At 49.6% G+C, this 70747-nt stretch overlaps 3 protein-coding genes and 1 long non-coding RNA gene across 4 annotated transcripts; 2 read left to right on the forward strand and 2 right to left on the reverse strand.

Annotated features, from left to right (window-relative positions):
- Positions 1-10976: 10976 nt before the first annotated feature.
- LOC111944821 (serine/threonine-protein kinase pim-1-like) lies at positions 10977-17501 on the reverse strand. Its single transcript, XM_086858547.1, has 8 exons — positions 16537-17501; positions 16357-16407; positions 15786-16152; positions 15054-15230; positions 14658-14805; positions 14249-14474; positions 13574-13701; positions 10977-13287 (listed from the first exon to the last, which is right to left on the reverse strand). The coding sequence occupies exons 1-5, from the start codon at positions 17086-17088 to the stop codon at positions 14699-14701; spliced, it is 1254 nt and encodes a 417-aa protein (XP_086714673.1). The 5' UTR covers positions 17089-17501; the 3' UTR covers positions 10977-13287; positions 13574-13701; positions 14249-14474; positions 14658-14698.
- A 6509-nt stretch (positions 17502-24010) lies between these two features.
- On the reverse strand, positions 24011-27376 carry LOC147649754 (uncharacterized). The gene is made up of 2 exons (XR_015278189.1): positions 26567-27376; positions 24011-26403 (listed from the first exon to the last, which is right to left on the reverse strand). It is a non-coding gene; the product is annotated as an uncharacterized LOC147649754 (long non-coding RNA).
- Positions 27377-55606: 28230 nt separating this feature from the next.
- LOC147649755 (uncharacterized) lies at positions 55607-59504 on the forward strand. The gene is given in 2 exon segments (XM_086858238.1): positions 55607-57377; positions 57380-59504. Coding segments are annotated over 2 exon segments (1962 nt in total). The 5' UTR covers positions 55607-55702; the 3' UTR covers positions 57667-59504.
- Positions 59505-59687: 183 nt separating this feature from the next.
- On the forward strand, positions 59688-60932 carry LOC147649756 (endogenous retrovirus group K member 5 Gag polyprotein-like). Its single transcript, XM_086858239.1, has one exon. It carries the CDS (start codon positions 59688-59690, stop codon positions 60930-60932), a length of 1245 nt encoding a protein of 414 aa, XP_086714365.1.
- The last annotated feature ends 9815 nt before the right edge of the window (positions 60933-70747 follow it).

A 70747-nucleotide genomic window follows, 5' to 3' on the forward strand; every position in this document is an offset into this window, starting at 1 on the left:
GGTGAAACAAATTAAAAAAGCAATAAGAAAGTTAACTCATGTGCCAGTCCAAACATGGAAAGAATGAGAATAAGGCATGTTTTGGTGGTTACCTAGTAAATTATGGGTTTAACAAATGCTTTTTCTTGTGCTGTAGCAACTCTAATCTTTTTAGTATGCATGATCCCCTGCTTAGTACAACTTATTCAACATGTGATGAAAAGGATGCTGGTAGTAGCCATCCCTACTACTGCAGGAATAGCTACAAAAGGGCAGAAACTGATGTCATTGCAAATAATTGCAAAACAAAGAAAAAAAAACCCCAGGAACAATGAGCCTCAATGAGTCAATGAAAACTAATGTTTGTAAAGACAATTATTAAAAAAATTTAAAAAAGATTGATAGGAATGAGAGATCTGTGTTTACAAACAAGCTGTGGGTCTGCTGATAGATAAAACTAGCACTGAGATATAAAAGAAACAATGGGAAAGATTCCAGTGATTGATGAATGGAAAAAAGATATTTCACTTTACAAACAAACTGTAGGTTTGCTGATAAATGAAACTGGATATGGAAATACGAAAGAAACAATGGGGAAATACCATAAATTTCTGAGAATTAAAAATTAGGCGGGAGGGTTATACATTAGAGGGGAATGTTAGGTATCAGGCACTCTGGGAAATCTTTACCTCTCAAGTACCTCAGCCAGTGGGGAAAGAGGGAGGGACATGCGGCCAGGAAATTAGGATAAAAAAGAGGCTGCGTCCTCCAAAAAACTTGAGAGACCCCGGGGAATGGCCCATGGCCTCTCCCTTTATTCAAATAAAGTGAAAGGAGTCCTCTGTCTCCTTTTTGGACATCAACCTCTGGTGTTTGTGGATTAATTTTCCTGACACCTTCATGTCCCCAGTGAGCAGGGGATGGCTCTGGGCAGGGTCCCTGGCCAGGAGCGGGCCCCAGAACGCCTCTGCCATTCAAGGGCAATCTCGTCTCTGCTCTTTCTCCTGCCCACCTTGCTTTGCCTCTGCCCACTGCTCCTGGGGCTGCCCTTGGCCAGGCAGCCTCAGTGGCAGCCAGCACTGGCTGCAGCCCCAGCGGGCTCCCCAGGACAAGGCCCAGCAATTAAGAGGCCAAAGAAAGGCCTGGGCAGCAGCAGAACTCTCAGCAGAGTGATTTGGGCAACCAAGGACTAGCCACAAGTGCACAGCAGCCTCACTGGGAATGTTTCCTGACTATGAGCAGCCTTTCAAGAAGCTGTTTGAGGCTGAGATCAGCAAAACACTCACCCTTTTCTCTTCCAGCAATACCAGATTCCAGCATAGCACATCATCAGGAAAAGTGCTCCACCAGCCACAATGGCCATTAACTTAATCAAACACTGTGTTCCTCAGCAGAAAACTCTTCTCATGCTTCTCCAGATATTGTGAGCTTGTCTGGTGGTGCTGGCTGCATCTCTGGGAGCAATGGGCAGTGTGAGCCCGTGCTGTGCTCCACTGCTGAGCCGGCAGCACGCTGGATACGGCCAGGATGTTCTCTGTTTCCCCAGAGCTGGGGCCTGCAGGCACCTTGCCACCCCTTGGCACAGGCTGTGCCAGCCAACAGAGCCCAGAAGGCTGAGAGCAGAGCCCGGGGTCAGTGCAGCTGCTTGGGCAGTGGCTCCTTCCAGGGACATGGGCCAAACCCATCCCTGAGCAGCCACTGCCACCCCCGACCCTTCCTGCCCCGTGACAGCTCCCACAGCCTGAGAAGAAGAAAAAAGTTCCTTTGTTTCCTATGAAAAACTTCCTTTGTTTATTCCCACTACCTGCAGGGTCCTGTATATAGTAATGCTCTTGAGAATGTGACTATTTTAAATTTTTTTTGGTTTTGTTTGTTTGTTTGGTTTTTATTGTTTTTTTTTTTCTTTGAGACATATGAGACAGTGTTACTAGTTTTAGATTTGGTGGGTCTGTTTTTTGTCTTAGTATGTTTTCTTATAAATCTACATGTGAACTTCTTTGTAGTTAGGTATTTTTGTTTCCCAAGCAGTTATTTTGACAATCTCTTGTTCACTTCTTAGATAATTTTCCATATATAAACAATTTTGACTCTGTTTTCATAGGAATAAAAAGATCTCAGATAGCTGTATTTTTAATTTTGTTGACATTCTCTCTCCCTGCTCCCAGCTTTTACTATTACACATTTTGAAACATCCCTGAGGATAGGTAGAGTTATTTGGGAATTGCTTGGCTTAACCTGGGAAAAGGATTATTAATTTTGGTGCTCTAAACCTACATTGCTTCCAGCTTCACAGCCACAGTCCTGATATGTTGCTTACTTCATGGATGCCTGTGTGAACTAAAACAGTGTTTGTGAGGCAGCTGAAGAGTTCAGACTTCAGGGATCAAAATTCCTGGGAGGAAGAGGAGGAAGAAAGCATAAAATCCTGTTTGAAAGGTTGTTGTTTTGTTTCTAGTATGCCAGAAGTATGGTAGGCTACAGCTGTCTTCCAATATCATTGAATTAGAAAAAAACCCTCTCCAGGGCAAATTCTGCAACACTTTGCCTCACAATCCATCAGCCTTAATTACACAGAGAGGTAGGTGTTAATTACAATCGGATTAGAGCAAATCAACACTGTGTGAATGGCAAGGAGAATTTGCTTCTCAACAGATGAATATGTCCCACTGAAAAATGAACAAAATCTGCCTTTACTTGGAAGAAAGTAGGCATGGAGCAATGCAGTATTTGTGTTTTATCCAGTGATAAATGGGGCAAGAAGCTGTAACAACTCACCTGTTTTACAGAACACTGTTACCGCTGAAGATGAATAAATCACGTGGACACAGTTTGAGGTGTGGTGAAGAAAGAGCAGAGTTTATTTTTCCTCCCAGGATTTATAGGCTTGTGACCACAGCCAGGGGTTGGATGGTCAGGATAACACTTTCCCCCTGCACTGGCCATGAGAGATGCCCTTCACAAGACGTGTAACAGAAAGAATGTACACATATCTATGTTTACAGTTACTGTCGTGGGAAAGTCCTTAGAAAACTATGTTAGCAAGCTCAGAAGATGAGTTTTCAGGGTGACATCTCATCCTTTTTGGTTTAACAAAAAGAAATGAAAAAAGAAAAATGAACAAAGAAACTAGCAACATTATAAACAATCATAAAGATAAATAACAGGAAAATACAATACTCCATATAATCAGAAGGCTGTAATTTCAGGGTGATATCTCATGCTTTCGTTATTACAAAAAACAAACAAAAAACCAGAAAAACAACAGAAACCCCCAAAAATAAATGAAACAAATGTCCAACATCAACACCTGCTTGTGGACGGCTCTCAATTTGGTCACAGAGGCAGAATCCATGGCCAAATTGAAAGGTGCCTGGGAAAACCTATGAAATGCTATGACAGTAGTCTGTAATTCTATTAATTGGGCTGATCCAGCCTCATGACTCTCCAAAAAAAAAAAAAACTAAAAACAAAACAGCGACATCAATGGAAAGATTAATGTAATAAACTTGAGGAGCAGAAACTGCTCAGAGAACCTCCTCCAGCATCTACTGTGCCTCTGGGGTCAGTGTCAGAGGTGACTTTAAAATCAGAGTCCCCCTTTTAATAGACCAAACAAGGGAGACAGTTGTGTTGTGGTCAGTCCCATCTAGGGACACAACTATGTGAAAGTCCATTAATATTTGGACATCATTCATGCAGTGTCTGCACTGAATGCAAAACAAAATAATTGCACCTCCAAATGCGGGATTGTTTGTCCCAAAATTATTTTTGACCCTCAAATAATTTCAGGGAGGTTATAGAGACGAGCAGCAGGAAACTGCTTGCAAACTCCAGAGAGGGCTAGAGCCTCATATCATCGGCAAATGCAGGCAAATTTTCACAAGCCTTATGGCAAAACCTCCATTGATATCTCTGTGTGGGCTCAGCATCAATGATAGCTGGCACCAGAAAGGCAGATTTTGGTCTGTCATTGGGATGCAAAGGAATCATAAAAACAATCCTTCAGATCCACGATGAGGACTAGCCAATTTGCAGGAAGCATGGCAGGTGAAGGCATGCTAGCCTGCAACATCCCCATGCTTTCCATCATAGCAGTAACTTTCTGGAGGTATTATAGCAACCTCCATTTCCCAGACTTCTTGACACAGAAAACAGGAATGTCCCAGGGACTGGTTGAAGCTCCAGATCACTGTGATTCAACTGTTCTTGCATCAAGTCACGGAGGGTGTCTAGTCTATCATGAGAGAAGAGAACAGAATCTGCTGAACAAAGAGTCAGTCTCAAGTTCTTCTTTGCATGGAATGTGTCAGCATCGGGTCCAAGGGTCACTCTGGGGGCCCGTCAGCAAACCTGACAATCGTGATATCCATGCCAGTGTCAAGAACCCGCGGAAGCTAGTCTCTGACAGCATCTCACCAAGGATGGACAGGGTGTAGACCCATTCAGGATGACCCCTGGCTGTCAGAACAGCAGTCCAGTGACCCAGGGAGGTCCAGGGAACCCGAAGCCACCATCTCCCCGCAGCTGGTTCTCAGCTCTGCGAACATAAAACTCAAAAGGCACAAGGTGAGCAAATCCAGGTTCCGCAGGGATAGGAACAGGAGGGGTGAGTGTGGAACTCATGGCAGAAATGCACCCCAGGAAATCTGAATCAACGTCTCCTAGGTGATCAATGATGCCTTGAGCAGTGGCATTCAAGCACGCCACAAGAAGAGCACTCATTCCCTCACCCACCAGACCAAAGAATTCGGAAGCACATGGAATGCCTGATACGCTCAGCTGCACAGTCATTTGACAGGAGGACAAAGTCCACAGGACAGCCGAAGAGGCTCCAGCAGCCTGGGACCCCTGGCCCGTCAAGGCCACCGGCTTCGCCCCCGCAGCAGCACCACCTGAGCCAGTGCTAAACAGCTCAGGACCTTGGTCTGCCACAGCCACAGGAGGCGACGGGGGAGGGCCGGCTCCAGCCGCAGGCTCGGGTGATGCCTGGGAACCTGAGGCGGGGGGGGGTTAGAGGCAGCTCAGCACAGCCTGCTCCCGGCGTGGTGGGGGCAGCACTCGGAACCGCCCCTAACAGCGTTTCTTCAGGGGCGAAAGGTCCAAGAAGCGGTGCCGGCCGCTCCTGCACTGGAACAGCGTGCGCGGCTGCCGCTGCGGAGTCCGGGCCCTGCCCGTCCCCCACCACGGGGCAGGGCACGGCCCAGCCGCAGCAGGGACACGGGACAGACCCTGAGGCATCCCCCAGGCCCCCCGTTCAAGCACCCCCCCCCCATCGGTCTGTGCCGGGAAAGCATACGGAGGAGGCGAGCCCACCCCGGGCTTCCACCGCCGGGGCGCGGGCCGAGGTGGGTGTTGCTATCCTTCTCCCCGACGGGACCCCTCTGTCCCACCCTCTGTGGTGAGAGCTTGCTCGTCTCAGGGCACAGGCCACGGAGGGGGTCCTGGAGTGGATACAACAAGGACTCAAAGTATCTAGACACAGGAGGCTCAAACTTGCTGGAATTATCCCGGGTTTATTGTCTGTCGTCCATCCGGGGCAAGAGAGAGAGCGAAATGCTCTGGGTCTTATCTCTTATACCAGGGGGCAGGGGTGATTAGGGGATGCAGGGAGGTCACAGCCAGTGGGAAGGGGGGGGAAAGAAGGTTCTCAGGTAGGAACTAACATTACACAAACCAGAGGTGAGTTTTACCCTTGGGAGGTACCAAGATTTTTAGATGCACTACAACAGGTGGGGCTACACCCCCTGGGTCCGCGGCGCCCCTGACAGCCTGTCGGCAGGGATCCAACCCCGCCCCGGGCCTACACCGCCGGGGCACCGGCTGAGGTGGGGTCACGCCCACCGGTCCCGCGGCGGCTCCGTTCAACCCGCCGGGGGCCCCGGCGATCCCGGGGGAGCCGACCTCGGGACCTGACCTCAGAATGCCGCCACACCTTTGCCAGATCCCCAGCAACTGGAGCACCCGGGGCTGATAACCAACCAGCAGAGCCTAGATCAGGGAATCGCCTAAAGCCTCCCAAGCCTACTGCGAAAAAATCGCTTCAACCACAGGGAAAAACCCCTCAAGTCTGCCATACTCACACAATCGCTGAAAGTCAGCATACGACACATCAGTCCCTCTCAGATCATGCACTGCACGCCATATCTCCAGAACCAGGCCCTCCCTAAGAGAAAGCCCAAAACCATCCATAGCCACAGGCTAGACAGTACCCTGTAACACACGTGCAAGACACGGCGAGGCCACCAGATGTTACCGCTGAGGATCAATAGATCACGCGGACACAAGTCGAGGTGTGATGAAGAAAGAGCAGAGTTTATTTTCCCCCCCAGGATTTATAGGCTTGTGACCACAGCCAGGGATTGGATGGTCAGGATAACACTTTCCCCCTGCACTGGCCATGAGAGATGCCCATCACAAGACGTGTAACAGAAAGAATGTACACATATCTATGTTTACAGTTACTGTCGTGGGAAAGTCCTTAGAAAACTATGTTAGCAAGCTCAGAAGCTGAGTTTTCAGGGCGACACCCCCTCTCTGGGCTGCTGGGGCTCATGACAAGCCAGAAGGCTCCCCTTCTCTGGCCTCACCACTCTGGCACCCCAGGAGTCCTGGATGGGCAGCACTGTCTGGGCTCCCTGTTTCAGGCTTCTGGGGTATCCCTGGGCCCCCTTGTTCATGCTCCCAACATCTGCAGGCTTCGGGAGCACCCCCAGCACTGGCATTGCCAGTTTCTGCTGCCCCCACTGCCGCTTTCCCTGCCAGCCCTGCTGGTCCCGGGCCATCCGCACGCGGCTCCGGGCTGACAATGCAGCCCCTGAGGCGGGCAGAGCAAGCCCCAGCACGGGGGGAGCCTGCATGCTCCGCTCCCTCGGGAGCCGCGCCCAGCCCCGGGCACAGAGCTCCAGCAGCCCCCATTGCCGCTCCCTCCCCAGAGACCCCCGGGGACCACCGCAGCCGGGGCTGCCTCAGAGCCAGGCAGCCCCCGAGCCCGGCTGCGTGGCCAGGGGGGCACGGCGAGCCCGGGGCCTCTGTGCCAGCGCTTGTCCCGCTCTCCCTCAGCCTCTAACCGGCCCGGCCCGGCCCCCCGAGCCCCACCAGGCCCAACACGGCCACAGCTGGCCTGGGCCGCTCCCCTCGGAGCCCTCTGCGGACACGGCACCGGCCCGGCCACACGGACCCGCCTGTGCCGGGGGCCCACGGGCCGCCCAGCGCTGCCCGGGCCTCGGCCCTGAGCACAGAGCTCTGCCCGGGGGGCTCCCGGCCCGAGGCGGCGGCTCCGGGCCCGCCCGGCCACTCCCGGCTCCCACAGCCCACCCGGGGCCGCTCCGCCCAGGCCGGGGCTGCGCCAGCGCTCCCCGCACCTGCAGGGCTGCAAACCGCTGGGCACAGCTCACAAAAACACATTCCCCCAGCCCCACAAACACAACAAAATCACAACCGGACATCACCCCCCACAAAAAAACCATCCAAACCCTAAAACCACAAACGCACCGCTTCCACCCTCTCCTCGTTCGCCTTCCCAGGGACCCCGAGCCCGCGGCAATGGCCCCGGAGCGGGACAAAAAGCTGCTCCGGCCGAGGCACTTTGAACACCCTGAGCTCTCCTCAGGGGGCCCTACAACACCGGCCTATGGAACTTTGAGGTGCAAAGGAACCATTTTGGTGCTCCCTGCGGAGGCCAGAACTGAAACTTTGTTCCTTTTGCCTCGGGCCAGAGACCCTCGGGCTGTTTTCTGCACACACTTCCAGCCCCCGGCGCTTGCAGCAGGTGCTGCCTGCAAATGTCCCACTGCCAGGGCCCTGGCCTTGCTGTCACCCGCTGGGGCTGGCCATGAACAAAACTCCTGCACTTGCATTTCCAGCTGCTGTGCAACCAGAGCTGAGGGATCTGCAGCTGCCTGAATGCAAAACCTGGCAGAGGAGCCTCTCTCGAGGGGGAAATCTCCCCCTCCTGAGCCAGCCCGGGGCAATGCTGCCATTCTCTGCTGCTGCTGCTGCTGCTGCTGCTGCTGCTGCTGCTGCTGCTGCTGGGGCACTCGGGGCTCTGGCTGAGCAGGAAAGGTGACCCTGAGGCAGGAGCTTTCCTTGGCTGCAGCAAAGGCTCGATGCACCAAGACCTTCCCGGCGCTGTGCTTGTTTGTCTTTTTCAATTAACTGTCCCTGTCAGCTCTGGGCAGAGCTCTGTAACTGGGTGTGACACTTGTCTGTGGCACTGTCGGGGTGGCCAAGGGGACCTTCCCCGAGCTGTGTGCAGAGGAATCCACAGCAGCCCAGGCCGGGGGTGCTCAGTGGCCGCTCAGTTCCGCTGACTGGACGTGGCTCTGGCCGCTTCACTTGGAGCGTCTCCAGGGAGGGAACGCTGGGGCTGCTGTCCCGGCTGTGGTGTCACTGCCAGGGGAACGCTGGGGCTGCTGGCCCGGCTGTGGTGTCACTGCCAGGGGAACGCTGGGGCTGTCCCGGCTGTGGTGTCACTGCCAGGGGAACGCTGGGGCTGCTGGCCCGGCTGTGGTGTCACTGCCAGGGGAACGCTGGGGCTGTCCCGCTCCTGCCCCACCCCATCAGCTCTGCCAGCGCCTCCAGGGCACACAAAGGCTGAGCCAAAGGGTGAGAGCTGCACAAGGGGCTGAGCTGGGATCTGGGACCCATTGGGATCATGGAGTCCAGCCCCCGGCCCTGCACAGACACCCCAACAATCGCAGCCTGTGCATCCCTGGCAGCGCTGGCCAAAGGCTCCTGGAGCTGCGGCAGCCTCGGGCCGTGCCCATTCCCTGGGGAGCCTGGCCAGTGCCCCAGCCCCCTGTGGGGGAAGAAGCTTTTGCTGATCTGCAGCCCAGCCCTGCCCTGGCCCAGCTCCAGCCGTTCCCTCGGCTCCTGTCCCTGCTCACCTGGGCAGAGATCAGAGCTTGCCCAGAGAAGCTGGGGCTGCCCCTGGATCCCTGGAAGTGTCCAAGGCCAGGTTGGAAGGGGCTTGGAGCAGCCTGGGATAGTGGAAGATGTCCCTGCCATGGCAGGGGGTGGAATGAGATGAACATGAAGGTCTCTTCCAACCTAAGGCATTCTGTGATTCTGGGATTTTGGGAGAGATGCTGAAGCTCTGGCTCAGCTTTGTAATAAATGGAATTGAATCGCGCTAACTAAACTGTAACTATTTGGAAAGTTATTTAGAAGCAATCAAAAGGATCAGTGCTACAACGCACCTCTGCAGATGTTACCTGTTAAAATTGAGGTACAGGATGTAGTTTGGAAGAGAAGTGATGTCCCAAGCTGAAAACAGCCTTGAGATGGACAAAATTAGAATGACTTTAGGCATTGGGCCTGAAAATCAGTAAATATCAGACTAATTAGTAGACTTACATAACACAACGCTTAGTACGCACGCGCAAACCTGTAAGGTTATCCAAAGGACAATGAGGATGAGGAGAAGCCTTTGCCCAAAGACCCCCAAAAGAAGACTGAAGACCCCCTAGCAACAAGTGAGGCATGCACTGTGAAGAAAAGTGATGTAAAGTCAGAAAAATCGGAAATAGGAGGAGACTTAGGGGAAACATTAATGAATGTGTATAAGCATACAGTATATAAGTTTAGCTTAAAGTGCTTTGTTTCCTATGTGAGGCAGGGTGGGAAGTCCCCTCCGTACCCCAGTCAGTTTTGTACCTCAGGTGGGGTGAGAAGCCCTCCCTGTACCCCAGTCGGTTTTGCTTATGCTTTAATCATACGGAATTACTTGCAAATTACATCTATAAATTGCATTTTTTTATTAAATTGTATTCTTTTACTAAATTGTAGTCTTTTATACGAAATTTTTATTCAATTTACTAAATTGTATTCATTTTTAATTAAACTGTTATTAACTCAAGAGACCGAGTTGTCCATATTCTAATTTCATTTAGAACAGTTTTATCTCACCCAATGTCTGGACCCAGCAGCTGCCATGGGTGGGCTCCTCCCTCTTGCTGTGGCTGTAACTCACCCAGGAGCAGCAAGTGAATCCTGTCCCTCATGGGCCAGCAAGTGCCAGAAAGGAACATTGCTCCTTGGGGAAACACAATGTCCTTGGGCTTCAGCAGAGCATTGAAATGGGCCCCCTCGAGCACCTCAGCTCCAGTGAAATCTCCTTTACTGGGCTGGGCCCAGAGATCTCCCAGAGCAGCTGCAGAGGAGTCGCTGTCAGGAGGAGGGACATTTCTCAAAGTTTGATGTAGATCAAAACAAGCTCTGTTGGTAGCTCATTCCTGTTAGTGTTCTAAATGAAATTAGAATTTTGACAACTAGGTCTATTGAGTTAATAGTAATTTAATAATAAAGAAAAAATGGATAGAATTTAGTGCATTGAATACAGTTTTGGTATAAAAGAAATACAATTTAGTAAAAGAGTACAATTTAGTAAATATATTCAGGTATATATACATATATATATGTATATATATATATAATAATATATAGTTTGTCAGTAATTAAGTATGATTAAAGCATAAGTAAAACTGACCGGAGTATGAGGAGGGCTTCTCACCCTACCTCACGTACAAAAAAAGCAATTAAAACTAAACTTATATACTGTACGCTTCTACATATTCATTCATGTTTCCTGCAAGTTTCCCCCTACTTCCAATTTTTAAATTACTATTCTTCTATGGTCCATGCTTCACTTGTTGCTAGGGGGTCTCCAGTCTTCTTTTGGTGGTCTTTTGCTTGAAGGCTTACACTCACCCTCATTGTCCTCTGGATAACCTCACAGGTTGCACGTGCGTACTAAGCCTAGTGTTATGTGAGCATTGCGCTCCACTAATTAGTCTTATCTTTTATAATTTTCAGGCCTCATGCCTAAAGTCATACCAACTTTATCCATCTCAAGGTCGATTTTGTCTTAGGACATTTCTTATCTCAAAATTACATCATCTACCTTAATTTTAACATGTAATATCTGTAGGGGGGTAAATCTGCCTTTTGACACCAATTCCCTTGATTGCTCTTAATAATAACTTTCAAAACAGTTACAATTTAGTTAGCACGAATCATTGCCATTTATTACAGAAGGGTGTGAAAACAGGAGCATTGTTTGGTGTGGCCTCCTCTCTGCCTTTCACACCTTTCAGCGCTTTGACTCAGCCAAGAGCTTTCTCCAAGAGTGCAATGAAGCAGCTGATCCTGCTCCCAGCTGTGGCTCTTCCCAGTCTCTGACCCTGCCTGGTTTTGTCCCTCTTGCTGCGCCCTCTGTTCCCCCAGGGCCCTGCCCCAGACTGAGGGATCAGATCCAGGCACTGCTGCTGCTCCCTCAGGATCAGCCCCAGTTTGGTTGTTGCTGGCAGTGCCAGTAGAAGCCGTGGCTGGAGCAGCAGGTGCTGACAGTGGTCCAAGGCCTGGGGCTGGAGGGGTCCCTGGGCTGGGGCTGGGAGGGAGCTGCCCCTTGTTCTCCCTCTGCCTCACACAGAGCTGGGCCGGGCACAAGTGGGGCAGCAGAGCCAACAGGGAGCCTGCGAGTCTCTTCCAGCCATGCCTGCTCAGAGTTTGGCCTTGGAGCTTCAGGTGGACAAAGGCAGCTGCTCTGGCCCCTCTGCGTGTGCCCGTGTTCAGCACTGCTGCTCCATCAGTCTGTGCCCAGCAACGGGGAAAAGCCTCAGCCCTGCAGGGCGGGGAGCTGCCGGGCTCTGCCTGAGCAGCTCAGCCAGCGCGAAGGGAGCTGCTCCACAGGGGAAGCCAGAGCAAAGGGCATGCCTTTTCCAGGACATGTTTTCTGTAGAAAAACAAACAAACAAACAAACAAACATGAAAAAACCATGAAAGATAAAAATTACTCGCAAACGTGTAATGAAAAATCTTCTATAACTCTGGAGTAAGAAAGAGGTAACTGATCCTTTGAAAAAGAACTCAGCTTTGATTTTAGTTCCTTAGTTTTTACACGTGCTAGTGGAAAGGATCCATTAGCTGCCTTCCTTTACAGATTTGATGGATGTTTTCCAATATTAAGATATTTTACACTGCAGTTAAAGGAATAGGAAATTGAAATACATGTTCTTCATGACTGTGTCTTGAGTGTCAAAATTTTGCAGTTTGAAACTTGGACCTAAAGCGTTGCAAATGGAAATGATAAATCCCAATGGACTGAGTGAATGCAGCTTTTCCTATGGGATGTGCAGCACTCCAAGGACTTCCTCAGTGGGGCTGTGGGTGCTTGGAGCTTTGTCCTGTGCCACTCCAGGATGTCATGAAATGGGACTTCACCTGCCACCAGCCCAGGTCACGCTCTGCCACCAGCCCAGCTCCTTGGACCTTGTGTCCCCAAAGAAGACACAAAGTGTTTCTGCTGCTCCACCTTTGCACAGATCCACAGAGAGCTGGGATTATCCCAAGTCTCCTGTCTCCATTGTGCCATATTCCTAAAGAACCAGCAGCCCATCCTGACGAATATGGTGAGTTATGTGGATGGTTGTCAGCTCCCTTTCCTGCCTAGAAATCCTGAAACTGCTTCTAAATGCTGTTCCCTTCAGTTCTTGGACACCTACTCACACAGAGCTGGGGAAAAAATCCCCTGGCCATGGCTTACAAGGTGAGTTATGCCAAAGTTAGAGCTCTGTGGGAAATCTCTATCCATCCCTATCCTTTTAATATAGCTATACATGGGGGTGTGCATGGATGTGTCTTGTATGGAAAGGAAGGAGTGTGCAAACAACGTGACTGACGCTTTCACTCTCTGTGTTCAGTCCATACTCATGGGTACAAAGATATTATGGAAACCTTTGCAAGGACAGACCTTCTGTCCATGGATTCAGAAACATCCTTCAGAGCCCCTGGCACTGACAGACCCTTCTGACCATGGATACAGAGACATCCAAGAGCCCCTGGCACCGACAGACATTGCTGCTCTTCAGCCAGTGACAGGATGAGTCCCTGAGCCTGGGGCTTGGCCTTCCTCGTGGTGAGGGGCATCAAGGAAGGCTGCAGTGTGATGGAGATTGTGATGGGCTGGGAAATCACTGGGGGAAAGGAGGGAGCAGTTGTGAAGTAAAAGGCAGGTGGGGGAGAGAACTGTTCAGAGAAGGGCTGAGCTACAGCTGGAGAAAGCTGAAAAATGACATTTGGGGTCATCCCAGATTGGTTTCTTATCAGAAGTTATGGAACAAGTTTAATTTTGGGGGGGGTGTCATGTTTTCCTTTGGAGGTGAACACTCTGCAGACTTGAGCTGCATTGCCAAAATGCTCAAGTCTCTGCTGGAGGTCACATCGTTTCTTCTTTGGCTGATCCCGGCCCGGTGCTGAGCCCAGCAGAGCCCTGGCAGAGCCCAGAGCAGCCTCAGCATCCGCAGAGCCCAGCTGCAAGGAGAGAAACCAGAAACCGCCCATCAGCTCAAGGCTCCTGTCCCCTTGTCCCAGCCACCCACGGTGCCCAGGCCATGCTGGCCGTGCTCAGAGCTGGGCCCAAAGCTGCCCATCACTGCTGCCTTTGGGAGCAGAGCAGGAGGGCAGGACATGTGCCCAGCCTGCAGCCAGCCACGGCAGATCCAGCCCCTCAGCAGCTGCCCAGAGCGGGATGCTCCTGTGCCCGCTGCCATCTCCCAAAAGCTCTTGTCCCACCCATGCCAAGGAGATGAGGACCCACCTCACACCATCTGCTGCCAGAAGAAAAGCTGGTCCCAAACGATGTCCTCAGCCATCTCCAAGGGCACGGCCCATCCACACCACACCAAGCACTTCCCGATCCAGACTGGACCCCACCTAGAATTCTTCCTTCAGAAAAACAAACAACAAATTAATGAAAATAGGTTACAGACAAAAAGGGGGAAGAAGAAAAAAGGTAAAAAATCTTATGTCTGTCAGGAGTTTAAGGAAGGCCCAACCCCTCCATTCTAGGGAAAAACCCACCCACGGGTGAGGGAGGCCCATGCTTTCTCCCTTCCCCCCTGCACTGTCGCCCAAAATCACGGTGATCCCAAAGCAAAGCAGGGGAGTGGAGCAGCCCAAGCCCTTCCTTGCCTGCACAGCAAAGCAGCCGTGCTCAGGTTCTGGAGTCCCAGCTGTGCTCCTGCCATGGGGGTTTGTTTGTGTTGGGCTGGCTGCCCCAGCCCCAGCCTGGGGCACGGTGGGTGCTGGGGGCTGTTGGCAGGACCAGGAGCCCACTCCCATTTTGTAACCACCCCAGCCCACACCCCCAGCCCTGCCAAAAACCAGCTGGGCAGCCACTGAAGAATCAGTAGCATCCACCCCAGCAAAGGCGAAACCTTTGGTTCCCGGCCAATGCACAAATCTGGGAGCATCCCCCTGGGTCTGGACTTACCTGAAAATTCTCTGTGGAGCCTGGCTTTCAAGAAGGTGCCAGAATCAAAGTCCATCATCGCCAGCTACCGCTGGCCAGGTTGAGGAAGAGGTTGTCATCCTTGCTGTTGTCCTCCATGTCCCCAGCAGCAGCAGCAGCAGCCCCACCTGGTGCAGCTTCTCCAGGGGCTCCTTCTTCCCTGGGGTGACACCAGGCTGTCAGGGTTCTGCCCAGGGCCCGGCTGTCACTGAACCAGGACAAGCAAAACCAGCTCAGATGGCGGCCACCAGTGCTGGGCAGTGCAGCTCAGCTCCAGCACAAGGGCTGCGTGTTCTCACTCGATGAGCCCTGTGCAGTGACACAGGCAGGACAAAGAAGTCTGGGTTTCTTTGCTTCTGATTGCCAGGGTATGTGTGGAGCTGTAACTTACCAGGTCCCTGCATCACTGTGCCCGTGGCTCTCTCCCTTCTTCTATGGCTGATGAATATCCTGCATCCAGGGATCACAGAACAGGTCTTCTAATGAGGGCCTGTCTAAGTAGTGCAGGGATAAACACCGCCTGATCAGAACTTGGCAATCTGGGGAGAGAAACCACAAACCACTGGTCAGCTGGAGAAGGCTCCTGTCTGCTTTGCCCCACTATACCCGTGCCCAGGCCACGCTGGATGTGCTCACAGCTGGGCCTAAACTTTCCCATCAATTCTCTGTTTTGGAGGAGAGCAGGACATGTGCCACCTCCTCAGCAGCTGCCAGAGCGGGATGCTCACAAGCCCTCTGCTATCTCCCAACACTGGTGTTCCCCCCGTGCCCAGAGATGAGGATCCACCTTGGGAGAGCCGTTGTGGCAGCGGGAGCTGGGCCCAGCTGATGTTCCAGCCCCTCCTGAAAGGGTGCTTCCCGCAGACCATCTCATGCAGCAGGATGCCCAGGGTCCAGACGGTTGCTGCCTCGCCATAGTACCATCTGAAGTTGGTCCATTCCGGGGGTCTGTATGAAAGAGTTCCTATGGAATATGGATGGAGCTCATCAGGGGGATGCTGCTGCTCCCAGAGCCTGACCCCAGCATCCCTGGGCATGTGGGGCTGCCCCAGTGGCACACGGGGTGACCTGCTGCCCTCTCGCCAGCACCTGGCACTTGTGTACAAACCCAGGGTTGGAAAAGAAGGCACTGGTGCTGGAAGAGGGCAGCAGAAACCCTGGCAAGGCCCGACCATGACACACAAAGGAAAAACCCGCTCACAGTGCTGGGGAAAAACCATACCCACATCCTCCCTGCTGGCATTGCCCAAAAAATATTATGAACCAAGGCAAAGCAGGGAAGCACAGCAGTCCAAGCCCATTCTCACCTGCACACCAAACCAGCTGGTGCACAGGTCCTGGCTCCCCCTCTCTGCTACCCCCACCCACAGGGGATTTTGTCAGGCTGGCTGCCCCAGCCCCAGCCCCAGTCCTGGGAGAATCCCTGCTGCCACACCCTGGTTGGGCCCTGAGATGTTGGGCCAGGAGATGTTGGGCCAGGAGATGCCGGGACCGGGAGCCTACCCCTGGGTGGGCTCACCTGCAAACTGAGTGTAGGCTGTGTCCTGCAGGTAGGTGCCACAGCCGAAGTCAATCAATTTTGCCTGCCCGGTGTCCAGGTCAACCAGGATGTTCTCAGGTTTGATGTCTCTGTGCAGGACCCCGCAGCTGGTGCAGTGCTGCACGGCCTCCAGCACCTGCCGGAAAAGCTCCCGCCCCTCTTCCTCCGACAGGAACCTCCGTGCCCGAATGAAATGCCGCAGGTCCTGACACCGCTCTGGGCGCTCCAGCACCATCACGATGGTGTTGGGGAGCTCAAACCATTCCAGCAGCTGCACCACACCGGAGAAGCCTGTGGACACCTTGTCCAGCAGCACTATCTCCAGTGGTGCGCTGGTGCCGTCGGGCTGCGGGAGGAGCACGGTGCCGTCAGTGGGGCTGAGCCCGTGCCAGGGCTCGGGGAGCCCTCAGCCAGCCGGGGATGCTCTGTGCCCTCCGCTGGCCCCACACCCGCTCTCCCTCCAGGTGTCCTGGTGGCTCCCACCCTGCCAGGCCCCGGCTCATCCCCGCCCGGCACGCCCCGGCTTCTGCCGCTGGCCCCGCTCACTCACCTGCTCGCCCCAGCGCCGGACGCGGTTCCGTGGCACCTTTTTGATGGCCACCTGCAAGCCAAAGGGAGCAGCGGATTCACCTCGCCGCCTACCAGTGTCCAGCCCCATCCTCCTCCGCCGGCCCCTTCTCCTCCTCCGCCCTCTCCTCCTCCTCCGCCCGCCGCTGGCCCCTCTGCTCACCGGGGCGCCATCCGAGAGCCGAGTGGCCGAGAAAACCCTGCCGAAGCCTCCGCGCCCCAGCAGCGAGCCGATCCTGTAGCGCTGCTGCAGGGCCTCCTGCGCCTTCCCTGGGGAAGAGACGCGGCCGTCAGCGCTCGGCCCGGGGCCAGGAACGGCCCCCGAGCGCTCCCCGACCTCCCCGGGCCGAGCATCCGCAGGCGTCCGCTCCTTGGAACGCGACAGCGGCGGCTCGGGGCCAGCGGCCGCGCTGCCGAGCGGCGGAGCTCGGGCCGGGGAAGCCGCAGCGGAGGCGGCGGCAACGGCTGCACCGCCTGTGTCCTCCGCGGGCCCCGGGAGGAGCCGGGACCAGGGCCGGGACCAGGGCCAGGGCCGGGGCAGGGCTCGGAGCAGGCGGAGCCAAAGGGCGGCGATACCGCCCCAGCCCCAGGCACTGAGGCCCGCCCAGAAGCGCCAGCGCCAGCTCGGCCAGAGCCGGGCGGAGGCGAGAGCGAGGCGGGACGCCCGGGGCCGGCGCCGGGGCCGGGGCCGGGGCCAGGGGCGGGCCGGGGGCATGTCCCGGGCGGGCAAGGGGAGAGGGGAACTGGGAGAGGAGGGGAACACAGAGAAAAGGAGATCGGGAATGGGTGAGGGACCGCGGGAGAGAGGGTGGAACAGCGGGAGAAGGAGAGGAGAATATAAAGAGGGGCAATAATTCCGCTTCTTTCGCTCTGCTTTCTCTTTGCGCTGCTGCTGCCGCTGCTGCTGCTGCTGCTGCCGCTGCTGCCGCTGCAACTGAAGCACCGGGGCCGTTTGTCCCCGGGGCCGTTTGTCCGTTGCCCGCTCGGCCCCGCGCCGAGCCCCGCGCTCCCCGGGCAGCCCCTGAGCCTGGCCAAACACGGGAACTTTGCCGTGTTGAGCCAAGAGCCAGAGTCTTGATTCCTGCACAGGGGCACAGCAATGCCCTTGGCTGCTGCTGTGCCTTGTCCCTGCTGAGTGTCAGACACTGTCTGAGCACATTCCCTGAATGCAGAATTTGTACCTGACCCAAGCACTGCACTTGTGTCTCCAGCATTGCTTTCCAAGAAAAACAGGGGAAGGAAAATTGCGTGTAGATCATGGTATTTTACAATGTCTAAAACTTGCCAAGTGATGGATCTTAGAGGTGAGATCCATTTAGAATGAATGGGATGGAGAACTAGTGCAAGATGGAAAAGGGAAACATAAAAATATATAGAGAAAAACATATTGGTCATTTCTTTTGATTTTATTTTCATTTCTTAAAAAAGCTGTTTCAGTTTTCCCAGAATCTTCACAGTCCTGTCTTTTCTTTCCAAAAACCTGTCCTGAAGAACAAGGTGCAGCTCCTGTCTCAAGATGTGCCCCCAGCTGCAGCTTTTCTTGGCTTCCCACACTGTGTGTGCAGCACAACTCTTGCAGCAAAGCAGGACAAATTACCTGAAGAACTTGACAACTTGTTCTTGCTTTTCCTTGTGGACAGGGGAGTTGTGCCATTGGTACGGTTTGCATTGTTACTCTTCTACCCGAAGAAAACATGATGAGCTGCCAGGAATTGTTAGGGAATACAAGCCTGGCTGAATGTGGAGAAAGAATCTCCAGAGCCTGCAGCCAGCAGTGGAGAGCTCATCATTCCAATAGCACCATGGACACCTTGAAAGTGATCTGGAACATGAAAATGGGCTGACAGAGGGAGTTTGTTTGTGTGTTCAGTGTAGATGATTCTACATCTCTTGCACTGGTACAAATCAAGAGCACAATCAGTTGTTGATAAGCACCAGAACATAATAATCTGGACCTCTCAGTAGATGAGAGAAAGAATGTGAAAAAGACAAATGCAGGGAATGACTTGGTGAACTTTGTCTGTAAGAAGGTTGATTTTTATCCTAATAATTCCCAGTTCATTGCCTTTGTTTTTGTCCCTTTTGGCAAGCCTGTTTGCATGGCAGATTCCCCAGGAAATGAGAACCTGGAGCTTGTGGAAGTGCCTGAAAGGTGCCCTGTTCTTCTGCAGGGACACTCAGGCTGAAACAGGAGCCTGAGGCCTCTCTTGGGAAGCCTCCTCGGAGCTGGAATTTGTGCCATGCCAGGAGAGGAGGAGGGGGAGGACGATGGGAGCTGTGTGTGAGGAGCAGGAGGTTTGGGCCGCAGGACATTCCGTCTGTGCCGCTGCCCCGCAATGGGCGGCCGTGCCCGGGGCTCTGGGCCTGCCCCGCGTGCGCTGAGCTCCCGACACTGCGGGAGCTGCCCGGGCTGGGCTCAGGTTCCCACTGGGACTGGGCAGCAGGCTGGGCTCCAGCTGGGATCAGCAGCAGCTGGAAATACCTCTGGGCATCTCCACTTTCTGGAGAAAAGTGCTCGGAAAAAATAATTAAGTGACAAGTTCTGTTTTTTCTTTCTCCTGGTGGATTTTTTCATTTTATTTGCCACTGCAGAGGCAATTTCTGTGATGGCCTCTGTCACTTGATTCTATTTCAGCAGCAGCAGCAGCAACAGGGCTGTGTTTGAGCACTGCAAATGTCAGCTGTGTGGCTTTCATTCCCCTCGACTTAGTGCTCAGGGACATGAGAGCATTTCAAAATCTGCTACTCATGATGTCTGAGACAAAAAATCCTGAGTTACTGATCACAAAAGCACAGTGGGTAGCACTGATTGAAAGAGGCAATTGCAGTTTTGCAGATAAAATCAGGTGGCAAGCAGAAGAGGGACAAAAGCAGACGAGATCTACAATGTCCAAGGCAAAGGCACCAACAGCCTCCTGCTGTCACCTCAGGGTGAGGAAAACAGAGCTGAAAACATCGCTGGAACCCGATCCTTTCTTCCTCTTGTGATAAACGGGCCAGGAGACCAGCTCCTTTTAAAAAGGCCATTATTAAGCAGCACAGCTCTGGGGTGGGGGCCCGAGGGGTCGCGCACATCGCCACTGCTCCCACTGGACACCGCAGAAGAGGAGGATCCGTGCAGCTCTGTCACTAGGGCAGAGCTGGGCCTTCCTTCCTCACGGGAGTCCCCGGGAAGACTCGTTCTTTAGGGCTCATAGTCTAGGCTGTCATCCCAGTCGAGTCTCCTCGAGGTTACGTCGGCCTCTGGAAAGAAGTCAGGGGGACTCCTCTGGGTCTTCCTTGTTAGATGGTGCTGGTTCTATTCCTTCCCTTTTGCGTGGCTCGTTGTTTTGGGGTCTTTTCCAGTCTGGGTGCATCCCATAAGTCTCTGGTCTCTCTCGTTTGCATAAAAGTCAGTATGTCATCCTCCTCCTCAGGACGGTACAGCAGCTTGGGGCAGGGGTACAGTGTTGCCATGTGGGAGTCTAGGAGCAGTGGGGGCAGTGCCTGGCTGAACACAGAACAAGAAACACAGGGTACAGCAACTTGGGAGAGGGGGCAGGGCCTGGCTGAACAAGGAACAAGAAATATGGGGTACAGCAATTTGCGACAGGGGTACAAGGGTAAGTGAACCTGGGACGGGTACAAGGTAAGTAAGGAGTTTACAAACAGCAACTGTAACATATTATTCTTAACAATATCCTGGGACAGGGGTACAAGGTAAGTAAGGAGTTTACAAACAGCAACTGTAACATATTATTCTTAACACTCTGAGGGCTGGCTCAGGGCAGCAGAGGCGGGCCCTGAGGAAGCCTGAGGGCTGTTTGTGGGGGATTGTTGCTGTAGTCCAGAACTGCCCTGGCAAAAGCCCTGGGGAGCCGAGGCAGGAGCAGGTGGGAAGGGCCGGCGCTGCTGCTGCTCGTGGCCGGGAGCCCCGGCCGGGCCGGGCCGGCGCCCGCTGCGCTGCGGCTGCTGCTGCTGCCAGAGCCGGGCGGGACTCGGGGACAGGGAATGGACACGGGGGGACAGCAAAGGCCTTGGGGGCTGCAGGGATGTTGGTGCTCGGGCCAGCGCCAGCACAGAGCTTCAGCCCGCAATGAAGCCCGAGGGAAACGCTGGCGAAAGGCTCCATTCAGCCTTTCTTTACTCGGCGCTGTGAAGGGACCGAGATAAAAGGAGAACAAGCAGGGCCCGACCCCTTCTCCTTTGGGAGGAGCCCCGCGCCTGGGGCTGTGAGGGGCCGTGAGGGGCTGTGAGGGGAAATGAAGGGCTGTGAGGGGCGATGAGAGGGTCTACAGGGCCATGAGAAGTTCCATGGAGCCATGAGGGGCTGTGAGGGGCCATGAGGAGCCTCAGACCTGGCAGGAGGGGGTCCCACCCTGTCCCCAGGGCAGGGCAGCCGTGAGGGGCTGTGAGTGCAGACGTGGCAGCAGAGCAGGCTTGGGGCAGCTCTGGGAGGGGATGAGACCCTTCCCCAGCTCCAAACCACACCAGACCCACCATTAACAGGATTTTCTGTCTTTAGAATGCACTGGCAACTTGGAGTTGAGTGTACAGTTAAATCCCAGTGGGAAAAGCAAGAGACTTTCAGTCATTGTTTTTCAATGTGTGTTTCACATACATTTCAGTGTGACATCCAGCCATTGTTATTAATGTCTAAGATTTAAAAGTGTTACCAATGAAAAGTAATACTAATAAATAATAATAACATCAAGAACAAGAAATGATGCCCTGAATCCCAACAATAAGCTCAGAAACATCATTTTGTTTGTAGTAATAGATTAGTACTAAAGGACTAAAAGTTTTAATTTGTAATTCAGACAAAAGACGTTTCATCTTTTTCCAAGGTTCTGGTCCCCTTCCACCAGGGTCATTTCCTTTACTCTCCCACTTTCTAATAGTTAGAAAGGAGTTAAGCACACCAGAAAAGGCAACAGCTCCTGTTTCAAAGGGAAGCAGCCACCACTCCAGGGAACCTGAATTGTCCCCAGGCACGTGTGTGCACTTGAAGGGTGAGCAGGTGTTGGGGACAGAGATCTCAAACTCCTTCTAAGGCTGTGAGAAACCCACAAGTGGCAAATTATCATTGTGGGTCAACTCCAGCTGAAATTCCATTCCCCCACACCCTCCAAATTGGCAGGCAGGGCTGGGCTCTGGCACGGTTCATTTTGGTTGCCTTGTGTTGCCTGGCAGGGAAGTGATCCTATCAACTCTGGTACTGATGGATTGTGGTATGGCTGCTGAAGGAGGAGAGGGAATCTCAGCAGACAGGAAAGTCTCTTCTCCTTTCTCCCTGCAGAACCCCCTCTCCAAAGAGAAATGCCTGTGCTGGGTTTCCATGGGACCCCTTCCCTCAGCCCAGTGTCTGACCCTCTGTGTGCTCTGCAGGAACCAAAGCCAGAGGAGGCCCAATATCAGTCACCACATGGTCCCCACACAGCAGGAGAAAGCACTGCTTGCAGTGGGACTGCTGATCAGTGACCCATTCTGATTCCATCCACCCACTCCTCTCAGGCACAGACACCAGAAGGATCCCAGGAAAGCCACAGTGCTCTACCAGATGCCAGGAGCACTCCCTGCTGTGGCCTCAGGGATGCTGGGTGACCTGGCTGATGAGCATCTCTGGCTGGTGATGGAATGTGTGGATGGAGGCCCTTGACAGGAGGTTGTTTGAGATAGGTGTGGGGCTGAAGGAGAGATGGCAGCTGTCAGTCGGGAGGGCAGGGACCCCGCTTGTGAGTCCATTGCCTTGGACACCCTCAGCCACAGGATGTCCATGAAGTCACACAAGGCTTTGGCACTTGCAGCCTTCTTTTCCCCAAGTTCCTGCTTTCTGTACATTTACAGCAGAGAACCTTGTTTGTTTTTAGAACTAGAATAAAGATCCCAGAGGGAACAAGCCTTGCTGGTTTTAATCAGAAGCATCAGTGACCAAAAGTTGTATTTCCTTGTGTGGTGTCCTCATTTGCTGCATTTTCTGAGTTCGTCTTGGATCCTTTGGAGGGCAATAGGTTGTGCCCTCTGAGGATCCTTTGTGCTCCTTGGTGACCCAGGAGAACCTTCCAGGCGGTTTTTGGGTGAGCTGCTGCTGTGATGTCACAGGAATGTTGCCATGTCCTTGTGGCGTTCCCGTTGCTGTGGGGCACAGAGGCCTCAGTGTCAGAGCGGCTCTGGGTGCCTGCTCATTGCCTGAGGATCCTCCTGCCTGAGGCATTCTCAGCAGCCAGCCCAGCCCCTGACGGGTGTCCTTCTGTCCTGGCAGGGGGACAGACAGTCTGCAGACGTGTGCAGCACAGCCAAAATGATCCAGTAAGTGGTTGCTGCAGTTTGCACTCTGGACTCTGGGCCTTCTTATGGGTATTTTTTAACCCACTTGGCCCCTAAGTCGAGGATTTCCCCAGGTGCACCATATGTGCCTTTGGGATTGCTGTGGGCTTTCTGTTCTTCCTTTGGAACAGAGGTAATTTTGAAAGCAAATTGCCATTAAATGCCATATGTTTGGGAGAGCTCGTGTCAACATCTTCTTAAAAAAAGGGTTTGTTTCTAAGCCAGCAGGGTGTGCACAGCATTTGGAATGGAGCCTGGGGGGGTTCTGTTCCCCAAGAGGAGAGTCTGTGGCAGTGGACCCTGGCACTCCCTCCGTTTGCAGATCCAGCCAAAAAACAGGACACAGCCTAATATTTTTTGCTGTTCTCTTGCCTGCTGTGTGATCCAAAAGGACTGTGGCTCCAGGAGGGAAGTTGTGAAAGGAAAATGCTCTCTTGGTATTGACTTGTTGTGTGGGAGTTTCCAGCACAGGCAGCTTTTTCTTTTATCAGCGTCTGGTTCAGGTGAAGGTCACCTCACACATGGATACTGCAAAGCTCCTTCTTCAGTGAGAGGGAAAGGAACCTTGCCTCGATCTTCTCGAGTGTGGCCTGGCTGGCTCAGTGATGAGTTTTCTCTTCACTTGAGTTTCGAGCCAGCATATGTTTGTGGGGTTCACTGATTTTCTTCAAGAATTCAAGTCTATAGAGCGAGTAAAGAAATCAGGGGGGGACTCTTTCTGGTTTGCATTCCACAGCTTATTTCTGTGAAGGGGAATCCAAAGGACGAGAGACAAAGGATTTGGGGTCTGGGGGTTGTATTTTCACAGGGTTTCTCGGAGGGAGGGAACATCAGAGAAAGAACCAATTATTTTTCTCAGTTAGTACATCTTACAAACTTTCTACAAATCAAGGTTACACACACCAGGATTAGAAATAGCAGACATCAACTTCTTCAAATGCCCACAAAGGTGTAGGAGTATTCTCCACAGAGGGGCAGAGGGGGAGAGGGGGGGAGGCTGGTTTCCTGGCAATACAGGGGGGAAAGAAAGGGAAGGGAAGCACACCCTCCCAGCTTCCATAGCTCAGAGGCATTCTGGGACAGGAAAAGCAAAGTTACAAACTTCCGTGTTGGAAAGAAGGGTCTCCTGGGCTAAAGAAACTTCAAGCATCTGGAAATGCCAACAGGGTCTTCTCTTTACTCTATCCGGCCTCTCGCCGTGGGGCTGAGGAGAGAAACTTCAGTAACCGTGGGAACTTGACACCAGGTAAACAGTTAGGAGAAAGAGAAGCTGGGGGGAAAATCGCAACTAAAAGAGGGTGTTAGCGTTCAGGAACACACATAACCACGAATGGTTATATGAAGGTGCTTTATTTAAAGAGCTCTGGGTGTCAGGGGTACACATACCCAAATCTGACCCGACTTGGGTTTCGAGTTGAACATATTTTATACTCTATCATTATGCAACTTACATATTAATTATTAAACTTACATTGTTCTATTGTAAGCATTGTTTTTACCCAAGCATGAATTTCTCGTAATCCCCCCTTAGCCCCCTAACATGGTTCCCCATGTTCTCTAAACAATAATTATATCTAATCACATCTAACAATTGTATCATTTATCATATACTGACTACACAAGTGCAGCTTGACCTGGTCTTTAGCAAGCACAAGGCCTAACGTTTCCAGGGCCTGCTTTTCCCAGGGCTTTCCAAACCTAACTTTTTTCTAAGTCCCCAAATTTTCTAAGATTTTAAGGCCTTTTACTATCATTTCCCCCCTTTGAAAGCATTTTCACTTCACTATAAGTGCAAATGTTTTCACTTGATACAGTCCTTTGTTTCTGAGTTTATACTTGGTGTTCTTCAAATCCTCGATTGATGTAAACGTTGTCCTGGATGCTGTCACGAAATGGAGAACTAGAGGATGGTGGGTGTAGATCTCGCGTCAGTGCCTTTATTATCTTCTGGTTCCAGGACGTTTTCTTCTGTATTTCTCTTTTTAAGATGCTGTAAACTAACCAAATTGCTAAAAATACAATTAGTAAAATTATCACATTCTCAATGATAGATTTAATCCATGAATTCACATTCCACCCTAACCCTTTGAAGATTTTACCTAACCAACTTGTAGTCAAATCCTTTTGCTCTTCCTGTGCTTCATGCTCTATTTGTTGCAACTGATTGATGTCATGTTCTGCATCTGCAGTTACATTTGGGATGTGGATTGCAATCCCATTGCATTGGGATGCAATGATCAATCTGTCCCCTTAAAAAAAAACTTCACACTCTCTATGTTCTTTCAAAAGTAATAAGTTGTAATTGGACGTTTAATTCTTTAAATCTTTCCCGGATGACTCTTGCTAGTCTATCTACCTGACCTGTTTCTCTATTCTGACAGTTTGCTATTTGCTCTAGGGCCCACCCAAATTTCACTCTACTAGAGGGTTCTTGCTAAGTGTCATCTTGATTCTATTCTTATCCTAATCTTTCCTACCTATGCCTGTGTCTTGCCACTGAGTTGATTTTGCCATTGTTAGCATCCGTACTAAGATTAATTTTTGCTTTAGCAATTTTACCAATGCTTCTGCACCCCAATGACATTTGTTATGTTTCATTTGTAGAACTTCTCTCATTATCAAGGGGGTTAACACTATTTGTCTTTGTGCAGTTACATACCATTCTTCTGAATCCTTTTGTGCATTTAGCAAATGTCCCAATTTCTCATCTTTTATTGAATATTTTGGTTTTGGAGACAAATTAAATTGAGAAACATTAGTCTTTAAAGGTATCAATGCCATTGTTGTTTGCACTTCTCGAGCAATCTGTCGGGCTGTCCAGTCTGCTTTTCAATTTCCCTCTACTCAATTCTAATGTTCTGGTTAAGGCAACCAGTTCTGCCCTCTGGGCAGATGTACTTGGTGATAATGCTTTTGCCTCCACTATTGTACTGACTGTTGTTACCACATATCCAGCGTATCTGGTCCTGTTCTCCACCAAGCTGCTTCCATCTGTGAATAGCTCCAATTCTGGTTGCTCTAGTGGGATGTCTTTTAGGTCTTCCCTTGCCGAATAGGTGTACTCTATTACTTCTACACAGTCATGCTCTAATGGGCCTTTTTCAGTTGTGGTACCCTCATGCTCTAATGGGCCTTCTTCAGTTGTGGTACCTAGGAAAAAAAGCTGGATTCAAGAGGTTAATTGTCTTTAGTGTGAATTCATCCTGCTCAGTCAGGATTACCTGGAATTTCATCATCTTGCTTGGAGATAGCCAATGGCCCCCCTTTTGTTCTAAAACAGTGGTCACCATGTGTGGTACATAGACATCTATATGTCTACCCATCGTGAGTTTCCTGGCTTCTTGGATCAGCATCACAGTGGCTGCAACTGCCCACAGGCATGAAGGCCATCCGGCACTCACGTTGTCAAGTTGTTTGGAGAAGTAGCCTACTGGCCTTTTCCAGCTTCCCAGACGCTGGGTTAGTATTCCCAGAGCTAGGTGTGATCTTTCATGCACAAACAGCTGAAAGTCTTTGGATAAATCAGGCAATCCTAATGCTGGAGCAGTTGTCAATGCTTTCTTCAGCTTGAGGAAGGCCTCCTTCTGTGGTTTGCCCCAGGTAAACAGCTGTGTCTTCTGGGCTTCATACAGGGGTTTTGCAATTAGTCCATAGTCCATGATCCACAGGTGGCACCACCCTGTCATCCCGAGGAAAACTCGCAGCTCATGTAGGTTCTGGGGCTCTGGAATAGCACAAATAGCTTGAATACGATTAGTACCCAGCTTACGTTGCTTTTGTGAGATTTCACACCCCAGGTAAATCACAGTCTGTTGGGCAATTTGTACCTTTTCTTTAGACACCTCATATCCTCCCATTCCCAGCAAATTTAAAATTTCAATTGTTACCTTTATGCAGGTTGTTTTCTCTTCTGTAGTTGTCAGTGTATCATCAACATACTGTAACAGCAGGTATTGTTTTCTGGTACTTGCCCATTCTTGGTCCAAATCTCCAGCTCCTTTGCCAGCTGGCTTCCAAATAGGGTTGGACTGTTCTTGTATCTTTGTGGGAGTCATGTTCAGGTGAGCTGAGTTTTCCTTCCATTTTCTGGATTTTCCCATTCAGAGGCAAACAGTTTCTTACTTTCTTTGTCAAGGGGTATGCAGAAAAAGGCATCTTTTAAATCAGTTACAGTAAACCATTTCTATTTCTCTTTTACGGATGTTAACAGAGTGCAAGGATTAGCTACCACTGGGTAAATATCTTCAGTTATTCTATTATTGCTTTCAAATCCTGTACTAGTCTGTATTGGTCAATACAAAATTTGGGCTCTAGTGTTAACTACAGAAATAATAGGTGCATGTTTAGGACCCACCATTGCTAAAATCAGTATGTCTCCAGTTTTGTTATTTCTAGTGAGCATTTTAAATAAAACTAACTTCCACCTCTCTGCTCACCCATGAGAGGCAGAGTTACCAGTTTCCGTGATTCTAAAGCTGTTTGGGTTCCACTCCCAGAAGCTGAGAAGGAGACTGCTTTGGCTCACAGCCCAGAGCCTGTGGAGGTGCGCTGGGTCATACAATGGGGCATTCGATACAATGAACCTGGGACAGTGCCAATTAACGACTACTTTACTCAACTTTTAAGTGATAAGCCACTCATTATATTTTGGAGACCCCTTTCTTTATTTCTAGTGACCACTAATACTGGCAATTAGAGATTTGTTTTCTCTTTTTTTTTTTGGGTTTTCATTAAGAGAACCAATGTATCTATCACCCTTTGCTTTCTCTGATTTTTTCCTTATGGGATTTTTACAGGTCCATAATTTCAGTTTTCACAGGTAACAGCATTGGTGATTCATAACTAACAATTAATTTTCTTTTGTGTATCATTTGTAAGCAGACAGCTTTCTAAATATTTTTCAGTAGTTGGTTGGGGGTACAAACTATAGCAGTCAAGTCCCCCCTTTCCAAGGGGTTAAGCCCCTCGGCCCAATAAGCTGTATGCTGAGTTAGGGACCATGGGCTATGTCTGTATCTTGCTATTAAGAAGACCTCATGTACCCAGTGCTCATTCGATTCCTGTTCTCTCAACCGAATTTGATCACCTTCAGTGAGACACTCGAAATACGTATTCTGTCTCTGACTCGTGAAGGAGACACCCATACTCCCTTTTTCTTTTCTTTTTTTCTTTTTCTTCTTTTTTCCCTTTTTTTTTTTTCCTATTTTTATTTCTATTTTAGTAGTTATATGCAGACCAAGATCCTTATCATTGATATAATTATATTCTATTATAATATAGTAGTAATAGTATATTATATTCTATTATAATATATAATATAATTATATTATAAAATTATATTATTTAATTAAAAATTATATTTTTAATTAGAGGCTTCAAACTAGGACAGCAGTGTTCCCCACAATTTTATCCAAGTTAGCTCTTTTTGCGGGTAAATTTGATTAATGAGAGGGGTTTCCCTCTCTTGTTTCATTTTTTCCCAGTTTAAATTTTGTTTCATGTTGTAAAGAACATACTCTATCAATCACATTTTCCAAATTAAACCAATTACTGAGCACCAACTTTTCCCTCCTGGAGAAGGTCTGGCACTGTGTTTTGCTAACAGAGCATGACATGCATAAAATGCAGTTTTAACTTTTGCACTGCTGTTTTCAGTCATTTTTACAAAAAGAAAAACCACTACAGGGAGGTATAAACTTAAACTATACACACACACACACAACTTTGCTTCCCTGTATGGGTAAAAAGACCAAATCTGCTTGGAAGGCACTCCTTCAGTTTAAAATTCTGGTTGTCTCTTTGCTACACCAAACAGTCAAAATTCATACACACAACAACAAAAACAATCCAGCCCTTTGGCACTAAGAGAGCTTTTGTGAAATTCTGCAGACAGAGCCCTCAAGTGAGTCTGGGGTGCTTTTTACCTCGGCGTGTGCAGTTTGTGGGAAATCCGACTCGCCCCCCTTGCTTTCTAGACACCGCTCACTCTTTTGGGAGTGTCGGGCTAGGTGCGGCTGGAGCAAAACGTCTTTCCCCTAATACAGACTGCACAACAAACCTGCAGCCCCTTCTGTCTGTCAGAAATCCTGTCCATGATGCCAATTTAGATGTCATAATTCGCTAATGCAAGTGGGGCTCATGAGAGGTTTGTTTGATCTCAGAGTGCAAAAGGACACAAAGGGATTTCAGTTTAAATCACAACAACAATAATGTACCTTTATTTTAGTGCCAACAACAAGGGTTATGCGATAGAGGAGAGAGAGAGAAATAAGGAAAGCAAAGTAAAGAAAGAGAGAAGAGGTTATAGCTACTAACAGATGAGACAGGATTGCTGGGGTCTTTTTCTGTGGGAGATCTGGCCGAAATTATCTTAGTCTTATGTAATTCTTCTCCAAAGTTACCTTGTTTCCAATGTGCTAATAAGCACCCCAAAGGAGAAGTACCTGGTATGGGAGCATAGCAGCCCAAAACCCTTCTCCATATTATAACTATAATATACCACAAATGCCGAACCTGCGACGCTTTCGCAGTCGTCTTACGGACGGCGCCTAGGCTTTACCAAGAGGAATTCCTTTAGCCCAACCACGCGCAGCTTTCGCCACGTCTAACTGGCAGGCACCAAAACCAAAGTAAAGCACCTTACCTTTCTCTCCCGGGGACGTTGTGAGCAGCGGAGACGGTCACGGCTGATGGGCTCCCCGAGAATCCCTCGGTGCCGGCTGGAGCGTGATCGGGTCGCGAGTTCGCTCAGCAGCACTCACAAGGTCCCACCTGGGTCGCCAAAATGTTAGCGTTCAGGAACACACATAACCACGAATGGTTATATGAAGGTGCTTTATTTAAAGAGCTCTGGGTGTCAGGGGTACACATACCCAAATCTGACCCGACTTGGGTTTCGAGTTGAACATATTTTATACTCTATCATTATGCAACTTACATATTAATTATTAAACTTACATTGTTCTATTGTAAGCATTGTTTTTACCCAAGCATGAATTTCTCGTAATCCCCCCTTAGCCCCCTAACATGGTTCCCCATGTTCTCTAAACAATAATTATATCTAATCACATCTAACAATTGTATCATTTATCATATACTGACTACACAAGTGCAGCTTGACCTGGTCTTTAGCAAGCACAAGGCCTAACGTTTCCAGGGCCTGCTTTTCCCAGGGCTTTCCAAACCTAACTTTTTTCTAAGTCCCCAAATTTTCTAAGATTTTAAGGCCTTTTACTATCAAGGGGAAAAGATATATTTCAAGCTATCAACTACAATAGAACCTGTGGTGTTCAGAGATCCCAGTTGCTCCCTTTCAACACCAATATGAGCCCAGTAAGCTCCAGGATGATCCTTGTCACATGCCAGCACTCCCCAGATGGTCCCAGTTGCCTCTGGCTAGATCAACCCAGTCAGTCCCAGTATGATGCCATTTGCCCCCAGCGTGCTCCCAGTTGCTCCCAGTCACCCCCAGTATGGGGGATGATGTGCAAGGTATGTTGCCAGTCACTCTCAGATACTCCCAGTATGAGTCCAGTCACTCCCAGTATGATTCAAAGATGGATGGATGGGAGGCCTGATGGAATCCTGGAGACCATTGTGACACTCTAGGGCCCCATGGAACCGTGGTGACACCAAGTTGTCTGGGAGTGTTGATGTGCTGCAGGGTAGGAGGGCTCTGCACAGGGACCTGGACAGGCTGGATCCAGGGGCCAAACCCAACAAGGTGAGGATTAACAAGTTCAAGTGCCGGGTCCTACACTTTGGCCACAACAACCCCTGCAGTTCTCCAGGCTGAGGACAGAGAGGCTGGACAGCAGGCAGGGAGAAAGGGACCTGGGGCACTGATGGACAGCAGGCTGGGCATGAGCCATCAGTGTGCCCAGGTGGCCAAGGAGGACAATGGCACCTGGCCAGGATCAGGAACAATGTGGCCAGCAGGAGCAGGCCAGGAATTCCTCCCCTATGCTTGGCACTGGTTGAGCTTCACCTCGAGTGCTGTGTCCAGTTCTGGGTCCCCAATTTTGGAAAGACATGGAAGGGCTGGAGCATGTCCAGAAAAGGGCAACAAGGCTGCTGGAGCACACATCTTGTGAGGAGTGGCTGAGGGAGCTGGGGTTGTTTATCCTGGAGAAGAGGAGGTTCAGGGGAGACCTCATCACTCTCTACAACAACTTGACAGGAGGGTGCAGCCAGGTGGAGGTCAGGCTCTTTACCCAGGGAACAGTCCCAGGACAAGTGGACACAGCCTTAAGCTGCACCAGGGGATGTTTAGGCTGGACATTAGGAAATATTCTTCACAGAAAGGATGATTGGGCATTGGAATGAGCTGTCCAGGGAGCTGGGTGAGTGACCGTCCCTGGAAGTGTTTAAGGACAGTCTGGATGTGGCACTGAGTGCCATGGTCTGGGTGACAAGGTGGTGTTGGGTCACAGGTTGGACTTGATGGTCTCCAAGGCCTTTTCCAGCCTGGTTGATTCTCTGATGATTGTGACCCTGCAGGGCCCTGGGGAAGCAAGGGGCCACTGTGACACTGCGGGGCCTGGTGGAACTCAGAGGACCACAGTGACACTGTCCCACATGGCACCACAGAGCCAAAGAGCCATTGGGACACCGTGGGGCTACATGGAAACAAGGAGTCCATGGTGACAGTCGGGGTCCTCATGGAACCACAGAGGCCACTGTGACACCGCTGGGCCTTGTGGAACCAAGGGGCCACTGTGGAACCAAGGAGACCCTGATGAGACCCTGGGCCCCAGTGGGATCAAGGGGCCATTGTTCCATTGCAGGGACTCTAAGGGAACTAAGGGAACACCTGTGACATTGTAGTGCCCCATGGAACCAAGGGTGACACTGCAGGACCTTGTGTAACCTGGGCTCCACTGTGGCTCTGCACCACCAAGGGATTCCTTGTGGCACTCTGTAAGAGGCCCTTTTGGGGTGTGGACGATCCGAGACACGGCAGAGACTTCTATAGTCGAGTTAGATGTTAGTAGTTTATTTCAGGGTGTGGGGAGAAAGAGAGAGCCTACTAGGAGCTAGCAGACAAAGCTCAAAGCAGGCTCAGAGGGAACAATACAAAAGTGGGTAAAATATGAATACATGAGTTCAAGACTTAAGATAGCTAAGAAAGAGAGGAACAGAACAGAAGTGAGAGAGCTGGGGAAAAAACTTAAAGAAGGGCAGAAAGAGCGAGGCAAGAGCATAGAAAGAGTGAGGCCAGAGAAACAAGAGAGCGAGCTCTCCTTTACAATTACTTCTATAACCTATACATTTGAATAGTCCATTCTTTTACTAACCAGTCTTTCTAAGTATACTAATACAGTAACATTTGTGTGTGACCTATAGAAATCGCTGCTTTTGCATATTTTTAGTTATCTCAGGGTCCTTCAGATCTTTCTTTATAAGGCTGGGAAGAGGGGTCTTAGCTTAGTTTTATTGGGGGAAAGAAATTGTTCCGGCACACCAGACGGGTTTCTTTGAATTATTCAAACAATGCTTTAATTTGTATTTCTTCCTTAGCCTTTTGGGCTAAAGAGTCATATTTATAATTCCTTTCTAATTCTACCTTCCCAACAGCACTCTGAGGCCTCATGGAACCAAGAGGCCCCTGTGATACTGCAGGGCCTTGTGGAACCATGCAGAGCATTGTGACAGAGCAGGACAGAGCATTGTGACTAATGTCATGATGGGACCACTGGGATACTGCAGGGCCCCATGGAACCAAAGGGATTTTGTGACTCTGGGAGGCCTCATGGAATCCTGGAGACCATTGTGACACTCTAGGGCCCCATGGAACCGTGGTGACACCGAGTTGGCTGGGAGTGTTGATGTGCTGCAGGGTAGGAGAGCTCTGCACAGGGACCTGGCCAGGCTGGATCCAGGGGCCAGACCCAACAAGGTGAGGTTTAACAAGTTCAAGTGCCGGGTCCTGCACTTTGGCAACAACAAGCCCTGCAGTGCTCCAGGCTGGGGACAGAGAGGCTGGACAGCAGGCAGGCAGAAAGGGACCTGGGGCACCGATGGACAGCAGGCTGGGCATGAGCCATCAGTGTGCCCAGGTGGCCAAGGAGGCCAATGGCACCTGGCCTGGATCAGGAACAGTGTGGCCAGCAGGACCAGGCCAGAGATTCTTCCCCTGTGCTTGGCACTGGTTGAGCTTCATCTCGAGTGCTGTGTCCAGTTCTGAGCCCCCAATTTAGGAAGGACATGGAGGGGCTGCAGCTCTGCCTGCACAGGAGGGGCTTCACACCTGGGAGCCCAGCCCTGAGGGCAGAGGCTGGGCTGGGGGGACAGGAGGGAGGGGGCTTGTTCAGAGGGAGGGGCTGCATTACAGGGGCTCCTATGGACATCTCTAAACTCTCTCTGTCACAGGATTTCTGGGCTTTTGTTTACTCTCCTTCCCTGATCTTCTCTCTGCTTCCTGGAGATTTTCCTCCTGCAGGTGTTTCCCTGTGTCTGATCTCTCCCTGCCAGCACCCACAGATCCCAAATCTCTGTGCACTCTCCTTGGCCTGACAGAACCCTGCCTGTTTGCAGGGCTCTGGCTGGGGGCAGGTTCTGTTTGCAGCTTGGAGAAAGGACAGCTCAGATTAAGGCTGATGGGTCCAGCAAAGGTGATGCTGGTGCTGTCCATGGGCAGAGTGGCTGAATGCACATTAGCTATCTCCTGTGAACCTACTGATCACTAAAAGTAACAGTTTGCATGTCTCAAGAACTTGTCAAAATTCATAATATCTTTAATATTTATCTCCCCCCTCCTCCCTGCCGTTCTGCAATATTAGGAATTTGAATACAAAGTCTTTGGAAATGTCCTCATTTTTATCAAAATCCTTGTCTTGGAAATATTCTATGATTGATCTGAAGCCCTCAGCATGTCAGAGCTTCATGAGCATTCACCTCCCCTACACCACAAATACTCAGAGCTGTACTCACAGAGTCTGTAGGCACTGGCATGTTCCAGCTTTAGGAGATGGCTCCAGGAGCTGCAGCTGCATTGTCCTGCAGCCAGAGGCTTCCTGTGTCAAGGGCTGGGAGGGATTGTGCCCCAGGCACTTCTCAGCACCTTCCCAGCCCTGACTGATTGAAGGTCTCTGTGCCTCTGGGCTGTGCCACAGGGTGGCTGCAGGCAGTGCCCCAGCCCTGCTGGGCTGGGAGAGGAGCTGCTCAGCAAGAGAAATGTGCTTTTGAAGCTTTTCCTAGTTTTCAGGATCATCCTCTGTGCCGGGAGCCTGGCCCAGCTCAGCAGCACAGACACAGTAGCAGGACTTTAATGACCCTCTTGGGGCTTTGTGCTGAGGCCCTGAACATCAGTCCCTGAGAGGGAGGGAAGGAAAGAAACTGCTCAAGAAGTCCAAGTCAGAATCCAAATCCAAAGCTACTTTTACCTTTAATGGGTCCCACTGAGGGACAGCACTGAGAAAGTGTCCCCAGGCCCCAGGCAGGGCAGAGAACAGGAGGCACTGATGACAGGTGGGGACAAAGAGAAGCCAAGTGTTGGTGCCCTGGGCCACAGCAGCCTCTGTGCCAGCAAGGGCTGTGAGGAGACACCTTGTCCTGAGGCCCTGGGGCCTCCTGGCACAGCCCCAGCAAGGCTGGCCACTGTCACCCCCTTGGCCTGCCCTCAGCATCCCCCCTAGCCCACATGCCAGTGGCCTCAGGGATCTGCTGGAAGGAGTCCCTGAGGAGCCTTGCTCAGGAATGGCCCTGGGGGCTCCTTCATGCTCCCAGGAACTGCAGCTTTTTCAAAGGACTTTGGCTTTTGCCTTGGAGTCTCTGAGAGGTTTGTGCAATCATGATCTCCAATTATCTGCTGTAATTAGTCCCTTGAGAGGCTTTGTCAGTAACAACACTCATTGTGGGGCTCATTAATGTTTCAAGGTACTTCAGGTTCTTAAGGCACTTTCCTTTCTCCTTCCCACACTGGGTCTCTGAGAAGTTTGTGCAATCATGGCCCAAATTATCTGCTTTAACGAGTCCCCTGGCAGCTTTGCATTGACACTCAGTGGGGCTCATCAAGACTTTGAGATACTCAGGGTTTCTTCGGCTACTTTGGATTTTCCTTTCCCCACTGAGTCTCTGAGAGGTTTTTGTGCAATCCTGGCCTCCAGTTCTGTCCTTCAAGGAATCCATGAGGAGCCTGTGTTGGGGATGGACCTCAGTGGCACCCATTAATGCCTCAAGAAACTTTGGGTGTTTCCTCTGACTTGGACTCCTGAAAAGGTTTGTGCAATCTCCTCTCAGGCCCTGACGTTAAAGGGCTGAGCTCCAAATGCACCATGGGGCTCATTAGAATGAAGCAAGTCCTAACAAACTATGGCTGTGCCTTGATATCCCTCTGGTCTGGTGCAGTTCTTAGGAAAGTTTCCTACAATAGTTATGGAGAAATAGTTCTATGAGCTTCTAAGAAATATGTTTTCCTATTCCTATTAAAGGGTGTCTTTTATACCTGTTCTCTTTGGAGCAGAGGTGATTGCAGCATTCAGTGATGGATATTGATCCAGGGTCTCTCCTAAGAAGGTCTGGCCAGGTCAGAGAAGCTGTGTCTTGAGGTCTGACCCACTGTGGACAACCTTGCTCCACATTCCCCAGCCCCATCCTGTCTCTTCTCACTCCCCTGGGACCTGCTTTGCTCACACAACTGGCTGCACTCAGGCAAAGAGGGGTTTTCCTTCTTTGATTTTAGCAATCTAAAACTCCTGAGTTTCCCCATGGAAAACAGACACCCTCCTCAAGTGTGTGCCAAGCCCAAGGTGCCACCAGGGAGCTTCCCCTTCCCCAAGGCAGAACCATGCAAGGAATGTTTCAGACACACAGGCAGTTCTACAATGAACACAAAGCCAGAGTTGGCTGAAGGCAGAATTAGAGCAGCTGCTGAAGTCCAGACAAGCTTTGAACTCCTTGCAGCTGAAAGCACCAAGTGGGTTGTTGGGAGGTGTGTGAGTGAGCCAAGAGTGAGGGAAGGGAAATGCAGAGAGCCCTGGGAGTGTTTCTGTGCAGACAGGCTGCTGCAAGAGAAGCATTGGTACTTCTCTGGGGGCAAACTGTTAGAAGGGTCGGTGTGGAGTGACCTCCCCAGTGATCTCACAGTACCCCCTGTGATGTCACACAGCCACCTGAGATGTCACAGCCCACTCGCTGATGTCACACAACCTGCTCTGGGATGTCACACCACCATTCTGTGATGTCCCAGCCTGTTTTGTGATGTCACAGCCCCCCTTAGACGTCACAAAACCACCTCGTGATGTCACATTGTCTCCTGTGATGTCACACAGCAACATTTGATGTCATAGTTCACTCTATGATGTCACAGTCAGCACTGTGATGTCACACAACCTGTCCTGAGATGTCACATGGCTCTTCTATGATGTCGCTGCCCACTCTAGGTGTTGCCTAGCAAGGCAGACACCCTGGTTCTAGAGCAGCACGGTGGCCACGCTCAGGCCACTCGGTCCAAACCCACACAGGCACCAATGTGATGGATGGCAGAAATGGCGTTTATTGCTGGAGAATTTGACACTTTATAACGTAGGTTCACACAGTTACTCCCATCTGCTTTCATCACAGCTAGGTGCTATTGGCTAATTGTGAGGGTCATTACCATACACTGTGGAGGAGGGGGGTGACTATCTTTCCATTACATCCCAATATCTTCCGAGCCACCAGGCCCAAGCTTCTACATTTCCCCCCTCTTTATGCCTAACTAAATTTGCTAGAATATAAGGTGTATTAGTCTTAAAAGTTCTAATATTATTTTACGTATATTTATCTCTAAACATTTTCTCTAACTTATCTATATTATAAAAAGTTTTAAAAGTAGATATTATCAACTTGAGTAAAATATAAGGTACACTATACTTAACTAATGGGCTTAAAACTTATAAAATAGACTCCGCAGTTTTTCATTAGTACACATAGGGCACATGCGGTGACCAAGTGTATTCTTAGAGCATCTGCTGTCTTTCTACAAACAGGATGTTGACCCTTTCTAGTCGGCTCTTAACAAAAGACACAAGCCTATTTAAAACACAGTTTTTCAATTATCTGCAAGTCTTCATCAATTGTCATTTGTAGCTGAGACAGTCTCTGTTGTTGGGTCACGATGGCAGAGACACCTGTGGCAGCACCAGTTGCTGCCAGGCTAAGCAGCATCGCTATGGTCACACCTGTCACCAGTTCTCTTTTCTGAAGTCGGGTGAGTCTCTCCGCTTGCAGGCTCAACTCTTCATCCAGGTGGTACAAGACCTTGGGAACAATCACAACTTGCACACAAAAATCGTTAGAAACACTGAAGTTATAAATTGATAGGCATAGGGTAATCATTGCCGGGTCTGTGCCCATCAGCTGTTGCAGGCTGGAGTCTTGCAGTTTAGGATTTATTGGTGAGTGAACTCTCTGTCTCCCCTTTGTCACCTGAACTGGGAACGCTAGCGCAGCTGAAGGGACCCAGCTGGCACATGCAGCTTTTATCTGTCCCCAGTCTGCGAGAGCAGTATCCTCTCAGTTCTTTTTTAATGTGGAGAGGGGGATTCTTGTTTATCTTTGTTGTTTCCTCCTCTAGGGACTCAGTCTCCGACCATTCATCTTCACTAGTGCCTCGATTGGAGTCGGAACTCGACTGGCTAGCTACTTCCTTTTTCCCGTGCCTTTTTGTTGGGCTCCGGCTCCGCCTACATCTCCTGTGGGCGGGCCGTTCCCTCCCTCCTGGTTCTCCCCGCCCTTCACTCCGCCCTTCACTCCGCCCTTCACTCCGCCCTTCACTCCACCCTTCACTCCACCCTTCACTCCGCCCTTCACTCTGCCCTTCACTCCGCCCCTCACTCCGCCCCTCACTCCGCCCTTCACTCCGCCCTTCACTCCGCCCTTCACTCCTCCCTTCACTCCACCCTTCACTCCGCCCTTCACTCCGCCCTTCACTCCTCCCTTCACTCTGCCCTTCACTCCGCCCTTCACTCCACCCTTCACTCCGCCCTTCACTCCGCCCTTCACTCCACCCTTCACTCCGCCCTTCACTCCGCCCTTCACTCCGCCCTTCACTCCTCCCTTCACTCTGCCCTTCACTCCGCCCTTCACTCCACCCTTCACTCCGCCCTTCACTCCGCCCTTCACTCCACCCTTCACTCCTCCCTTCACTCTGCCCTTCACTCCGCCCTTCACTCCGCCCTTCACTCCGCCCTTCACTTCGCCCTCTGTTTCGCCCTCTGTTTCGCCCTCTTCTGTGGGTACGGAGGAGCCCGCTGGGCCCGAGATCCTGGCTCTCCCCTGGAGAGGAGATACTTCTCTGTAAGAGAGACACAATCTGTCGCTCCCAGGGGTCTTTGAGTTAGATATGTTAAACTGTTGTGTTTCATTGGTGTTCTCCCCTGCTGTCCCACCCCGATACATGTATCTCGGGCTTCCCCCCACCCCTCTCCTTCCCCATAAATACCCCGGGTTTTCCCCTGTTTGGGGGATTCGCTGTTGCTGGCACCCTTCGCCAAAGCTCTGCCTGAATAAAAGGTTTTGCCTTGGTGGAACACTGGACCAGCATTCTCGTCCCTGCTTCCTGTGTTGCCTGCCCACCGCTGCCGAGCTGAGCTGGAATCACTCAACTACCGCTGAGCCTGAGCTGGAATCACTCGACTGCTCGAAGCCGCACACGCGCTTCGACCCGGCCCTTCTCAGGGCCGTTTCTCTAGAGAAGTCGCGGTGCTCCGGGCTTTCCATCGCCGCGGCAACTGGCGTCCCAAACGTGAGGCCTTCGAAGGAGCCCTGAAGAAGCGTCTGCCTGCAGTTTTAGCTGCGAGGCGAGTCGCTGTTTGAGCCGCCGCCCCTCGAGGAAGCTTGCTTGCGTTTTAGCAAGAAGCGATCCAAGAGGCTGCGACCGGGACCCTCGCTGACCATCCGGGGCAAGGAAAGCCCCTGAGGACCGGCCGCCAGGTGACCACCTACCCAGCAGCTTTTTTTTCACCCGCCGGCATCTGCCGAAGAGAAATTGTAAGTCGACCCCGTGAAGAGTTTTTTTGGGCTTTTTTCTTTTTCTTTGCTGTTTTACTGCTGGATGGGGAGTGAAAAAGGATGGGGAATGAGTCCTCTGTATGGAGACTGACCCCACCTGAGAGGGACTTTTATATCCAAGTTGTAACTACCCTAAAAGCGGGAAATTTTAAGTTTTCTAAAGGGGATTTAAAAAGATTTATTCATTGGGTTTTTAAACATTTTAAGATTAATTCGGACTCTGCTAAATCAGGAACCTTTTGGGATAATGTAGGGAGAAAGTTATATACAGTTCAAGCTAAAGGGGATTTTTCTGTTGCAAAATTCTTTCCTGTGTTTCAAAATATTATTTTCTCATTGGAAAAAGAGGAAAAAAAAAGAAGAGGGAGTTTGGGGTATCCAGTTAAAGCCCCCAACCCTGTCAACCTCTCCAAGTGTCCCTAAACCCTCTTCCCCTATCTGAGACCCAGTTGGCGGGTGGACGTTGCCCCAGGGCACAGGGCTGCTGCCGTCTCCCTGACACCCCCCTACCGTCTCTCTACCGTTACCAGGGCGGCAATGGCCATGACACTCTGGGTCTTTCCTCTAACCTCTCTCCCATGCCCTCACACCCAGTTGTGTACCCCCCAGTTCCTACCGTTAGCACAGATGGCGCCGGCAGTGTGGCCAGCCCCGCCATTCTGTCTCACTCCCACCCCGGTTTTCCCGCCCTCGATGCCCAAAATGGCCACTTTCCCGCCTTCACCCCTTCTCTTCCTGCCACGTCCTGCTCCCCCTCTCCCCCCACTGCGTCGTTGGGTGTAACCGCGTCGGGCCCCCCCATCCATCGGGAAACCCCTCCCCATCACGGACCCCAGTCCCGCCCCTTCGTGCCAGGGCCCCGCCCCTGGCAGCGCTCCCGCTCCAGGGTCCCAGTGCCCCGGAGGTTGGGACGGCTCCGGCCGGAGCAGGGCCATCTCAGCTTCCCCACCCGGCCACAAAAGGGCCAGCTCTAGGCACCCGAGCCAGCCCCGCGCTGCCACCAAGCGCCCCCCACCTCCACTAGGAAATGAGAGTAGTGAATCTTCTTATTCAGATTCTGAGTATGAAGATCACTGGGCTGACGTGCAGAGGGAAGCAATACGAGCGGGGAACTCAGCTCTGTCATGGAAAATACTTGCCTTTCCTGTAATAATGAGGAGAGACAGGGGAGGGGCACAAATCCCACCACTATAGGGAACTGCAGGAACTTTGTAAAGCTGCCGAGGAACAGGGCAGGGGTTCACATTTTTTTAAACACTTGCTGGAAGCCTCCTTCTCTGCCCACATCATGGTCCCCCATGACATCCAGAATGTTATGAACTGCCTTCTCTCCCCAGCAGAGTACATGTTATGGGAGAGGCAGTGGAAAAAACATTTAAAGCAATTGGCAGATGTTTATGCTAAAGATGCTAACAGACCTAATTTTACTTCAGAGTAATTAGCAGGAGAAGGAGATTTCCAAAAGCCCCGAGATCAGGCCCGGGACCTGCCTGAAGCAGCTTTACAGGATAGAGCTAATGCTGCTAAGATATCTCCTTTTACCACCCCTGATGATAAAGTGCCAACGCAGTGCTTCACCAATATTACGCAAGGGGCAACTGACTCTTTTATTAAGTATATTGATAAGTTTAAAGTAGCCATTGAAAAGCAGATAGAGAGCCCTCAGGCGCAAAAAGAATTATTAGTAAAAATAGCAATGGCCAATGCTAATCCGGAGTGCAAAGCAGTTTTGCGAGCCCTCCCACTGGACCCCGAACCAACCATAGATCAGATGGTTGAAGCCTGCACCAAGCACTCCTCTGCCTCAAGTGAGAATACAGTGGCACTTGCAGTGGCTAAAGGAGTGGCAGAGGGGATATCTCGAGTTTATGCTGCAGACCTCAATACAAGTCATTGTTTTAGTTGTCGCGAGCCTGGACATTTTTTCAAAGACTGTCCAGAGAGACATTTTACACAACCACCAGCCCACCAATGGTTACCCAGACAAAACTGGCATTCGGGAAACTTCTGGCAGAGCGTGGAACGGCCCCGCGCTTCAACATCAAATCAAATGCCGTACCACTCCACCCCTCCTGCCAAACCCACCATCCTGCCTCCACAGGGACCCCAATATCAAGCCCAGCAGGTGGAGAGCTTCAGATGGGAACCTGGCGTCAACTGGTAACTAGACTCTCTTTACATAGGAAGGGTGACTGTATTTAAAAAATCCCCACAGTAAAACGTGGACCACCAGGTGGTCCCTCTAACATCTTAATACTTGGGGATCCTACCAACTCTCCAGGACAAATTCATATTGTTCCTGATGTTCAGACTATACACCCTCGAGATGAAATTTCCATCTCTCTGACCTGCAAAGACCCTCCTTATTATTTAAAGGAAAAGACTCCTGTGGCACAGGCCTTTTTACTTCCTAGTGACTACCCAGATCACGTTCCCCTCAACCCCAGTGCTATGTGGACTCAGGTTGTGGGCTTCAGAAAACCCATCGTGGACTGCAGCCTATTTTGTTATGGAGAAAGGATTCAGCGCCCAGGAATGCTAGACACCGGAGTAGATGTTACCATCATCGCTCGCTCCGAGTGGCCAGACAATTGGGAATTACAACCTGTAGCAGGCATGATTTCAGGAATTGGAGAGATGACAGCTTCCATGAGAAGCAAGTGGAATGTTGTCATCGAAGGACCTGAGGGAAAAATGGCAACCATCAGGCCGTTTGTGGTGAGAGCACCAATCACCCTCTGGGGATGGGATCTCCTGTCCCAATGTGGGGCTTCTCTGTGGATTCCTAGCAGGGATTTTTAATCGGGGTCACTGAGAAGCATGCCACGCCTACCATCCCCCAACTCACCTGGAAACAGCACCATCCAGTGTGGGTTGATGAGTGGCCCCTATCTGAGACCAAACTGCACGCACTGGAAGCCCTTGTGGAAGAGCAGCTTGCCAAGGGCCACATCACTGAGTCCAATAGCCCTTGGAACTCCCCTGTCTTTGTCCTACGCAAACCAGGCAAGGACAGGTGGAGACTCCTTCAGGACCTCCGGAAGATCAATGATGTCATTGAAGACATGGGATCCCTTCAGCCTGGGATACCCTCCCCTTCAATGCTCCCCCGGGATTGGAAGCTGGCCGTCATTGACATAAAGGACTGATTTTTCAACATACCCCTCCATCCTTGGGATGCCCCCAGATTTGCATTCTCGGTTCCCTCCCCAAACAGAAAGCACCTTTAAAAATATATCATTGGCTGGTCCTTCCCCAAGGGATGAAAAATTCTCCTACCATCTGCCAATGGTACGTGGCCCACATTCTGTCACCTGTGAAGACCCTGTTCCCAGATGCCATCATCCTCCACTACATGGATGACATCCTGGTTTGTGCTGCTGACGATGGCTGTCTGCACTGGACTTTACAAAAAACCATCCAGACAATTGAGGACACTGGATTTGAGATACGTGAAGACAAGATCCAGCACACCTGCCCTTGGACCTACCTAGGACTCCGGATTGGCTAGCGGACCATCGTGCCTCAGCAGCTGACCATCAGAGATGACCCCAAGACCCTGCAGGACCTACATCAGCACTGTGGGTCCATCAGCTGGATACACCCTCTGCTTGGAGTAACGACAGAAGTCCTTGCACCCCTCTTCAACCTGCTCTGCGGCAGCGAGGACCTTGATTCACTGCGCTCCCTCACGCCGGAGGCCCGGGAATCTGTCACCAAGGTCCAGGAGGCCCTGTCTTCGCGGCAAGCCCACCGCTATGAGCCCGGCCTGCCCTTCCAACTGGTTATCCTGAGAAGAAACCTCTCTAGCCTCTGACCTGAATACTGTAACTGTGAATATGTTTTAAAGAATGTCTGTTTCCTTTTTATTTTTAGAAATAACCTACCTCTTACTCAAATCCATGATGAGCCTTAACCCTGCTGTCATCCTGCTCGCACTGAGCAGCCTGACAGCAGCCTGGATCATCCCACAGCCACGCCAGAACATCTGGGTGACCCTGGCACAAACACTCCAACAGGAAAACATTTGTCTATCTACTGCAGCAGCAAAAAATCCTATGTCTACCTGCCTGGTAGGAATTCCCTTGCAGCATGATGAATTCACACACAGCTTTAGTACACTGACTCCTGAAGCAGGTAATAAACTACACAGCACTCATGTAGAAGCAGAATTAAGAAACCACATCCAAGAGTGGCTACCCCAGTTTCCTAAGGCAACCCAGGAACCCCAGGAGTTAGAGCTGCTGGGTTCCTCCCCAGCTTCATACTGTGTACACTTTAGGGTCAGTCCTCCAACTCATAAAGAAACATTCCACCATATAGTACAACATCAAGAAGAAATCACAGCAAAAAGGTGGTGCCGTGTACTAAGCTACATCAAAGTGTACTCCTCAGCTCATACACATTCCAAAAGCCTCCCCAAAAGACTGTTCCTCATTTGTGGGGACCGTGCATGGGCAGGAATTCCATCCCGTCTCCTCGGAGGGCCATGTACCATAGGGCGGCTATCACTGTTAGCACCCAATCAAACATTAATTGGCGAGTGGACCCATAAAAGCAATTTGACCAAAAAAATTCAAAAGAGAAGTGCTACAAAATTAGATGAAAATTGTGACTCAGACATTTTCCATTGGTCCAAATCAAAAAGAATTGCTGCATCCATTTTCCTTCCTTGGGTAGCTGCAGCCAAGACCCTAGGTGAATTGGGACACGTAGAATGCTGGGTGGTAAAACAAGCAAATTTAACATCTAATGCCATAAGTGCCCTCCTAGAAGATGAGGAAATTACCCGGCAGGCGACACTTCAAAACTGTGCTGCAATAGACTTTTTCCTGTTGCTCCACGGGCACGAGTGCCAGGAGTTCAAATTTCTCTGCTGCATGGATCTGACATTGAAAGCTCCTAACATCCGTGCCACGCCCCGAGAGATGAAAAGCATGATCGGACAAGTCAAGCAAGAAGCAGATGACTGGTTCAATGGACTGTTTAAAAACTGGGGACTCTCGGGGTGGTGGGCTTCAGTAGTGAAAACTATTCTGTCACTGCTAGTCATTGTTTTGCTAACGGTGTTAGTGTTTGGAGTGCTAAGCAAAATACTGTACAGAAGCATAGTTAAGCTAGTCTCAGCTACCTCAGATGTCAACCATATAGAGTTGGCAGACCGGAGTAACCCTCACCAGCCTGCAAATGAAGATTGGTGGGCCACTTCAGGTCAGTAAGTCATATAAGCTCGTTACCTTTCATTTGATTACATATATCAAAGTAGGGGCAGATGTGGTGGTGCATATTTCTGGGAGTTACTTTGTTTCCCGGTGACGTGTTTTTCCCCTCTCCTACCTGTCCCTGAAACGTTATCCCATTGGTTGGTGTTATATGTCTCCCCGCCCCTCTCCCGAGGTTTGAAAGAGTCCGGGAAGGAGAAACCGGGTCTCTTCTCCCCCTGGAAGCTAGCCAGAATAAACATCCTCCGATACCCCGGAGGGAGAAGCAGCACTTTTTGGTCTTTTCTTGGTCTTGAAGGATCTCCCTGACCCCTCCATTCGACAGAGCTAGCGTGGATTACTTCGGGGGGCTAAGGGAGGATTGCTTCAATCCTGGGTATGGCCCCACACTTACACACGCTCATTTTTCAACGGGACATGGCACTGAAGAATCCACTCCTTATCATCAAGTGGATTTTTACACATAACCAGCCCACTAAGACTATTACCACTCCGCAGGAAATCATGGCTGAACTCATTAAAAGAGCTAGAGTCCGTCTCCGCGTTCTTGCAGCCTGTGAGTTCACATGCATCTTCCTCCCATTGGCAACTGGAAGTTTGGAGCCTTTGCTCCAAACCAATGAGAGCCTTCAGTTCACTCTCGATAGCTATTCAGGCCAAATTTCTATACATCCACCTGGCCACAGGCTTTTCAAAACTACATTTCATTTGGTCCCCAAATCATTACAGAGCAAAACACCGCTCCAGGCCCTGACGGTTTTCACCGATGGCTCGGGGAAATCCCACAAGTCAGTCATGACTTGGAAAGACCCCAGGACACAGAAATGGGAGTCTGATGTCCAAGTGGTCGAGGGATCACCACTGATTGCTGAATTAGCAGCCTTCATCAGAGCTTTTGAGAAATTCCAAGAACCTTTCAATCTGGTGACTGATTCGGCTTATGTGGCTGGAATAGCTATGACAGCAGAACATGCATTTCTAAAAGAGGTCCCTAACCCAAATTTATACAAATTGCTTTCTGAATTAGTATATCTTATCTCCCACAGAAAGCAACCTTACTATGTCATGCATGTGAGGGTACATTCTGACCTCCCAGGTGCCATTGCTGAAATTGTCCCACCAGTTCTTCCACCAGAACGTGCCTGCATTGATGAGAATGTTCAGACTACCCAGAGACCAGGCTAGAGCAATAGTTGCCACCTGTCCTAATTGTCAATCTTTCCAAATACCGGTCGTTAATTCCAGGGTTAACCCCCAAAGATTTAACAGCTGCCAGATATGGCAAACAGATGTCACTCACGTCCCGTCCTTCGGGAGAGTCAAATACGTACATGTCTCCGTAGACACCTTCTCTGGTGCAGTGTTTGCCTCAGCCCATGCAAGAGAAAATGCCAAGCACACCATCCGACATTTTCTCCTTGCTTTTGCTACCCTGGGAGTCCCAGAACAAATTAAAACAGACAATGGACCTGCTTACACCTCTCACAAATTAAGAGACTTTTTCAATGAGTGGGGAGTGAAACACACCATGGGCATTCCTCATTCCCCTACAGGACAATCAATAGTAGAGAGGACCCACCAAAACCTGAAAAGAGTCCTTGATCACCAGCAGGGAGGAACAGAGATCATTCCTCCCATTGAGAGGCTCTGTAAGGCTCTATATGTCATGAAATCTCTAAATTGCTTGCCTACAGAGCCTGACCCCCCCTGTAATACGGCACTTCTCTAATTCAACTCATGCCAAACTCATGCAGAAGCCGCCAGTGCTGATCAATGATCCTGAATCACAACGGACAACAGGACCTTTCCTGTTGATTACCTGGGGGAGAGGGTACACGTGTGTATCCACACCATCAGGACCTAAGTGGCTCCCAGGGAAAAATGTGAAACCTTATTTAGGGCCTACAAACCCTGCACCAGACTCAGAAATTTCAAAGTCTCCTGAGACCCACACCTGAGGTCCAGAAAAACAGCAGTCCACTGCAGCCTGGAAATGGAGACGTCGTCAGAGTCCACCGAACCGACCTGCCACCAGACCAACAACCAGACAGAGGCCAAACCGTCCTGCTACCAGGGCCGCAACGAGACGACTGCCAGCATCATACCTGACACTGTAACAGTACACAAGTCTTCTTAACTCCCTCCCCCTTCCCCTTCTCACCCTCGTTGCCTAGCCCAAATTGCCAGTTTACACCAAAATGCACCTCTGTGCTGCTGCTGGTCATGTGTCCCCAATACACAAAATAACCCTGCTTATAATTGTGGGTTTTTTTTAAAAGAGGGGGGAGACGGGACAGGAAAGAGAAAAGGAAAATAGCTCCCCCCCCTCCAAAAATCAGAGCTAATCTTTTATGTCCTGTTATAGAAAATGGAGAACAAAATCATCCTTGAGTTCCTGATGTTCCTGATTATCTGGATGCTCCTGAAAACATCAGCTGTGGAGGCCTGGCTAGTAGCACAGCCCCAGGAGAATGGTGGATCACCCTCGCAAAGACTCTCAAACAAGACCACGTGTGCTTGTCCATGGGCAGTGCCACCAACCCTCTAGACCTTTTGCTCCTGGCCCATGGACACGGCTGCAAGAAAATTAACTGACTGTGCTGCTTTGACCTCTCCAGCCCCAGTGAAAGCATCCACACCCGCATCCTAAGGCTCCAACATGTGGTCCAGGAACTCCAGACTGAAAAGAAGCCCCAGTGGCTTGAGGACCTTTTGGGGAGCTAAGGATCCAAAGGATAGGTTGCCTCCCTCCTGAAAAACATTTTTAAGTTTTCTTGAGTATTATTTTCCTATGTAGGTTTCCATATGTCAAGTTATTAGCCAAATCTCTGGAAGATGCCCTTTTAATAAGTAAAGAAGAGGAAGTTGTGGGGGCTGAGGAACCCGCTGGCTCTGCGATCCCTGGCTCTCCCCTGGAGGCAAGGAAGCTTTCACTCAGAGAGAGACAAACTATCACTCCGAGGGGTCTTGGAGTTAGTTATGTCAAACCCCTGTGCTCCATTGGTGTTCCCCTCCACCGTCCCACCCTGATACATGTATCTCGGACTCCCCCCCCGCCCATCTCCTCCCCTATAAATATCCCAGGTTTTCCCATGTTCCACAGATTACCTCTTGCTGTCTCCCTTCACCAAAGTCACACACACGAGCTTTGGCCCAGCCCTTTCCAAGGCTACTTCACTAGAGAAATCGCGGAGCTCAGAGCTTTCCATTGCCAAGGCATATCAGAGCCAGTGTTACCCTATCTGTGACATCATAGCAGTGTGAGCTCCAAAGTGCTCCTCTCCGTGACACCACAGCAATGACAGGCCCAAATTTCCTCTTCTCCGTCACACCACAACAGCACTGACAGCACCTATTTCTTCATCTCTTCCACCACAGAAATGATAGGACCAAAGTGGCACTCGCTGTGTCAGCAGTGCAGTCAAACACCAAATTTCCTCCTTTCTCTGACTCGATGGCAGTGACAGCCCCACTCTTCCATTCCCTGTGACACCAGGGCAGTGACATGCCCAATTTCCTCCTCTCCGTGACTCCAGAGCAGGGAGAGCTCCAGTGTTCCTCTCTCTGTGACAACACAGCAGTGACAGCTCCAATGTTCCCGTCTCTGGGACACTAGAGCAGTGTGAGCCCCAAAGTTCCACTCTCTGGGACAGCAGTGCAGCCACAGCCCAAAATTGCTCCTGTCTGTGAAACGACAGCAATTTTAGGCCCAGGATTACCCTGTTGGAGACACCATAGCAGTTAGAGCGCAACTTTCCCCCTCTCTGTGACACCAGAGCAGTGAGGGCCCAAATTGCCTCCTCTCTGTGAAACCACACCAATGTCAGGCCCAATGTTCCACTCTCTGTGACACCACAGTAGCGACAACACCGCTGTTTCTCTCTCTGTGACACCACAGCAGTGAGAGCCCCAAAGTTCCGCTCTCGGTGACAGCAGTACACTCCGAGTCCCAGTATTCCCCTGTCTGTAACATCACAGCTCTAACTACCTCCATTTCACTCTCTCGCTGAAACCACAGCAGTGACAGCCGCACTCTTCCCCTCTCTGTGAAATCAGAGTAATGACAGCCCCAAATTGCCTCCTCTCTGTTACACCACAGCAATGTCAGGCCCAGAGTTCCACTGTCTAGGACACCATAGAAGTGTGAGCTCCAATTTAATCCTCTCTGGGACACCACAACAATGACAGCCCCAGTGTTACGCCCCCACAGATACAACAGCAGTGAGAGCCCAAATTTCCTCCTCTCTGTGACACCAGAGCAGGGAGAGGCCTAATTTCCTCCTCTCTGTGACACCACAGCAATGTCAGAGCCAGTGTTACCCTACCTGTGACATCATAGCAGTGTGAGCTCCAAAGTGCTCCTCTCTGTGACACCACAGCAATGACAGGCCCAAATTTCCTCTTCTCCATCACACCACAACAGCAGTGACAGCACCTATTTCTTCATCTCTTCCACCACAGAAGTGAGAGCCCCAAAGTTCCACTCGCTGTGACACCACAGCAGTCACACACCAAATTTCCTCCTTTCTCGGACTCCACGGCAGTGACAGCCCCACTCTTCCATTCCCTGTGACACCAGGGCAGTGACATGCCCAATTTCCTCCTCTGCGTGACTCCAGAGCAGGGAGAGCTCCAGTGTTCCTCTCTCTGGGACAACACAGCAGTGACAGCTCCAATGTTCCCGTCTCTGGGACACCAGAGCAGTGTGAGCCCCAAAGTTCCACTCTCTGGGACAGCAGTGCAGCCACAGCCCATAATTGCTCCTGTCTGTGAAACGACAGCAATTTTAGGCCCAGGATTACCCTGTTGGAGACACCATAGCAGTTAGAGCCCAACTTTCCCCCTCTGTGTGACACCAGAGCAGTGAGGGCACAAATTTCCTTCTCTCTGTGACACCACAGTAGCGACAGCTCCAATGTTTCCGTCTCTGTGACACCGCAGCAGTGAGAGCCCCAAAGTTCCGCTCTCGGTGACAGCAGTGCACTCCGAGTCCCAGGATTCCCCTGTCTGTAACATCACACCTCTAACTACCTCCATTTCACTCTCTCGCTGAAACCACAGCAGTGACAGCCGCACTCTTCCCCTCTCTGTGAAATCAGAGTAATGACTGAGTAAAGCCCCAAACTGCCTCCTCTCTGTTACACCACAGCAATGTCAGGCCCAGAGTTCCACTGTCTAGGACACCAGAGAAGTGTGAGCTCCAATTTAATCCTCTTTGGGACACCACAACAATGACAGCCCCAGGGTTACACCCTCACTGATACAACAGCAGTGACAGCCCGACTGTTCCCCTCTCTGTGAAACCAGAGTAGTGACATATGAAAATTCCTTCTCTCTGTGAAAAGACTGCAATTTTAGGCCTTGTATTTCCTTCTTGGAGATACCATAGTAGTTACAGCTCAAATTTACCTCTCTCTGTGACACCAGAGCAGTTACAGCCCAAATTCACCCCACTGTGCGACACCACAACAGTGTCAGAGCCAGTGTTTCTTTCTCTGTTATACCTCAGCACTGACAGCCCCTATTTCCTCATCTCTGTGACACCACAGAAGTCATAGCCCTAAAGTTCCTCTCTCTGTGACAGCATTGCAGTCACACACCTAATTTCCTCCTTTCTCTGACTCCAAAGTAGTGACAGCCCTTCTGTTCCATTCTCTGTAACACCAGAGCTGTTAGATCCTAAATTTCCTCCTCTTGGTGACTCCAGAGCGGTGACAGCCCCAGTGTTCCTCTCTCTGTGACACCACAGCAGTGACAGCTCTAAAGTTCCACTCTCTCTGCCAGCAGTGCAGTCACAGCCCAAAATTTTTCCTATCTGTGAGACCACATCACTGATAGCCTCACTGATCCATAGTCTGTGACACCAGGGCTGTGACATGCCAAATTTCCTCCTGTCTGTGAAACCACAGCAATATCAGTCCCCATGTTCCCCTGTCTGTGAAACCACAACAATGTAAGGCACAGTGTTCTCCTGTCTTTGAAACCATAGCAGTGTGACCTTCAAATACCTCCTTCTGGGATGCCACAAGAATGACATGCCCAGTGTTCCCCTCTCTGCTCTGTGACACCACGGCAGCAACATCCACACTGTTCCTCTCTCTGTGATACCAGAGCAGTGAGAGCCCACATTTCCCTCTCTGGGTGACTCCAGAGCTGTGACTGCCCCAGGGTTCCCCTCTCTGTAACACAATAGCAGTGGCAGACCCAGTGTTCCATTCTCTGTGACACCACAGCAGTGTGAGCCCCAAAGTTTTGCTCTCTGTGACACCAGTGCAATCAAAACCAAGAAATTCCTCCTCTCTGTGACACCACAGCAGTTAAAGTCTCAGTGTTCCTCACTCTGTGACCCCAGAGCTGTGACAGCCCCAAATTTCCTCCTCTCTGTGAAACCACGGAAATGTCAGGCCCTGTGTCCCCCCATTGGAGACACCATAGCAGTGTGAGCTCCAATTTCCTCCTCTCTGTGACACCACAGAAGTGACAACCACAAAGTTCCACTCTCTGTGACAGCAGTGCCGCCATAGTCCAGTGTCCCCTGTCTGTAACATCACAGCTGTAACAGCCTAAATTTCATCCTCTTGGTGATACCACAGCAGTGATAGCCCCACTGTTTTCCTCTCTGTCAAACCAGAGTAGTGACATCCAAAACTGCTTCCTCTCTGTGAAGCCACAGCATTTTCAGGCCCAGTGTTCCACTGTCCAGGACACCATTCAAGTTTGAGCTCCAATTTAATCCTCTCTGTGATACCACAGAAGTGTGAGCCCAAATTTCCTACACTCTGTGACAACTATGACAGCCCCAGTGTTCCCCTATCCATGAAACCACAGCAATGACAGGCCCAGTGTTTCCCTCTCTGTGACCCCTCAGCAGTCACAGCCCCTATTACCTTGTTGAAGAATGGCTTGCTTCTCCAGGGCACAGCTCCTTGCAAGGCCTGCACAACCCTGACTGTGAGCTAGCCTAAATCCTTGGCCGAATATTGTATCAAAGAAATGAAGAAGACTAATTTTTAATAAGAAAATGAAGAATAAGAATTTAGGATGAGAAATCTGCTAAATGAATCTTAATAAGTTTTACTAAAACTATCTTATAGAGCTCGGTTGTTATGAGCTGGGCCAATAGAAATGCAGAAATTAACGCGTGAAAAATAGCAATTATCCAATCATAGTATAATACAGATCGCATGTTACGTTTTCAAAATACTATAAAAATATAGCTAAGATTGTAATAAATTGGGAAGAAGCAGCTAACTCACATTGGGTCGTCTCTTGATTCCCAAACCCGTCTCCTACAAGGCAGCAAAGGCACCTTGGCAGCAGCAGCTGCTTCCAGGCCATGGCCAGAAGGCTCCCTTGGCACCCCGGCCTGGTGGCCAGCACTACAGAGCTGCTGCTTCAGGGCTCATTTCTGGCTGGGCTCTGAAAGCCACTTCTGCTCCAGGAGCCTGACTGGGAAGCAATTTGCCCCAGCACCCTGGGGACAAGATAATAATGAACAAACTCTTCATGCCAGCAGAGACAAGGCAGGGGCAGAGGAAAGGGGAGAGCCTGGCCCAGGGGACATGGCTGAAATGGTGATGGCTCTGAGGTCACTGCCACTGCAGCAGCCTGGCTGGCCCTCAGCAGACATTCTGGCCAGGAGGGTTGTGAGGGCACCCAGCACATCAGAGAACCCACACAACAGCAATTCCATCCTTGGGGAGGGGAGGGGCTTTCACTGTGTCAGGTGGCACAGATCTCCTGCTCTGGGAGCATTCCTGGGATGGGGCATCCACTTCTCTGGAAAAACAATTGCAGTTTTGTGCCATGCTCATTGTAAAATATTTCCTACTTCTAACAAATCTAAATCCATTCTTGTTCAGTTTAGTGATATTGATCCTTGTTCTGTCACTGCAAGATTTGGTAGAAAATAATTTTGACCAGTGTTCCCATTTCCACAGACCATGGAGAGGACCCCAAAATCTCCCAGGATGGGGTCTGGAGGCCTCATCACAAAAGCAGCAGGCAGAGGCTGAGGGCTCTGGGCTGTGCAGCTGCAAGGCCCTGCCAGAGGCAACTTGTGCAGCCCTTTGGCCATGGCTGCTGGCCCTGGGCCTGAGGCCAGCAGGGGACAAGTGACCCTGGCAGCCCTGGGGCCTCATTGCCTCCTTGTCCCTGCTCAGCAGCCTGGCAGGGGCCGCCCCATGGTGCTGCCCTTGGCATTGCACATCCCCACATGGCAGTGGCCCAGGAAGAGCCCTGAGCAATGAGGGAGGGACAGCATCTGCCTTGCCAGGGGCTGGGGCTCAGCCCTTGGCCCTTGGCATTCCTGAAACACATCCAGCTTTGCTCAGCACCACAGACACCTTTCCCTTGCTTGTCCCCAGCTGCCATCAGGGCCTCCAGTCTTCTGCTCTGCCTGGAACCTGGGGACGCTTTCTCACTCGTGTCTCTCTTATTTCAACTACAAGAAACTTCAGTGTTTTCATCTGACTTGGAGTTCTTGAGAAGTTTTTTACAGCACACTCTGAGGGACTGAGTGTGATGCAAAGAGCTCCAAAGGCTCAAGAGGGTTCTGAAAGTGCTGGTGCTGTGTCTGTGCTGCTGAGCTGGGCCAGGCTCCTGGCCCAGAGGCAGCTCCTGGCAAGGGCAGCGCTGCAGAGAGACAGCTCTGGCCAGGAGCAGCTCCTGAGCACAGCCCAGCAGGGCTGGGGCCCTGCCAGGGCATCTCAGGGACACGAGCAGGCCCAGACAGAGCTCCCAGGGGCTCATCACTGGCAGGGGCTGTGCGATGTCCCAGAGGGGGCTGTGTCACAGCGGCACCTCTGGGGCTGTGTCCTGGAGCCCCAGAGCAGCTGGGATGCCAGAAAGGGGCTGTGTGACAGCTCCGAGTGGGTTGTGTGAGGTCACAGATGGGGCTGTGACATGACAGAGTTTGTTGTGTGAGGTCACTGAACAGCTACAGCATCATAGAGGGGATTCTGTGGCATCAGAAATCAGGGTGTGACATCAGAGTGTGGCTGTATGACATCACAATGTGGGCTGGGTGATATCACTTAGTAGGTTGTGACATCACAGACATTACTATGACATGAAAGGTTGAATGTATGTCATCATAGAGAGGGTTCTGACATCACAGATCAGGTTGTGACATCACAGAGTTGCTGGATGACATCACAAAGCCACTACAGGTTGGACTGTGAAATCACTGGTTGGTTGTAAGACATCACAGAACAGGCTGTGAGGCCACATGGCAGTGATGTGACATCATACAGCAGACTGTGACATCACAGAGTAGCTGTGTGACATCACCGTGTTCCCTGTGACATCACAGAGAAGAGTGTGTGATGTCAGAGAGAAGGCTGTGACATCAGAGTGCGTTCTGCCACCTCAGAGGGGCTGGGGCATCACAGAATGGCTGTGGGACATTGCAAGGGCAGTGGGGTCTGGGACAGAGGGACAGGGACCTCCCCGGCAGTGTCCCCGTGTCCCCCAGGGCCAGAGCCTGGGCCAGGGCTCCTTCACCCTGTCACCAACAAGGGCTTGAGAGCACTTAAAAAGTCCCCAGTAAGGGAGCAGCAAAAACCAGATTTAATATTAAGCACCAGCAGCACAAAGTTCCTTGGCAAGAGTCACTCTGCTCCTGACTGGACACTTCAGGCACAGCAAGGAAACAAAGCAACAACAAAACCAAACAAAATCCAGGCAACTAAACCAGAAATGCACCCAGAACTGTCTGTGTGTTTGTGTGCGTGTGTGTGTGTGTATGTGTGTGTGACAAGAGGACAGTGAGGGCAAGGATAAAAGGAATACAGCCTAAAAGCTTTACAGAGCTCAAACTTAACAGGACTTCACTTAGACCTCAACCTTAACTGATAGCACAAATGTCACAATTTAGCAAAAGAGCTGTATTTGCTATATTTAACCTAACTTATAACCTATGACTTTTTGATTTAACAGAGGGATAACCCTTAACAATATTCAACTTAGCTTATAACTTCTATTAAACTTAACTCAGCAAAGAGCAACACTAGGCAGCATTTAACTTAGTTTATACCTCGTGACTTACCCTCACTCACAGGCCTGACTGACTCAGATCTCCAAGGCACCCCAGCCCCTCCGAGAGCAGCATTTCTGCCACATTTGCCAGGGCACAGCTCTGGTGTGTGCACACAGACACAAAGAAGCAGTGCAAGGCAGCCGTGAGAAATTCCCCTGCAGGGCAGGGAAATGCTCCCTGTGGATGCTTTGGCAACCAAGGGACATCTGTGACATTGTGGGGCACCATGAAATAAACAAAGCATTGTGACACTGTGGGGCCTCATGGAACAGTGAGACCATTGTGGTCCCCACAGAACCAAGAGGACCATTGGGATACTGTGGGGCCTCGTGAAACCAAGAGGCCTTTGTGACACTGCAGGGCTACACGGAACCAAAGGTCCATTGTGACATTGAGGGGCCTCCTGTAATCAGTGGTCCATGGTGACACTGTGGAGCCAAAGGAGACCTTTGTGACACTGCAAATCGCCGAGGTCCATTGTGACATTTCAGGCTTCATGGAACAGAGGAGTCACGTGACATTGAGGGGCCTGTGGGACCACAGAGACCATTGTGACACTGCAAGGCCACATGGAATCGCTGGGACCATTGTGACACTGCAGGGCCTGATGGATCCTGAGGCCATTGTGACAACTCCATGGAATCAAGAGTCCACTGTGACACTGCAGGTCTTCTTATAATCAGTGCTCCACTATGACACTGCTGGATCCCATGGAATCACAGCACCATTATGACACTGCAGGGCCCCATTGAAGTAAGGGTCCGTTGTGACTCTGTGGGGCCCCATAAAATCAAGGGAACACAGAACAGGTCTGGCTGCTTTGGCCTCCCAGGGGCCACCTGACTGGTCCAACTGACCTTGACATGTTGAGGGTCTCTTCTCATCTGCTACTGAAACACTGGGGAAGGCACTGTGAGTTCCTTCCTGTGGGAAAGAACTGTCCTGCTTCTCCAGGCATCCATGGCCAAAATTTGGATTCCACCTCCAACATTCCCTTGATCCAAAGACTGTTCTGGGTTGATTATGATGTTAAATTGTATCCCCATTCGTCCACCTAACTCAGACACAGGTTCTGTATTCTTAAAATTCCATCTGAGAGTAAAAGTGAGTGGAAAAGAAGCACCAAGTCTGTTATCAGACTGTACTTGCTCCCCCCCCGCATCAGGAGTTTTGACTACAGCACAGACAGACAACAAGACACAGATCGCCTTGGCTTTCCAGCTAGCTGGAGCAGAGAGGTCTTCCTGGACTGTTTTCTTTCCCTTTTTCTGAAACGAATCGAACTTGCTCTGGACTGGGGACTCGGGGGAGCACCGGGAGCTTGCACCCATGGACTACCGGGAGCCTAGCCTGGGCAGCGGCATTTTCCAGCGCCAGAGGGACTGATAACAGAGCGAACACCCCCAGGAAAGAGACCCTCTGAAGTTCATCATCTCTTCTGAAGGGCGAGAGGTTTTGTAATTTGATATCATTCACTTTTGTGCTGGGTAGTGTTGTGCCTGTGAAATGAACAGGTTTTTTTCCACTTCTCTCAGAGCAATCTCTTCCCGAACCAGTTGGGGGGTGGGAGGAAAAGGGCCACATGGGTTTGCTTCCCTGGGGGGAGCCCCACTGGAGGTTTTCTCCCAAATTTGCCCTAAACCAGGACAAATACATTCATTGGCGCTCAGCGCGTGGCACGAGAGAGTGGAAAAACCCTGTTCTGATTGTACTGAAGTAGCAATTACTTTGTATTGTGATAAGATAAAGCAGTCCCTAGCCATCCAGCCATGCTGCTTGAATTAATAATGTCTTTTGGGGTGCAGGCCTTCATGTGTTTCTGGTCGCTAGGCTTTTTTGAGGTTTTAATACCTTTATGGTCCCTTGGTTTATTTTCTTATCCGCAACTAGCCCCGGTATTGTCCCTAACACATAGCTTTTACAGTAGAGGGGCACGGATTAGAATAGCTATTGGGCTGGGCCTAGTGATTATGATTTCTAAGAAGTTTCTTCAAGTGCTGCAGTCTGTTCCAAATATAAAGGATTCATGGGTATGGTTATGCACCCAGTTTGTTAGAGGAGGAGTAGGGAATGAGGCTTTTCAACCTTTCCTTTCCTTCTTCTCCTCTGAATTGGTTACATCACTATTGGAGAGTATTCAGTTTCCCCTAAATGTTAAGGAGACCATCTTTCTGGCATTTAATCTGGTAAGTTTCCTCTATACAGTCTTCAGCCTCTCTAGAATGAGGGCTGAGATTTCTAGAGGGACTGATGAGACCCCAGAACCAGGCATGGAAAATCCTGAGTGGGGTGGAGAATGGGAGGATATGGGCCAAATCCTGAAGGAATTTTCTGACCCTGTAAGTTGGGACTTTCCACATGAGCAAATTCTGAATCCAGCTGAGGTGGGGAGATGCCTGAAAGAGAAGTGTCAGGATAATTCCAAAGAGAAAAAGATCATTGCAGTAAGCTGGGCCCTGGCATATGCTTATCGCACATTGCTGGATACTGTAGAGCAGCAGACAGGAGAAAGGGGACAGGGAGAGAAATCAACAGTTACCCCAATTACTCAGGCTGCAGCCAACCTCCCAGTTACAAAGGTGGTAGCTAAACCAGACAGTAAGCCTCAACCCATGGCTGTTGCTACTAGCACAAGAAGTGGAAAGTGCACAGACAAAACCGATCGACCAGTGAATGATGATGATGATGACGCAGGAGAAGGACCCTCAACGCCTCCTGACACAAAACCAAGAGTCAAAGCAACTGGCACAAGATCAGAGGCTAATATTGAGTCCTTTTCCCTGAAAGATCTTCGTGGCCTAAGGAAGGACTACACTCGACAACCTGATGAATCTATAATTACTTGGTTAGTCCGTCTGTGGGATGCCGCAGGTGAAGCTACAGTTCTGGATGGCACTGAAGCGAGGCATCTGGGATCCCTGTCACACGATCCAGTTATTGACCAGGGGATGATGAGGGGCGCTAACCCTCGCAGTCTCTGGGCACAGGTCCTTGAAAGTGTAGCCCAAAGACATCTCTGTGTAGATGATCTTTACATGCAGCAAACACAATGGAAAACCATCGAACAAGGGATCCAACGACTGAGAGAAATGGCAGTGGCAGAGAGTGTTTTTTCAGACGACATACCAACTAAGAATCCAGACTTGGTGCCGTGTACATCCGTGATGTGGCGAAAATTGATATGACTTGGGCCACAAGAATATGCATCTGCGTTAGCAATGATGAAACGGGATGAAAGGGAGGAGACCGTGCTGGATATGGCGAAGAAGCTTCGAGCATACGCAGATGCCGTGCATGGCCCCACACATGCAAGAATCGCAGCTGTGGAAACACGTCTGCAGAGATTAGAAGATAAGATAGAGGAGAATCACAAGAAACTTAGAGATGAGATTAAAGAGGACCTTCTCCAAATCTCAGCAGTACAGATCAGAGGTCCTGGCACTCAACACGTTCCCCAGATCGGGAGAGAAGGTATACCCCACGAGCTGAGCTGTGGTTCTTCCTGCGTGATTGCGGAGAAAACATGAGGAGATGGGATGGGAAATCTACTGCAGCTCTGGCACAACAGGTGCGTGAACTGAAGGAGGAGAAGAGTCACAAAGGAAGTTCCACCAAAAGGGAAGCAGCTCCAGTTGCACGTAGCCGAACTGCCAGGTATGATGATGATGACATGTCTGACCCCCTTGAAGGAACATCCAAGTCATATACCAAAGGAAAGGATAACCAGGCTTAGAGGGGCCCTGCCTCTAGCCAGGTAGAGGCTAGGGAAAATCGTGTTTTTTGGACTGTGTGGATTCGTTGGCCTGGCACATCAGAACCACAACGATATGAGGCTTTGGTTGACACTGGTGCACAGTGCACCCTAATCCCATCAAGACACGTAGGGGCAGAATCTGTTTCTATTGCTGGCGTGACAGGGGGATCACAGGATTTTACCTTGGTGGAAGCAGACGTGAGCCTGACTGGAAATGAATGGAAGAAGCACCCTATTGTGACAGGCCCAGAGGCTCCATGCATTTTGGGCATAGACTACCTCCGAAGTGGATATTTCAAAGACCCAAAAGGATTCAGGTGGGCATTTGGAACAGCAGCTGTGGAGACAGAAGGCGTCCAGCAACTGAACACCTTGCCTGGACTGTCTGAGAATCCATCTACAGTAGGACTTCTGAAGGTGAAAGGACAACAAGCACCAATTGCCACCTCAACGGTGCACCGCCGACAATATAGAACAACTCGAGATGCTGTGATCCCCATCCACAAGATGATCAGAGAGCTAGAGAGCCAAGGGGTGGTCAGCAAAACCCACTCACCCTTCAACAGCCCCATTTGGCCTGTGCGTAAATCTGAAGGAGAATGGAGATTGACTGTGGACTATCGTGCATTGAATGAAGTGACTCCACCACTGAGCGCTGCCGTGCCGGACATGCTGGAGCTCCAGTACGAGCTGGAGTCCAAGGCAGCAAAGTGGTACGCCACAATTGATATTGCTAATGCATTTTTCTCCATTCCCCTGGCAGCAGAATGCAGGCCTCAGTTTGCCTTCACGTGGAGGGGAGTGCAGTACACCTGGAACCGACTGCCCCAGGGGTGGAAGCACAGCCCCACCATCTGCCATGGACTGATCCAGGCTGGTCTGGAAAAGGGTGAGGCTCCAGAACATCTACAGTACATAGATGACTGTGGAGACTTTTGTGGCAGAATGGTTAAGCGAGAAAGGCCATGACTGTACAAACTTGCTAGAGATAAAACACCACTAGTGCAGAGGCAGTCTCAAGGACGGATTGCCCTTGAGATATGGGGAGGAGAACAAGAATGTGGTAGACAGAACGAGAAAGAAGAACCAGGGACGGTCTGGTAACCGCAAGAATGCAGAAGCACATAGCTATGTACTGCAGTAATGTAGATAGCAGAATAACCAATGATGAGCTATACTTTTGCAATATGTATGAGCTAATTAAATCATGTATTTAAACACGAGTGTAATGATCAATAAAGGATATTTGCTTGACGACCACCTGGTGTCTGCGTCTCCCTTCTCCGACAAATGGTGACCCCGACGACGACCCCCTGCTGAGAAGAAAGCGGGGGAGAGAACACGCCACGGTCGGTGAAGTAGTGTTGGGACCCGAGGCACCCGGGTCGGTGCTAAACGACGAAGGGAAAGCACCCTCAAGGACTACATCGGTGGTCTTGAGCCATACGTGCTGCCGGAGCCGGAGAGGTGCAACAGCGCTGACGACAAAAATGGACAGGCAAGCAGCATATGATTTATTTTTGGGGTTATTAGATAAGCTAGGGGTTAGAGACATAAATCCTAGAAAAGACGTACCGGGATTGCTAGCATGGGGTCACGCGAAGGGTTGTTTTTCCAACCCGCACACGGTACATGAATTGAGTGAGTGGCGTAAGTTAGGAGATGTGTTGTGTGAAGCAGTCTTAGAAGAAGATAAAACAGCAATAAAGTTAGGAAAAATTTGGCGAGTTGTGCATAATACTCTGTTGAAACATCAGGCAGAAAAAAGAGCGGCTCAGCAAGCAGTAGAAGCCTATAAAAGGAATGCACAGTATGGAGATCATGAACCTTTAGCACCAAGTGTCTCCCAAGTAATTATACCTGCTTCTAGCAGTTTGGGCACAGATGATTGTGCTTGGCCCTCGGCACCCCCTCTCAATGAGTCCACAGAGGACGTTGAAGTGCCTGTCGTAGCCACCTCTGATATTAAGGACCCTTCAGCCCAATCTGTTAAGCCTGGAATGCGTAGTTCACAATCTCCGCCAGAGCCAGATCCTGTCCCTGGGGCAGAGAGTGACCTGTGGGAGGAAATGGCTAGACAGAGGGGAGAAGCATGGAACGCATTGGCTAAGCATGGGCTAGAGAGTGGGGATGAAGTCACCGTGGAGGCGGCAAAGACGTGGGCTCTGCCTGTAGTTTACACCCCGGGGGTAAACCAACAAGGACAAGCTGTTCAGTTAGGGACCTATACACCTCTTGATTGGAAGTTGTTAGCTCAGCTGCGACAGACAGTGAGTCAATTTGGATTTAAGAGTGAACCAGCTAAACAAATGATAGACTACATATTTGACACGCATTTGCTAACTGTCAATGACTGTAGAAGCATTGTGAAACTGATGTTTACTCAACATCAGCAGCTGCTGTTTAATGCACATTGGCAAGCTTTAGTTCAAGAGTCGGTTGGAGTTCAAAGAGGACCCGGTGATCCGTTACAGGGAATTACAGTGGAAGAGATGATGGGATTAGGAAATTATAGAAGAACCGAGGCTCAGATGATTTCTGCACCAGACAAAGTTAGGGAAGCTATGCGTCTGGTTAGAGTTGCTATCAGTCAGGTGAAAGATAGCTCAGGTATTCCCATGTATATGGGAATCAAACAAGGGAGAGAGGAGTCTTTTGGAGACTTTGTTGATAAGGCTGCTACCGCTATAGAACGAGCAGGGGTCCCTGAGTATATGCGAGGGGCTTTGCTTAAACAGTGTGCCTTGCAGAATAGTAACGAGACTACTAAAAGAGTTCTGTCGACCCTGGGGGCTAATTGGACGATTGAGGAAGCCTTGGAAAGAATGGCATTACAACCAACAGGGCAACAAGCATTCCTAGTGAATGCCATTAAAGCATTAGGAGAGGGGTTACAGAAACAGGCAGAAAGTACACAGACACAAGTGTTAGCTGCTCTTGCTCCGCTCCGCGCTCCAGCAGCGGCAACCGCGGCTGCGACCCAGAAGCCCCCTTCCATGAAATGCTACCGCTGTGGAGGAGGAGGGCACATGAGGCGACAATGCCGCGCGACTGGGGTCTGGTGCCAAAATTGTCAAAGCAATACGCACAACTCTTCTGCCTGCCGCCGGCGTTCGGGAAACTCACGGCGGAGCGCGAATGGCGGCCGCGCTCAGACACAAGTTGCTGCCGCGACGTCAGCGCCACCTCGTGTCTACAACCAGCCACTGCCGGGAGCTTGGGACTTGACTTGGCAGCAGCAGTGAAAACAACGCTGATGACAACACACCCTGTTCGAATTCCTACGGGAGTTTACGGCCCAATAAAGATTAGGGGACAAGTATATGGAGGACTTTTATTGGGGCGCTCCTCAATTTCTGTGATGGGCCTATTTGTTTTACCTGGAGTCATAGATGCGGACTATACCGGAGAGATACAAATTATGGCATATACGCTCTACCCTCCAATTACTGTTGAAGCCGGTCAACGCATTGCCCAATTTATACCACTGCCACAAACAACCAAAGGCATTCAAACATTGATGCAAGGCCCTCGGAATAATCAAGGATTTGGATCATCAGGGATAGCCATGCTCACAATGGACTTAAACAGCAGACCAAAAAAGAAAATAACATTGAAATATGCTGAACAATCAGTAGAACTTTGGGGCTTGTTGGACACGGGAGCAGACACCAGCATAGTATCTCCGGAGTATTGGCCTAGCAGTTGGCCATCCAGACAAACCATGGATACAGTGACCGGAGTCGGGGGATACACGCTAGCTAAAAGAACACCCCCTATACAAGTGATCATAGATGGGCAAACATTAGTGGCTGTGTTGTCGGTTGTCCCTTTACCTCCAACAGTACAGTGTTTAATAGGAAGGGACATTTTAGTCCAGCTTGGAGTTGTTCTATCTAATGAGCATCCTTTGGAGTAATTGCCATTGCTTGGACTTTCCCTATTCCACTTACCTGGACAACCGACAAACCAGTGGTGGTTAAGCAATGGCCTCTAAAAAGGGAAAGTTTGTTGCAAGCACATCAACTAGTCAGAGAACAATTTCAACAAGGTCATCTAAAATTGTCTACTAGCCCATGGAATACTCCTATATTTGTGATTAAGAAGAAATCTGGAAAGTATCGTCTTTTGCATGACTTGAGAGCAGTAAATGATCAAATGGAAGCTATGGGAGCATTGCAACCAGTTCTTCCGAATCCAGCTATGCTCCCACAACATTGGGCCCTTCTGATCATCGATTTAAAGGACTGTTTTTTCACTATCGCCCTCCACCCACAAGATACAAAGCGATTTGCCTTTACCTTGCCTGCAATTAACAGAGGGGAACCTGATAAGCGATTTGAATGGACAGTATTGCCTCAGGGCATGCGTAACTCCCCTACCTTGTGTCAACTATATGTCGATGCAGCTCTACAGCCTTTGAGGCAAAAGTGGCCTGAGACCATAATTTATCATTACATGGATGATATTCTTTTTGCTCAAAAGCCCCAATTCACTTCTGATCAATTGAGAGAGATCCAAACTACATTGGCAAAAGCATCTCTTGTGGTTGCTCCAGAAAAAATACAACAGACCGCACCTTGGAAGTACCTGGGATGGACTATTACCAATCAAATTGTGCGTCCACAAAAACTGCAGCTCTCAACAAAAATTGTCACTTTAAATGACGCGCAACGCCTACTTGGTGATCTTCAGTGGTTGAAACCCATAGTTGGCATCCCAAACACCTTACTAAACTGCCTTCGCCCACTGTTGAAGGGAACAGATCCCAGTTCGCCTGTCACGATTTCCCCTCAACAGAACAAAGCAATCAAAGATATTCTCCAGTGTATAGAAGTAGGTTTTGTTTCCCGTCGCGATATTGACTTGCCCATTGACCTTACTCTATGGAATACCTCAGAACATCTTCTCGGTGCTCTTACACAATTGCAGAAAAAAGCGGGGGAAATGAGGGTCCTGGAATGGCTATCCCCACCACTACAAGCAAAAAGGACAATAAGTACAAAAATTGAACAGATGGCCACCCTGTTATGTAAAGGCTGTACCAGGATAATAGAAATTACTGGAACTGAACCTACAACAATTTACATACCTATAAAAAACAAAGACCTAGACTGGTACCTGCATAATTCGGAGGAGTTACAGACAGCGTTGCTGGGATCAGGAGCATCTGTTTGTACAGGACCTTTAATACCACGACATTTCCTATGGTTAAAAGATTGGGACTGGGTTGCAAAACCGTTGCGGTCAGACCAGCCTATACCAGAAGCCGTTACGGTCTTCACAGATGCCGGGAAAAAGTCAAGGAAAGCAGCCATAACCTGGAAGGAAGGATCCCAATGGAAACATCACCTGATTGAAGCGGCTCCAGAAGACAGTCTGCAAACATTAGAACTTCTTGCCGTTGTGTGAGCATTAAGTAAACTACAAAGGCCTTTAAATGTAGTCACAGATTCTTACTATGTAGCAGGGGTAGGACAAAGAATAGAAGATGCAGCAGTCAAGGAAGTCCAGAACAAAAGACTATATGAATTGTTGTTGCAACTAAAACGGGCTGTGAGGGCTAGAACAGAACCCTATTGTGTTATTCACATTCGAAGCCACAAGTGGGATGTAGGATTAGGAGAAGGAAATGCAAGGGCAGATAGATTAGTAATGAATGTAGTTGATGACAAAATAGCAGAAGCCAAGGAGTCGCATGCTCGATTCCACCAGAATGCAAAAGGATTGGTGCGAGAATATAGAATAGCAATCCAAGAAGCAAAAGCTATAGTAAGAGCTTGTCCAGTTTGCAGTCATCACAATAGTGGTACAGGGTTGGGTTGTGGTGTAAACCCTAGAGGGTTGAAGAGTAATGACATTTGGCAGATGGATATCACGCACGTTTCTGAATTTGGCAGAATGAAGTATGTGCATGTCACCATAGATACATATAGCAAATATATCTGGGCCACAGCTCAATCGGGGGAAAAGGCAAATCAGGTGATTAGGCATTTAACCAGCTGTCTCGCAGTAATGGGACTGCCAAGAGAAATAAAGACTGATAATGGACCTGCATATATTAGTCAGAAGGTCAGTCGATTTATGAGATTGTGGGGAATCAAACATGTTACAGGAATTCCTCACTCACCCACGGGGCAAGCCATAGTTGAAAGAGCAAATGGAACCTTGAAACAGTATCTAAGAAAGCAGGAGCAAATAACAGATCCGCAGGAAAAATTAGCCAGGACTCTTTTTGTTCTAAATCATTTATGTGTTTTTGGGGATGAAAGTGAACCACCAGCAGTTAAGCATGCAGAAAGGGAAGGACAGAAGGAGAGACAGAGTCTAAAAGCTGTCGTTCGATATAGAGACCCGAAAACAGGACTATGGAACGGTCCTGCGGAAGTCTTGTATTGGGGCAGAGGTTATGTTTGTGTTTCCACCCCCTCAGGAACACTGTGGATTCCAGCTAGATGGGTGAAGCCCTGGATTGATACAGCCAATGGCCAGTAACCTCCTTGAGCAGCTCTCCATATCCGTGAACACAGCCCTCGAGCAACTACGAGGATTGACTGGACTCGAATTAAATTGGGAGACACCGCAGGACTGGGTATCAATCGTTACCGAGCTCCGTGGATACCGTAAACAAATTACCATACCAGATATTGAGTGTGAAAGCTGCCCTGGGCCGTGTGCTGTGTGGGTCAGGTTGTTATGTGGGGGATGTGGTAAGATTGTGTGGATTGCAAAAGGGTTATTGAGATCACCTTGGTGTAGGAAATGCTACCATGAGTGGCTAAGCGTTAGGGAAGAGAATGCAGTAAGGTCCTTCATCGCGTATAGGAGGACACAAGGGTTAGACCCCACGCAGGAAGAACTTGAGTGGATAGAAAGGGCTTTTCAGATTCAGCAACATGCAGTTAAGATTGAGAAACAAAACTACTCCAGCGTTATGGGAGTTCGGTGTGTGGGTAACATTTTTATCCCACCATGGTGGCAAGTGGAAGATAACAACTGCGGCGAAGTACTGGCTACTAGGGCTATGGTTGAGCAGTCAGCTCATAACTACCACAGCAATCCTGAACATCAACCCGAGGGCTAATATGTGGATTGCATGGGCCAATGCAACAGGAGTTAATTCCTTTTGCTTATCCATGGCCACCCCAAGTGATCCATTTAGAACATGTCTCATTGGACTACCCTTAATGGATTTTGAAGAATTTGATGCTTGGACTAAATTTAAAATAGAAAGAAATCATACGGTAGCATGCATAGCGGCCTTTTTATCAACCAGGGTCCCAAGGGTACAACCATTTCTTAATAGCCAGTGTAACCAAACAATTTGCCCCCCTTGTCAAAGAGGATCATTTATGCCAACAGCGTTTGCACAACAAATGGCCAATATTACGATGAAGTTAAATAGAACAGGAACAGAACCTCAAGAACTGCAGCTGTTGGGATCTAAGGCAGGAAACTATTGTATCGAGTTCGGACACCCCGGAGAATACCCATGGGAAGAACCGCTTAGCAGGCCCAGTAATGGCAGTACTATTGTGTCTCCTTTTGATCAGAGATATCAGAAAGGCACTTATTGTGGGTCTAGATTTATTGCAAGTATTGATGATATTAACCGAAGACCGAAACAATTACCACCCGGAATCTTTTTAATTTGTGGGGATCGGGCATGGGCAGGTATACCATCAAAACCTTGGGGAGGTCCCTGTTATCTTGGAAAACTTACGATGTTTGCCCCCGATTTTCAACAACTTTTACATGCTAATGGTACTTGGAATCAGAAGCGAGTTAGGGAGCGGCGATCAACTAAGCTGCTGGGAGAAGGTTGTCAGGATGAAGTACAGCTATGGGACAAACCCGCAAATACCATTGCTTCTATACTTCTCCCCGGAGTTGCAGCAGCACAGGCGTTAAATCAGTTGGGAAAACTTGCCTGTTGGACCGAGAAACAAATAAATGTAACCACAAATATATTATCTCAGTTAGCTGTAGATGTTAGTAGTGTTAGGCATGCAGTATTGCAAAATCGTGCTGCTATAGATTTTTTATTACTAGCTCAAGGACATGGGTGTCAGGATTTTGAAGGGATGTGCTGTATGAATTTGTCAGATCATTCTGAATCTATTCACAAGCAGTTACAACAACTGAAAGACAATATGAAGAAAATCACCGTTGAGTCAACCCCAGTAGGTGAATGGTTAGACTCCTGGGGTATGAGAGGATGGGTGAAAAATGTACTTATGATGTTGGCTGGACCAGTTTTGCTTGTTGTTATAATTTTGCTTTTTGGACCATGTATTTTACAATGCATTCAGAACCGCTTAATTGCATTAACTACGGCCTTGTTAGAAAAACACGCTAACCTCGTAATCCAAAAAGAAAACGGGGGAAGTGTGGAGACTTTTGTGGCAGAATGGTTAAGTGAGAAAGGCCATGACTGTACAAACTTGCTAGAGATAAAACACCACTAGTGCAGAGGCAGTCTCAAGGACGGATTGCCCTTGAGATATGGGGAGGAGAACAAGAATGTGGTAGACAGAACGAGAAAGAAGAACCAGGGACGGTCTGGTAACCGCAAGAATGCAGAAGCACATAGCTATGTACTGCAGTAATGTAGATAGCAGAATAACCAATGATGAGCTATACTTTTGCAATATGTATGAGCTAATTAAATCATGTATTTAAACACGAGTGTAATGATCAATAAAGGAGATTTGCTTGACGACCACCTGGTGTCTGCGTCTCCCTTCTCCGACAGATGACATCATTGTGTGGGGGAACACAGCAGCAGAAGTGTTTGAGAAAGGAGAGAAAATCATCCAGATCCTCCTGGAAGCTGGTTTTGCCATCAAGAAGAGCAAAGTTAAGGGACCAGCTCATAAGATTCAGTTCCTGGGGATAAAGTGGCAAGATGGGCGGCGTCAGATTCCTACTGATATCATTAACAAAATTACAGCAATGTCTCCACCAACTAATAAGAAGGAAACACAAGCTTTCTTAGGTGCCATAGGGTTTTGGAGAATGCATATTCCTGAATACAGTCAGATTGTGAGCCCTCTTTACTTGGTCACTCGGAAGAAGAATAATTTCCATTGGGGCCCTGAGCAGCAACAAGCCTTTGCTCAGATCAAGCAGGAGATTGCCCATGCAGTAGCCCTTGGCCCAGTCAGAACAGGACCAGATGTGAAGAACGTGCTCTATTCTGCAGCTGGGAGCCATGGTCTGTCCTGGAGCCTTTGGCAGAAAGTGCCTGGGGAGACTCGAGGCCGACCATTAGGATTTTGGAGTAGAAGCTACAGAGGGTCCGAAGCACATTACACCCCAACAGAAAAAGAAATTTTAGCAGCCTATGAAGGAGTCCAAGCTGCCTCAGAAGTGATTGGCACTGAAGCACAACTCCTCCTGGCACCCCAACTACCGGTGCTAGGATGGATGTTCAAGGGAAAGGTTCCTTCCATCCATCATGCAACCAGTGCCACATGGAGCAAGTGGATTGCTCTTACCACGCAGCGCACCCGTATTGGTAAACTGAACCGACCTGGGATTTTGGAAATAATTACAAACTGGGCTGAAGGTGAAAATTTTGGTCCCACAGATGAAGAACAAGAGGAAGTGACAAGGGCTGAAGAAGCTCCACCATATAACCAGCTGCCAGCAGAAGAAACACGCTACGCTCTTTTCACTGATGGTTCCTGTCGCATCGTAGGGATGAACCAGAAGTGGAAAGCAGCCGTATGGAGCCCCACACGACAGGTGGCAGAGGCCACTGAAGGAGAAGGTGGATCAAGTCAACTTGCAGAACTCAAAGCTGTTCAACTGGCCCTAGACATTGCTGAAAGAGAGAAGTGGCCAAAGCTCTACCTCTACACGGATTCATGGATGGTGGCCAATGCTCTGTGGGGATGGTTGGAGAGGTGGAAAGAAGCTAATTGGCAGCGTAGAGGAAAACCAATTTGGGCTGCCAAAGAGTGGAAGGACATTGCTACCAGAGTAGGGAGACTACCAGTGAAAGTCCGCCACGTAGATGCCCATGTCCCCAAGAGTAGAGCTTATGAGGAACACCAAAATAATAAGCAGGTAGATCAGGCTGCAAAGATACAAGTGTCAAAAATAGATTTGGATTGGGAACATAAGGGAGAGTTGTTCCTAGCCCGATGAGCTCATGATGCCTCAGGTCATCAGGGTAGAGATGCCACCTATAAGTGGGCACGAGACCGAGGGGTTGATTTAACTATGGACAGCATTTCTCAGGTTATTCATGACTGTGAGACGTGTGCCACGATCAAACAGGCCAAGCAGTTGAAGCCTCTCTGGTACGGTGGGCTGTTGAAAGACCCCCGAGCTGTTCACCAGTCTTCACAGAAGTAATTGTGAATGCCGTTTATTTCTACTATTAACACACCTTTTATAGGGTTCTACAGGGTCTGCGGGCAGAGCAAGCTACTATTGGCTAACACACACAGGTTTACATTCTTCTCCTTGTACACAAGGATATTGTTTTGCTTTACTCTCTCTTCTGCAGGCAAGTTTCAAGGATTTCAGCCCTTAATATCACGACTTATTTCAAAGGCTGGTTTGTGCATACAGGCCTTTACTAATATATAAAATATAGCAACAATTCCCCCTTTCTCTTTTTGCACAAACCAGGCTTTGGATAACACACAACTTAGGCTGTCATCCCAATTAACACTATAAGTAAAGTCCGTCCCCCTTCTAGCACAAGAGACCTCAACCATCCGGTGTTGCCCCAGCTGGCGAACCAGCTTCCAGTGGGGTCACTATCTTCTTTCAGGGCATGTAACACATCCTGTAGCTGTTGCAGTTGCCCATGGATGGAAGCTGAATGATCAGTAAGATCCAAGCAGCACATGCCTTCAAACTCCCCACAACCATGTCCCTGTGCCAAGAGCAAAAGGTCCATTGCAGCTCGATTTCATAATATTGCATGACATACACTACTCACATCGGCTGAAAGCTCACTTAACATTGTGGATGTTAAGTTCAATCCTTCCTTAGTCCAGCAAGCGAGCCTTTTTAGGGTGGCTAAACTTTAATTCATTCAGGCTTTGCTTTGACTGTTTGATGTTCTTCATTTTGCTAGCTATATTCAACAATTGATGATAGCTTGGGTGGAACAAGGTTATGTTTCCCAAGATAACAGGGTCTTCTATGTGGACTAGCAGGAATCCCATTCCATGCCCTATCCCCACAGATTAGGGACATGGAACTAGGTAATCGCTTTGGTAATTGTCCTGTGAGATTGCACCACAAACAAAGGCTTTACTTTCAGTGGTAGTAACGAGATCAGCTATAGGGTTGACTGCAGCTCAGGGCTACATTACTTTGTTAGAATGACTTTTTGTCGGGGGTTCAAACATTGTCCATCCACCTGAGGTATTGGTGGAACTTAACAAATCTAATTCTTCTGAGGGTTGTAACATTGAGAACTTTGGTAATTTTTTGCTTGCCAACAGGCTTCAGGTTGTCTTAATGTGAAGCCAACAGTGCAATTGCACTCTTGCAACATTGCCAATCGATTCAGTTGAGTCTCATTACTAATTAAATCTTTAAATGCTTGAGGATCCCATTCAGGGACTCCTACGAGACAGGTGTGAAAGGATCTCCAGGTGTGGCTAGGCTTAGACACATTGACCTTTGGCCAGTTCAATGTGCCAGTGACCCACATGTTCTGCCTCTTTTGGATGTTAGTTAGCAGACAGTTGGTTGGGACTATACACAACACAATTACCATAAGCGGTTTGTTCCATGCAAATGACACCATATTTGCAAACTTACAGCTAAAACTCCAATCGTTAAATGAACTTTCAAAGATGCTTACACTAGCTCTTGAAGGGGGAATACTTATACTTTATACTAACATAACAATTACTACACAGGCTAAACTATCTTAACCTATTATATAACTACTTTTAACACACGTGCTTTGGTATATATGTAGTCTAAGCGTGAAAGCAATTTGCTGAAAGGGTAAACACACAACTACAATTTGCTTTATATACAGTTAAATGGAGTCTCTACACTTCTTAGATCTTCTACAGAATTTCTCTAACACGATTCAGTCCTGGAACGTTCACTGCTCCCGTGATGTCAGCTGGCAGCTGATGGGTGACTGAGGGTTTTGATGTTCAAGTTGTTCTTCAGATCCTTCTAAATCTTAAAACAAAGGATACCTGAAAAATTGGTAGAGACATAACATCATAGTAATGACATAAAAGTTCTGTTGGCAACTGTCTGTGTAGTGTTCAGACACAACTGTGTCCTGACAGGTCCACTTCTGATCCATGTCTGGAGTACCAAGGCTGTGTGGTAACTTCTCTGTTCACTGGATCTCATGTGTTCAGAGACAGACAGTCTGGTCAGATGGACAGGTGACCTTTTTGAACCTGCCAACAAAACACAGGCACTTCTCTCCTTGAAGTTAATGAATTACACTAATCAAATGTTTTTAGGGCATCCATTTCCCCCGTTTTCTTAAAAAAAAATAAAATGAGATGTACTTCTGTTATAAACATCAACAGCAACACAAAACCATATACACAATTAATAAGAACTTATACCGGTTAAAAATCAATTAAATCATAAACATTAATAATATATGTAATATAAAACTGCTATTAATTACTAAAACACTGCACCAGCATCCCATAGTTAGCAAGCAAACAGAAACAAAACAATCAGTGAAGGATTGGGTAATCACCTCCGGAAATGATTCTCCAAGCCCACTTCAAAACTGATCAAGCTGTCATATCAACAGGGTCAAATTGCTGAGTCAAAAAGTGACTCAAATAATGATTTGGGACAGAAAACATCTGGATCTGATGGCAAACATTCCCTCCAGGTAAAGTCAAGGCTTGGCCAGGGCCTGGCTTTAAACTGAAAAGATGCCTCTTGACATATTTCTAGAACAAGGTTCTCAATAGTAGCAGCTATGAGATGCTTACAGCACAGCAAACTGTTAAAATACATTTGTACAAATCAAATGATCAGAAGCCTCAGGTACCAGACCAATTAAACCATGCAGCAGTTGGTTTAATCTGAAGCC

This window comes from Cyanistes caeruleus, chromosome 20 (genome assembly GCF_971803275.1).
Source record: "Cyanistes caeruleus chromosome 20, bCyaCae1.hap1.1, whole genome shotgun sequence".
NCBI lineage: Eukaryota > Metazoa > Chordata > Aves > Passeriformes > Paridae > Cyanistes > Cyanistes caeruleus.

Excerpts from the sequence above, each read along its gene's own strand:
- LOC111944821 (XM_086858547.1), bottom strand. The coding sequence starts at position 17,088 with ATGCCCCCGGCCCGCCCCTGGCCCCGGCCCCGGCCCCGGCGCCGGCCC. Across the intron at positions 15,231-15,785 it reads AGCCTACACTCAGTTTGCAG|GAACTCTTTCATACAGACCC; the intron begins GTGAGCCCACCC and ends CATATTCCATAG. Across the intron at positions 14,806-15,053 it reads GCCACAACGGCTCTCCCAAG|ATTGCCAAGTTCTGATCAGG; the intron begins GTGGATCCTCAT and ends TTCTCTCCCCAG.
- LOC147649756 (XM_086858239.1), top strand. The coding sequence starts at position 59,688 with ATGCGTAGTTCACAATCTCCGCCAGAGCCAGATCCTGTCCCTGGGGCA.